The sequence below is a fragment of the Haliotis rubra genome, unplaced genomic scaffold, assembly GCF_003918875.1.
Source record: "Haliotis rubra isolate DU_JTF1 unplaced genomic scaffold, ASM391887v1 Scf700, whole genome shotgun sequence".
In the NCBI taxonomy this organism is placed as follows: domain Eukaryota; kingdom Metazoa; phylum Mollusca; class Gastropoda; order Lepetellida; family Haliotidae; genus Haliotis; species Haliotis rubra.
The window spans coordinates 126,428-198,516 of NW_025767414.1; the positions used below are offsets into that span (position 1 = coordinate 126,428).

At 41.2% G+C, this 72,089-nt stretch overlaps 3 protein-coding genes across 3 annotated transcripts; all 3 read left to right on the forward strand.

The window, feature by feature from the left end:
• Positions 1–980: 980 nt before the first annotated feature.
• On the forward strand, positions 981–19,521 carry LOC124258862 (centromere protein V-like). The gene is made up of 5 exons (XM_046692952.1): positions 981–1,083; positions 7,229–7,330; positions 9,267–9,336; positions 13,379–13,493; positions 18,426–19,521. The coding sequence occupies exons 2-5, from the start codon at positions 7,230–7,232 to the stop codon at positions 18,545–18,547; spliced, it is 408 nt and encodes a 135-aa protein (XP_046548908.1). The 5' UTR covers positions 981–1,083; position 7,229; the 3' UTR covers positions 18,548–19,521.
• A 33,891-nt stretch (positions 19,522–53,412) lies between these two features.
• On the forward strand, positions 53,413–54,684 carry LOC124258851 (putative olfactory receptor 14L1). The gene has a single exon (XM_046692940.1). The coding sequence runs from the start codon at positions 53,413–53,415 to the stop codon at positions 54,682–54,684; it is 1,272 nt and encodes a 423-aa protein (XP_046548896.1).
• Positions 54,685–63,677: 8,993 nt separating this feature from the next.
• On the forward strand, positions 63,678–65,522 carry LOC124258852 (neuropeptide Y receptor type 5-like). The gene has a single exon (XM_046692941.1). It carries the CDS (start codon positions 63,710–63,712, stop codon positions 64,943–64,945), a length of 1,236 nt encoding a protein of 411 aa, XP_046548897.1. The 5' UTR covers positions 63,678–63,709; the 3' UTR covers positions 64,946–65,522.
• The last annotated feature ends 6,567 nt before the right edge of the window (positions 65,523–72,089 follow it).

Genomic DNA, 72,089 nt, shown 5'->3' on the forward strand with positions numbered 1-72,089 from the left:
GGTGGTTAAAATGGCTGATCTATCTGATAGTAGCTGCGAGATACTTTGCGTCTTCATCTTTAACACTGCATGTAATTTAATACCTCTAATAATTCAGAATCGATTTATTTATTTTTCAAATCCAACACTGGCAAAGAAATACCACATTTAACTATAGTACGTCTGTCTCCAAATGAGAAGGACAAACTCAAAAATGGGGAATAGTCAAGTAAATATCAATATTGCACGATTTACGGAACTATTATTACAAATAAACAATGGCGACATGCCGTGTGTTATAGATAGGGTTGGGCCATGGGAAATGTTATTACAGCTCAGGAACTATGCGACAAACAAATAAATAACCTCTAGTCTTTAACACGAATGAAAAATCCCACTCCTCCCCAGAGTTCCTTGCGGCCGGCCTAATACCTACGCCAAAGAAGCCTCCATGTCACTATTCCCAATCAGTCATATTACACCGTCAATTTAAAATATTATACTGTTATGTATTTTTCCAATCTACGCATATATATAGACGAATGCCATATATAGTGTTAACCTTTATTGAGGAAATATCCAAAAACTTAAAAACATCTTCAGTTATCCTTTGTCTATACAGGTTTTACGCCTATAGTATTGCTGTAAAAATCAAAGCCCTACTGAGTGAGTGAGTGAGTATGGTTTTACGCCGTTTAAGCAAATTTCCAGCAATATCACAGCGGGGGACACCAGAAATTCAGATTCTATAAATAGGCTACTTATTGTCATTCACCTGACAGTCGCAGCTAAAGTTTTATAATATTTAGTTATCAATCCCACAGAAAGGCTTGCATAACGTCAGCCTGTCATGATTTCAGAATAAGCGCGTTTGTTTACAAACAAGAGCGAAGTCCGGTCGTGTGATATGCAAATTAGCCTGTGACAGTGTCATCCCTGTGCGAATAAACCCGGGGTGTGCTGATTGTACGAACGTTTCTTTCAATATCCAAGGGTGGGTAACTCTAGTTTGTCGACCTCGCCTGCTTGCCACGCCTACGGTGTATCAAGGCCTTTCGAGAATACGATCAGCCCAAACATTCTGCAAACACAGTGACAGTCGAGGTTAGCAATAGTTACAGTTGGTGTTAGTGCTAGAAGATCGGTAATCTTATTCCGACATGCACGATCATGTTCACCGTGTACACTTCATTACATTAGTACTAAACTTCTGTCGGTTCTGAAGTTGGCTGAGGGTGAACTCTGACTAAAATAGTGCATACTCATAGAGAATTCGTTGACACTTCCAGTTCATATCCAGGATACACGGAAGCTAGTAGATGAAACAAACATAACTGGTAATGAGAATCAATATCTGTTACAACATAACATGACGTGATGCGCCAACGATATCTAATATTTTATTAGCGCTTCACATTCTGCTCCAATAAATGTTTATTTGGGATGTAGCCGAGAGCCGCGATGCTGCTATACAGACAAGAGATGACCCTGCATCCTGTATAGGACCGCATCGCGGCTATTTGGGATGGACATGTTCGACCCAATGATATTCAATAGAGCTGGGACGGGTCCAAATTTCTACCCGGGTACCCCACCCACTATTACCCTACGCTACCCGGATAGCCGTTATGTTAATTCATTACATCAAATTTGCAAGAACTGGCAATATATATTCTTCACCTCGGAGGCTAAAATTTCGAGGTTTTCATATCTAACTATGTATTATATTCAAAAGATTTTGAAACATAGCAGTCCTCAAAGAAGCCAACAATTGAAAAGCTTTCGTTGAAAGTTTTTGTCATATTTTTATGTAGAGTAGGGACAATTTGCTCCATGAGTACCAAGCTGCATTAACCAACCTACCCCTGTAAGTCTTAGACTTGTATAGAAAATGTCTAACATGGGATTATTTTACCATAGGTTTGTCAAAAACTATTGATACACACATGTAAAATATTCTGGTAGTGGACTGAAGTTTTTATTCAACACAAACATATAAAGTCAGAATCGTGCATAGTCAAACTAAATAAAAACTAGCAACCTACTATGTAACGATTGTCTATCAGTGGGGGCGGTGAGGTAGCCTAATGGTACTTAGCGTTCGCTCGTCACGCCAAAGACCTAGATTCGATTCCCCAGATGGGTACAATCTGTGAAACCATTTCTGGCGTCCCCCACCATGATATTGCTTGAATATTGCTACAAGCAGCTTAAAACCCAACTCACTCAGTCTGATTCTTTATTTATAAACTGTAAGCCAGAGGTCCGTAGTACAAGTAAAAACGGTTATAATGGATGAGTGGTACAAACACGTTCGCATGTTAACAGTGCATGGTGTATAAATGTAGTAAACATTTTTGGTTGACATAAGTACACAGAATTTTAGTCTTTACAGACCCTGAAGCAAATATATCCAAGAAAGCCCACATAGTTTAGAAATTGTGGCAAGTCTAGATTTCCTCAGCTTCAAGAAATGAAGAAAGTCTCAGGGCTCCTTTTCAATATATTTTGCTTTTTATATTATGAGCATTTCTTCTGTAAAATATTTTCATTTCAGAGACTAGTTGTTAGTCTAACAGAATTTGTAAAATGTGGGACAGGATGTATACTTAGATGGGATATAATGGCTCCTTAGATCATCATACAATGGACGGATGAGAAGAACCTGATATTCATCTTAAATATTAACCATGTCACACATTTTGCAGGATTGGTTCTTAGGAGCATGATATAATTTATAAAATATACTAGATGACTATAACCACAATGAAACTGCAATCATGATACTCTTAATATCCTCACATTTACAACTGTTAAATACTTTTCACAAATAAAATGTTGTTTAGCCCAAGGCCCCCAAGTCAACACGTGACCCCATGTGACCCCATGTCAGCCCAAGACCCCATGTCCACTCAAGACCCCATGTTAACTCGAGACTCCATGTCAACCCAAGACTCCATGTCAACCCACGTGACCCCATGTCAACCCAAGACTCCATGTCATGTCGAGACTCCTCAAGACTCCATGTCAGACTCCATGTCAACCCCCAAGACTCCATGTCAACCCAAGACTCCATGTCAACCCAAGACCCCATGTCAACCCAAGACCCCATGTCAGCCCAAGACCCAAGACCCCATGTCCCAAACACACATGTCAACCCAAGACGTGTCCCATGTCAACCCAAGACCCCATGTCAAGTCAGGACTCCATGTCAACTCGAGACTCCATGTCAACCCAAGACTCCATGTCAACCCACATGCCCCATGTCAACCTAACACTCCATGTCAACCCAAGACCCCATGTCAGCCCAAGACCCCATGTCCACTCAAGACCCCATGTTAACTCGAGACTCCATGTCAACCCAAGACTCCATGTCAACCCACGTGCCCCATGTCAACCCAAGACTCCATGTCAACTCGAGACTCCATGTCAACCCAAGACTCCATGTCAACCCAAGACTCCATGTCAACCCAAGACCCCATGTCAACCCAAGACCCCATGTCAGCCCAAGACAACATGTCAACCCACGTGCCCCATGTCAACCCAAGACCCCATGTCAAGTCAGGACTCCATGTCAACTCGAGACTCCATGTCAACCCAAGACTCCATGTCAACCCACATGCCCCATGTCAACCCTAACACTCCATGTCAACCCAAGAGTCTTAGACCCCATGTCAACCCAAGACCCCATGTCAACCCAAGACCCCATGTCAACCCAAGACCCCATGTCAACTCCAGACTCCATGCCAACAGGCCTAGACCACTAAGCCACCGCGGCTTCCGAAAGGATGGAAGTCGGACAACTGGTAGTCTAGACTGCGGACTTTGTGTACCCCTCTGATGAGTGTTAATTAGCACGGCTCCCATGGCCGAGAGCCGGATTCGAATCCCGCATGGGACTCAACCCCAAAAGTACTAGAATCTGTACTTTACTAAGAAAGTGTAATCCCAAATATAACATATGTTTCATTTGACCACTTTCTAAAATGGCATTGTGTATTTCATGCCTTAATTTATTCCAAGCCCCAGGGGAATCGATCAACCTTGTTATTCTTATTAATATGCATTCAACTGATTTGAATGTGCTCTTTTATTATTATGTCTATCAACCCGTGAAGATCCAGGTTAGAATTGATCTTCAGCAACCCATGCTAGTCGTAAGTGGCGACTAATGGGATCGGGTGGTCAAGCTCACTGACTTCGGTTGACACATGTCATCATATCCCAATTGTGTAGATTGATGCTCATGCTGTTGATCACTGGATTGTCTGGTCCAGACAAAGGCATAACTTTTATTCCAACTATTATTTTAGGAACCTTTCTCCCAATTTGGATCACATTATTGTCCCAGTGCCATTCTGAACAGGTTAAGATACGACCTTGGTATCCCAGCTCCATCCTGGAGAGGTCAAGAAAACACATTGGTCAGTGTTTATCATGATTCCAGTCTGACCAATCTGGGCATCTGATCCTAGTTACGATCTGGGCTGTTTGTTTGTCATCATTAATATTTTTTACTTTTATGTTTTCACTTACAGAGTTAGTGAGTGAGTTTAGTTTTACACCACTTTTCGCAATATTCCAGAAATATCATGGGCTTCACAAATTATACCCATGTGGGGAATCAAGCCCCGTTCTTCAGAATCTCAAGGAAATACTTTAACCACTAGGCTACCCCACCTCCCACTTATAGAGACCTGTAGAGACTGAACAATTCCTTCAAATTCATTTTATATTATTTTTTCACAATTTTCTGTTTGTATTTTAAATTTTGCATTTTAGTTTTTACAAACAAAAAATAAATTCTCACCTCTTGATGTCTTTCTTTAGAAATGCAGGTATCGAAGTTTAATTTCTTACCATGTTTCCATATGCCTGAATATTTTTACTAGCACTGTTAAATATGTATGCCTGAAGTAACTGATAATTTTTGTCAAATGCCAACATTAATCTTTCTGTTGGACTTTAGGTAGAAAGAAGTAAAGGTCTCAATGCCAAGCCAATATTATCAGTAGCCCATGATTTTTTAAAAGCTTATTTTTAATCTTTTGTATTGTCTGGACAATTTCTCTGAAATGCACGTGTCTCACCTTCAGATACCATAAAGCCAAAATTTCCTCTTTAAAATCTGAACAACCACAGTTTGTCTCTCAGGTTGCGCAGAACAATAAGCTCAAGTCACAGCATTTGTCTTGGGAGTCGTACTTTAGACGGCATACCTCGTTAACCTGTCTTGTTAGTTTACATTTTTCATGTACCTTTGAATGTCACTGGTGTGGATGACTTCTCCATGTTTCATTTGTGTCTGTCAGTTTGTATTGCATCCATCATCACTATTATTAGAGATTAGGGGTGTCGCCATACGTGAATGTATCGATGCATTGATACATTTTTACTGACGATACGATACACGATACATGCTTGCGTATATCGATTCCTATTGTAAAACTTTATCGATTCAAATTTTTATGCTATTACTATCTCCGTCAAAGTCTTGATAGTAAAATTATACCAGACCGCTCCGATAAATAGATGTAGCTAGCTTTACTTAAAAAATAGGTTGGAAACTAACAGCTTTTGTGATTGGCTAGACTATTTTGATGGACCAATCAGCGAGCGCGTACGTTGCCAGTAAGGTAATGCTATGAAAAGGCGCGGAAATTATGTATCACGATACGTATCGTATCGTGACCTTAAAATCGTGATACGTATCGTATCGTGAGATTGGTGTATCGTGACACCCCTATTAGAGATACAACTTAGAATTGATCTTCAACAGCCCATGCTTGTTAGAGTTGACTAATGGGATCCGAGTGGTCAGGCTCGCTGGCTTGATTGACACATGTCTCGGTTCCCAATTGAGTAGATTGATGCTCATGCTCTTGATCTCTGGATTGTCTGGTCCTGAATCGATTGTTTACAAACCTCCTCCATATATCTAAAACTAAACTCACTCACTCACTCACTCACTCACTCACTCACTCACTCACTCACTCACTCACTCACTCACTCACTCACTCACTCACTCACTCACTCACTCACTCACTCACTCACTCACTCACTTTCATTAGTATGATTACTCTCAGCATTTTAGCCTGTATACAGATCCTTTTAATAGTCAGTTGTTTGGTTTGTTGTGTAACACTGCAATCAGCAATATTCCAGCTAAATTGCAGCGGTCTGTAAATAATCGAGTCTGGACCAGACAATCTAGTGATCACCGTCATGAACATCAATCTACACAATTGGGAAATGGTAACATTTGTCAACCAAGTCAGCAAACCTGACCACCCAATCCTGTTAGTCGCCTCTTACGACAATCATGGGTTACTGAAGACCAATTCTAACCCGGACCTTCACAGGTCTCCTGCTAGTAGTAATATTCATGACCACTCTACAAAGCCATAACCTGCTCATGGCGTTATAATTCCAACCATGATTTTGAAAACCTTCACAATTTGGATCACCTTATTATCCTAGTGCCATTCTTAACAGGTGAAGATATAACTTTGGTATCAATAATTAGCTCCATCCTGGGAAGGTCAAGACAACACGTGGGTCAGTTTTCATCCTATTTCCAGTCTGAGCAGGTCAAGATAACCCTGGGCATCTGATTGTCCTGGTTCCATTCTGGGACATTTGTTTGTCATCATTTATATTTTTTTATTCTTTCCAGTAGGAATATAGACAGCGTTTACACAGAGTGTGTGGCAGAGTAAATCACAACAATAAGTCTTGTGCCTTTGTGTTGGCTATAACCGTTTTATCCATTATCTTCCATTCTTGGAAGGGTGATGGGGTAGCCTAGAGGTTAAAGGGTTCACTCTTCATGCCGAAGGCCCGGGTTTAATTCTCCACATGGGTACATTATATGTGAAGCCCATTTTTGGTGTCCCCCAGTGATATTGCTTGGTCCTGCACAAGGGAGGATGTCACTGTGGCGCTGTCAGGTTCCAGGTGTACACTCCAAGTCTGCTCCATGTTACATGTTACAGTGTGTTACATGTGTTACAGTATGAGTGGAGATGGATATTTCCTGCACAAGGGAGGATGTCACTGTGGCGCTGTCAGGTTCCAGGTGTACACTCCAAGTCTGCTCCATGTTACATGTTACAGTGTGTTCCATTTGTTATTGTATGAGTGGAGACGGATGTGTCCTGCACAAGGGAGGATGTCACTGTGGCGCTGTCAGGTTCCATGTGTACACTCCAAGTCTGCTCCATGTTACAGTGTGTTACATTTGTTACAGTATGAGTGAAGACGGGTGTGTCCTGCACAAGGGGGGATGTCACTGTGGCGCTGTCAGATTCCAGGTGTATGCTCCAAGTGTGCTCCATGTGTTTGACTGCAAGTAAGACATTTTTAATGATACTGGGATTAATATTACACAACTTTGAGGGTTTTGTTGAAAATGTGAAACCATATGTGATGGGGAAAACAGGCCTGCATTTATGGTTTTACATTTAGGGATTTTCCAATCAGAATCTCATGATGTTAATATGAAGTGAAGAAATACCAGAAAGAATGAAACACCATTGAGACACCTTGTCAGGTTTTTAATAATGCATTAACATATACTGAGTCAAAAAAGAAACTTCACATTCTTTCTTCAGGGCACTATAAAAGAACAAGAGATGGTAAGATGGTTAAATTGTTATTATTTCATTGCTGAGATCTGTGTGATGTACTCGATACACTGACAGTGCCATAATCAGTTCCATTAGGCTACACCGCCGTTCCAAAACATGGGTATACAGAATGTCAACTCACAAGAATAAAAATGCGAAATTTCTCAGTTCAGTATTGTGTATGGCCGCCCCGCGCATTCACCACTGCCAAACACCGCCTCCTCATCGACTGCCTGATGCTTGTGAACACGTGGTTGGGGATTCTGCGCCATTGCTCTTGCAAGGCAGCGCCAAATTCCTGCAAATTCTGAGGTTGGTTCCTAAGACCACGAAGCCTTCTTCCAAGTGCATTCCAAAGCGTGCTCTATTGGATTAAGGTCAGAGGACCTCGATGGCCAGTCCATGGCGTTGATTCCAGCGTTTTGAAGGAAATTTCGTGTCAACATCGCGGTATCGCGGCCGAGCATAATCATGCTGGAACTGTAGGCCTTGGCCATGAGCCGCCATGAAAGGAGCGAGTTCAGGGGTGAGCACCTGGTCGTGATAAGCAGCAGCTGTGAGGTTTCCACGGATGACCAGAAGTCGGAGCGGTTGTTCCCACAGAAAGCACCCCACACCATGCAACTTCCGCCCCGAATCTGTCGATTTCCTGTACACAACAATGGGCATACCGTTCACGGCGTCGTCACCAGACTCTATGCCTGCCGTCCAGCGAATCTGAGGGTAAACCTGGATTCATCGCTAAAGGCGATTCGATTCTAGTCTCTCTGGGTCCATCGGAGGTGGCGTTGGGCCCACAGCAGGCGTTGATGTTGATGAAGCGGCGTCAATATTGGCCCACGATATGGGCGTCGAGAATGGAGATTGGCAGCCCATAACCCGATTTTGAATGGTCTGTGAGGACAGTCGACCTCTAAACATCTCAGCCCTGGTTCGTGTAGCCAGCAGAAATATGTCGCGTAGATGGCGTGGGGCGATTTGACGGTCTTCTGCTTTCGTGGCGTCCACACGTGGACGACCGACCTTTAAGGCGATCAGAAGTGGTGCCAGTTTTGTAAATGCGTGCAGTGCGGCGGCTGCATCCCATTGCTCTTGCGGCGTCAATAACTGATCTTCCCGCTTGCAACATGCCAGCGACACGTTCACGTTGCACATTTGACAATCGTGGCATTTCAAGTACCGTTAGAACTGTGGTTTAAAAGTGTTTTTTCAATTCTTGAGGCCAATGCAAACACGTGCATATGAAGAAAACTTCGATGCGAAGATCACGTGATCGACTGCACGTGCAAAACCTGATTTGGCACTAACGTCATTTTCACGACGAATGGATGGGTTTGAGTGGGTTTTGCTAACGTTTTTCTAGAGTCGAAAGATAGGGATCCCATTTCGGATACATAGATGTATCATCAGAGAAAATTATTCATTATTTTTCAAATTACATTTTGTGAAGTTTCTTTTTTGACTCAGTATATATGAAAACACTTTTTGCCTCAAGAAAGGAGAGCATCAATCATCCAGCCATCACTCTACTTTACTGAACCAAAATATTATCTTTCATTTATTTTATGGAAAAACACCTTGGTGAACATTGTACAGGGACTGGATGAACACCTGAGGTCATGGATGAAGTATATAATTGTTAAATGTTGTTTTCTTCAGCTGCAGTGTATGCGTGAAGAAAGGTAACAGACATTTCATCGTCCCCAAGTCTAGATTCGAGCTCACCAAGGTAGGATTCTCGATATATTTGTTATATTTATTTTGAAACTGTGAAAATCCTTTGTTTTTATTCATGGGTTTCATCTGTTGAAGGCTTCAAGTATTGTATCACACTGGGCTTCCCCCCACAGACTCTGATGCTGTAGTACTATCAAAGTTATGCCACTCAGTTGGTGGAGGGGTTGGAGTAGCCCTGTTGTTAAAGCGTTTGCTTGTTGTGTGGAAGACCTGGGTTCGATTCCCACATGGGTAGAAAGTGATTTTGCTGAAATATTGCTAAAAGTGGCACAAAAATCAACTCACTCACTCAGTTGGCAAATGAGGTTGTACTAAAGTACATATAGTACTGTCGGAAATAGAAAAAAAACTTTTTTTCATTTATATCTACAATATAGGTAGTTAATATGTGAAAGTGTGAAATAGGAAACGTAAAAGAAGGATTTTACTGATCAGATATTAGTGCAGAAATGAGCAATGCATTTTTTTAGTTCTGAATAAGTCCAATGCAAGTTGTTGTCTCACAATCCACATTTTAGAAGACATGACTGACTGACTGACTGAGTTTGGTTTTACGCCGCTTTTAGCAATATTCCAGCAATATCACAGCGGGGGAAACCAGAAATGGGCTTCACACATTGTACCCATGTGGGGATTCGAACCCGGGTCTTCGGGGTGACGAGCCAACGCTTTAACCATTAGGCTACCCCACCACCCCTTGTATTACAAAGGACACTTTTTAAATGATCATTTGAAATTAGACTTAGCTTCATTATAAACGATAGCAGACGTAAAAATTAATAACTTTTATACTAAAACTATTAAGGATGTAGCTACCAATTGGCGTCTCACTATCTCTATAAAAAGAAACAAGTAGGAGGGGTTGTCTCAAAAGCAAAACCAGGGCCGGTGTCGCAGACGGTGGTTAGGGTCGGCTGGTGTACTGAGATGTTAGCTAAGATAAGATAATCAATAGAGACATATTCAATACACATGAAAAAGCATAAAATATCTTTGAGATGACCCTTTGTGCCTGTGGGCAGCACGTGCATTTCATGCCATGTGAGTTGAGGTTCGTCATCATACCTGGCTGAGCGACCTAATTGCCATCTATAGTCTGATCTATTGTTTTCAGCAGCTATTCATATTTTTTCTAAGTTTTGCCCGATTTTACGAGTAAACATGCTTTTCTGGATATCCTATTACTCATCCCTCTGAACGCCCAGTTAGGCCGAAGTGGGTTATTTCGACATATGCTATTTGCAGTTGTGTAAATTTTAGGGACACGGAGTAACAGGGTTTTTTCTATTTCCGACAGTACTTTAATGACACAGTTCATTGTCTGCCATGATTCTGACGACACAAATTTGTTATAACAGGGCTAAGATAACAAAGTTGAGATAAGAAGTTTGAGATAAAGTACAACCAGAAATTATTGAGACTTTGAAGATTGTAATTTTTAAAAAAATTTCACTCATTACTCACATATCAAATGTGAATATTAGCAGAACATAACTCCAGATTCAAAGACAGGTGAACAGTTAGTATTTTGTCAAGTCACCATGAGCAGCAATGCAGGCTTCATTGCGGCGGGGAATACTACTGATCAAAGAAGTTAGAAAGTCGTGGTCCATGCTGTCCCAAAATCGGACCACCTCTTCCTTCATTTCAGCAATGTTTGTCAGATTTTTCTTATTGACACTTTCCTTCATAAGTCTCCAAACATTTTCTATTGGATTTTGGTCAGGACTATAGCTTGGCCAATCTAATAATGTCATATTTTGGGTCCGAAACCAGGCCTGTGAATGCTTTGAACGATGTTTTGGGTCGTTGTCCTGCTGGAAAATCCAAAAATTTCCATAGAACACGTGAGCAGATGGAAGTAGTGAGTGAGTGAGTGAGTTTAGTTTTACGCCGCACTCAGAAATATTCCAGCTATATGGCGGCGGTCTGTAAATAATCAAGTCTGGACCAGACAATCGAGTGATCAACAGCATGGGCATCGATCTGCTCAATTGGGAACCGATGACATGTGTCAACTAAGTCAGCGAAACTGACCACCCGATCCTGTTAGTCGCCTCTTACGACAAGCATAGTTGCCTTTTATGGCAAGCACATGGGTTGCTGAAGACCTATTCTACCCCGGATCTTCACGGGTCGCAGATGGAAGTATTCTACCCCGGATCTTCAGGGGTCGCAGATGGAAGTAAATGTCCCTCAAGAATATCTGTGTACCGCTCACTGTTCATATTCCCTTCAAATACACAGAGGGGCGTTGCCCCTAACACAGATATACCACCCCACACGTTAAATTTCGGACTGTACTTTGGGCGCTGATACAAAGGTTTTTCACTTTGTTTGGTCCAGAATTTCAGTGTATTAGGAAACAGCCACACAGAACTTTCATCTGAGAAAATCACATTGTCCCAGTTAAAATTTCTATTCTGTAAGCACCAGTTCAACCTTCGCCTCTTTTGTTCAGGTTTCATGATCGGTGATGGAATTCCTCAACTTTTCTGCCAACCCATTGCATGCAGCTCAGTTCTAATTGTCTCCTTACAGACAGCCACAGTTCCTCTATCAATCATATCCAGCCTTAAGTTTTCTAAATTCCTTCGTTTGTTATTAGAAACAAGAATACCAAGCCGCCTCCTGTCACCGACAGTAAATTTTCTGGGCCTACCTGCACCTCCCTGGTGCTCAATGCCTTATCCATTTGCAATATTTTTCAAAACACGCTAAACAGTGGACAAAGGGATGCCTGTTTTGCTTGAAATCACTTTAGCTGATCTGATGTCCTTGTTATAATACTCCAAAATCAATCTTCCACTTCTCTAAATCATCCTTACTGAGGATCACTGACAATGTTGTCTGCTAGCAAGTAAACAAAGGGGGATAACTCTTCACAAACTCTCTTGAATGAAACCAAGCACTTGATAGCTGGTCAAGGTTGTTTATACTAGAATTCCAATTAAACATATTCCTAAAATTCTCAATAATTTTTGGTCATACTATTACAGAACAGTTATAAAGTTGATATAACAGGGCGGAGATAACACATGAAGTTACAAAGTTGGGTTAAAAAATTGAGATAAGAAGATTGAGAAAACAGGGCAGAGATAAACTTGAGGTTACAAAGTTGGGTTAAAAAGTTGATATAAGATGATTGAGAAAACAGGGCAGAGATAAACTTGAGGTTACAAAGTTGAGTAAAAAAGTTGATATAAGATGATTGAGATAACAGGGCAGAGATAAACTTGAGGTTACAAAGTTGAGTTAAAAAGTTGAGATAAGATGATTGAGATAACAGGGCAGAGATAAACTTGAGGTTACAAAGTTGAGTAAAAAAGTTGATATAAGATGATTGAGAAAACAGGGCAGAGATAAACTTGAGGTTACAAAGTTGAGTTAAAAAGTTGATATAAGATGATTGAGAAAACAGGGCAGAGATAAACTTGAGGTTACAAAGTTGGGTTAAAAAGTTGAGATAAGATGATTGAGAAAACAGGGCAGAGATAAACTTGAGGTTACAAAGTTGAGTTAAAAAGTTGATATAAGATGATTGAGAAAACAGGGCAGAGATAAACTTGAGGTTACAAAGTTGGGTTAAAAAGTTGAGATAAGATGATTGAGATAACAGGGCAGAGATAAACTTGAGGTTACAAAGTTGGGTTAAAAAGTTGAGATAAGGTGATTGAGAAAACAGGGCAGAGATAACATATGAAGTTACAAAGCTGAGATAACAAAGTTTAGGAATCAGTCCTGAGGTAATATATATAAACTTGTCAGGGTTGAGGTTGATAACAGGGATGTGATATTAAAAAATGTTGACTAACATCAAATACAGCAGTAATCCACAGTTGACTCTTTCCAACTCATTAAAACCAGGAAGAGAGAAGAATAATTGTGGACTTAAGTTTCTTTCTACCAAGGATCATCCATTGTTCTGCCAGAGACGCAAAGATTTTATCATCCATTGTTCTGCCTGTAACACAAAGATTTCATCATCCATTGTTCGGCCAGAGAGATAAAAATTGTATCTATTAATTTTTCAGGGGGAAGAAAACATAGCAACTTACACGTTCAACACCCACAAGGCCAAGCACACGTTCTGTAAGACGTGTGGTGTCCAGAGTTTCTACTCTCCCAGATCCAACCCAGATGGCTATGGTGAGCAAACAATGGCTCTATCTGTACTATATATACTGAGAGAAACAAATAAAGGAACACAGGAAAATTCAAGTGTTCCTTTAAAGAACAAATAAACTTTGGGTTTTTTTTACTCTTTGAACTCTTACATATGAAAGAGTTGTGGTTAGACTTATGCGGAACACTAAATTCGTTCTTTAAAAACTTGTGGTTAATTAATACCGAGCGATTAAAAGTTGCCAAAAAGTCGACTGCTTCACTCTCGCCCGCCAAACGAAACCACAGACAGGTTACGTAACTCTGTCGCCAGAGCACTGCAGTGACGTCATATGAGGAACGATTTTCAGTTAGTTGTATATAAAGTGTGTAGCCAGCTCATCATTTTGATGATTTCTCGACATCAACGAAGACGTGCAGGATTGTTGCGTTGTCGTCAATTGCTCCTAGGGGTCGGGCGATGGTGTCACCATGCACAGATTTCCACAGGACCCCGCAGTTCGTGCTAAATGGGTTATGTTTGTGAGTGCGAAGCGAGCGTTGTGGAAGCGTGAAACGATATCTTACTTGTGTTCAGATCGCTTCACAGAAGTTAAAGAATCAAAACTACTTACTAGTTGTAGTAAAATATGTATATGATTGATGACCATAAAGATATTCCATGACACAACTTGTAACATAACGATTTCTTCCTCGGAAGCGAGGTTGTGGTCGAAGTAACAATAATATTGTAAGGAATATTACATTGACACCCACCTCGCTTCCACGAAAGAACTTGTTATGTTATGATCCTATTGGCCATCAATCGAATACATAATTTACTACCAGTTGAAAGTAGTTTTGATTTTGTAACTCGGTGAAAACAAACCTAAATAGCATTTATCCTCACACTGGCGGGTGTTCGCGACAGGGCGCCGCCATTTTTGAAAATCGTAAAGTCACGGACTAAAGTCTGTTAGAATTAATGAGATTATGGTTTGTTTTCATCAAGTTAGAAAATCAAAACTACTTTCTACTCGTAGTTAAATATGTATTTGAATCATGACCAAAAGGATTTTGCATGACACAACTTGTAACATAACGATTTCTTCCACGGAAGCGAGGACGAGGTCGAAGTGACAATACTGCGCGATAAATTTCTTGCTACATTCACATGTTTAACGTCCACTCACCAGTATGTAGATACTAGTCAATGCACGTCTTATATGTGGTCTTATAATCCTAATTGGTTTATTATCATACTTGTATGCATTTTGAAACTAAATAAATACTTATAGTGCATTTATAACAGGACTGTAATATCTAGACAATTTATAGTTTGCCAATGTGAATCATAATTCGCACACACGCCCTAGTGTATGTTGTCTGTCTCATTACACTTCACGGCGAAAACAATTATTCTGTTGAATGCTACGATAAATGAATAAAAACAAAATGCAAATATTAAAATTAAAACAGATTAAAGTTATAGGAATAATGTCAGGCTATTACCTTGTTCGAGGAATGTATCCATCAATATCCACAAAAACGAGTGATATGCCATTCATCTGCAGCTGTTCCAAGTGATGTGTCTTTTAACAGTCTAATATACGAAAAAGTGATATATCGTTTCAGGTATTTCAAATTGGCATATAGTCTCATTGGTCACCCAAGATAGCACACCTGGCAACTAATTGCATAATGTCCGCCATTCTCTAAAAAAAGTAATTTCGTCAGCCAATAATGATCATTCAATCAATGTATTGGTGGTTAATCCTTTGAAAGAAGGACGTTTTTTACGCAGACACAGACACGACAGAGTGTTTTCAGTATAGATTAGTAAATCTACATACATAAACACTACTTTTTGACAAACCGCTGTGCAAGATAAAAGTAATTAATCAATTGGCGTGTTATCGGTTAATCCTTTGATCGATGTTTATAATGTTGAGTATTTACTCCAGACACAAGAAATGCCAAACGGGAACCTTTGTCGGGTAATCTAAGTGGTGTTACCACTAATTATACCTGTTATAAATTCATTAACTGACCATCAAGTGAATGATGACAAATAACATGTGTAGGTTTGTACCACCTAACACGGGCTACGACAAAGGAGTATTAATTGCTGTATTGCATGCAATTTTAATTGCATATGAAAACTTATGGGCCGACACCGAACAGAACTTCATTGTTGCATAAGAAATACATATAAGCATTTGCTGTGTGCTAAAACTGTATGCGTACCTATTTACCTAAGTAAATATTCAGATTCTTCTAGCAATGGCAAAGTAGGGTTGTTTAGTTTACAGATTCAAATAAATCAAATATCAATTTTTAATATCATACGTAATAGACGTCATATTTTTACATGACTTGATTACATATCAAGGTAAAAAACACAGAAATGGGATCAATTTGGATCAGTCATTATACCATCCAAGCATTAGAAAGCCTGAAAAAGCCCACACTGCTTTGATACTTTATTACAATCAGACAAGAACTACCGGGGATATTTTCAAATAACTGCATCTGATGGACATCCACCATTCTTAATGTCGCACTGTTTAGGTTGAAGAGGGGAAGAAATTAGTGGTGTCGTGATGAAGCCGAGGTTGATTCCCACATGGGCACAATGTGTTAAGCCCATTTCTGGTGTCCCCGCCGTGATATTGCTGGAATATTGCTAAAAGCGGCGTAAAACTAAACTCAGTCAGTCAGTCAGTTTAGGTTGAAGAAATTAACCGTAACCGTGATGAGCGAGGCTGATCACCAAAGCTATCACTAGCGCCTGGCTCGAACAAATAAGGCCTACATTTTGACAGAATTGTCTATGAAAACAAGTTGTAACTCGAAACTAGGCAAAGCAGGAGACAAAAATAAATGACAGTAGTGTGTGAGAACATATAGCTTTCATTTTTCACAACAGTTGTCACGATTTCAGGTTTATACAAACCTGTAAACAAGATAATTTACCCCCTGAAATGTACATGAATTCTGCGTCGGCCTTCATAGCTATTCCTCATATGACGTCACAGAGACGCGCCACTCTGATTGGTTGAAATTTCGCGGGTGAGATTTGTGCACCGTTGTCAAAAAGGTTGATTTAAGTTAATTAGAAATCGAAATGAGTATTTTTAATGACGCGGTTTCATTTATAACGATGCCAATTAGTGATTTATGTATTTGTACCCCCCTAGAGTATATGTGATCTTTAATATTTTCCAGTTTTCATCACAAGCTTTGAATAGGGCTGTCGGAGGAAATCTGAAAATAAACAAAGAAACACTGCCATGAAGTGGTGTTCCCTTATTTGTTTCCCTCAGTATATCACTATCTGTTTTGTCTATAGCATTTTAGTGTTTTGCTCATTTGCATGCCTTTTTGAAGTTCATGTATTGCGTTCATTTGGACCTTCCATTCGTCCCAAAACTTTGTCCGGAGTTAAAGTTTACATGCCAGGTTCATTAAACTTCACACACATGTTAATCATTACCCATAAATGTGTTTTTTGCTATTTTGAAGTTTGTCGGAAATTTTATTTTTTTGCTGTTTCCATGGAAACACGACTTTAGTGCAAAGTAATATTTCCATAAATTATTAATATAATCAATAAATGGCAAAACTATTATCTAGCATGTATATAAAGTTTGGTGGAGTCAAGGAAAAAGTCTTGTGAGTTGCTGATCCTTGTCACATTATATATATCAATATCAGTCATTCCATTATTCCATATCATATGTTTATCGCTGACCTTGGTGATATTCCAGTCACCTCCTGTTGTCATTTAAAATTTTAAAGGTCCCTACACATTGTTTATATTCGCTCTTACTGAAACCCTGGGTATATGTACCATATCTAAAATACAGTTAGAAACAGTAATATTTCATTATACAGCTTGTATTAGGAATCTAACACACACCTCCCTCAAAAGCATTTCGCGATTATGCAAGAAAATGAGGCAGATGGTCACGTGATCGCGTGACATCATGCCAGACACTCCCTACATCAACACACGGAAAATGCAGTGGTACCGCTTACTGACGTCTGCATCTATTTTGGCAAATAAATCAACCCACAAAGTCCAACCTGGATTTGGATGACATACCAGATACAGATAATATCACATGCCTACAACCTTTTCAATTTGAAAGTATTTGTAGCGGCAAAAACCGACAGGAATATTGACAACGAATTGTGGCACCTATTCTGACCAAGAATCTCTTTGGGATCATGGAAGCTGGACAAGGGAATCAAGCTTCATTTAGCTAAGACGTCACTTAGTTCAGGCTGGTATTACTGCACATTCAGAGAGGGGATTCCATGGTTTAAAGTATCCCAAGCAAACAATGATTGTTTGGAGAATGGACCAAAATGGATCAGGTGTTCAGACTCAGTATCTTGATTTGTTTTTAAACCTGACATAATTTCAAGACAAAAACCTTTAGCAGTTAACAAAGCTATTTGTTAAGATACAACAGTGAGTAATTTAATGAAAATTTAATATCTGAATCAATATTAGTACCTTATAAATATATGGGAAGAGAGACACAAAAAGATAGATTGTGCAGAGCAACAAACACTCTGTGAAGCAGTGTCCATGGCTGTTCAACCTCTATATTCCTGGACAGAGCACCTGTGTACTGATCCATCATCATGATGTTTCTTCCCTGCCTGGGTGTAAAAGATAACAGATCGGTGGGGTAGCCTAGTGGTTAAAGCGTTCGCTTGTCGCTCCGAAGACCCGGGTTTGATTCCCCACATGGGTACAATGTGTGAAGCCCATTTCTGGTGTCCCCCACCATGACATTGCTGGAATATTGCCAAAAGCGGGGTAAAACTGAACTCTCTAAGTCGCTCTGCAAGATAACAGTTATTTATTTAGAAGTCAGTGTAGAAAACTCTGAGACATGATTTCTTGAGTGGGTAGTGGCTGTTATATTTATCTCCCTTTGTGTTTTTGGTTTTTGCCACCAGGTGTCAGCCCACACTGCCTTGATGCTGGGACCGTGGAGAAGATTGAGATTGAGACAGTTGATGGCCAGAACTGGGAGAATTTCATGAAAACTTCTGATATCTCCAAGTATTCAAAGACATAGATAGCATCTTGAATTTCACCTTGTTTAATAGTATTATTTTCCATTTATCTGATCTTCTTCAAATTTTTAATTAATCTCAAGAGGCCAAGGTCAAACCATTGATCTAAGGGAGACAATTCCCAGCACAGAGTTGTTTCCCTTAGCTCTCAGAGTCTGCTTGTTTTAGCTTCATGACCAACTCATGGTATTCGTGCACATGTTCCCTTCTTATGCCCCATTTTTGCAGCTGCTTCCCATCTGAGAGCAGCCAGCCATAGTTAAATGAATTGTCAACTCACACCTAATGATTTATGTACATATGAATGGAGTGTTTTCATGTTCGATTTATTTTAATAAAATGTATATTATCAGACTTACGTTGCTAGACATCATTAATGAACACATATCTGGGTATATATCTTATGCAAGAAGGGCGGTGGGATAGCTTAGTGGTTAAAGCGTTCGCTCGTCTCGCCGATGACCCGGGTTCGATTCCCGGTTATGGTGAGTGGCTTGTGGTCCAGACTTGGCCATCACCATACTAATGGTGCAGCCTTAAACAATAAACAAACAAACAGGATCTATGTTGCAGCTAAAGACATCAGCAAGGATTTCACAAGATGCAATCAAATAGTATCTTGTCCTAAAAGTATGTCCCTCCAAATTTGACAGAGATACGTGGCTTCTTTTTTCCCTTCTTTTTGGAAATACTCAAGTTACTGTCAACCTGACACATAATCCTTCATGACATGTACATGCCTATGATGAACTTGGTCTCTTGAATTAAGAATGCATAAATATCAGATATTCAGGGACTGTATCAATTCACAGTTATAGCTATGGGAATTGGTTACTATAAAATGGCAATAATATTGAACAAGAGGTTCAAAAAATCACCTTCATCTAATATTCAAGATGGTGTACTCACTTCACTCATGTGTTTTTTAACAAATATACTGGTATATGTTTTCGAAATAAAAAAGGTACTGCCTCAATGGTTTTGGTATTTTACTGGAAAGTAGTAGTGGTGGTTCAACCCACTGGTAGGGCAGCAGGGTGGCCTAGTGGTTAAAGCGTTCACTTGTCACACCGAAGACCCGGGTTCGATTTCCCACATAGGTACAATGTGTGAAGTCCATTTCTAGAGTCCCCCTCCCTGATATTGCTGGAATATTGCTAAAAGCGGGATGAAACAATACTCTTACTCATTTGTAAAGTGCTAATGTAATGAGGTGGTAACCAAATGAACCAGACTATCCAATGATCAACAGCATGAGCATCGATCTACGATTAATGGGATCAGATGGTCAGACTCGCTGACTGGGTTGACACAGCTCATCATGTTCCATTTGCGTAGATCGATGTTTATGCTGTTGAATACTGGAATATCTGGTCCAGAATTGATTATTTACAGACCGCCGCCATATAGCTGGAATATCGCCGAGATTGCCGTCAAACAACCAACCAACCTTCTTAAGTGTCAGTCTTTGATTCCCTTTCTCCTGTGCTGTGACGTTTACATACCTAGCTCTCTGCTTCCTGGCTGTAATTCACCAAGGAGTAATAATATACAATATACTCCGAAACGTCGTACTCCTCTCACTGCAGGAGGAGACGCCCACAACTTCCCTCTCTTCATTCAAGTTGCCTAAGGTGACGGAGAAAGAGAGAATGAGTTCAGTTTTACGAAGCTTTTAGCAATATCACAGCGGGGGACAACTGAAATTGGCTTCACACATTGTACCCATGGGTGAATCTAACCCGAGCAGCTTTCGAAATTAACGTCGGTCCCTAGGCCCGAAGTGACTGAAAACCACTCTGACCCACAGCTTTTGTTTTCTGCGGGTCCTCATGGTCGACAGCTTTTGTTTATCCCAAATAACTATAAGAGTATTAATATTCAGCAGATATCATTTAGTAATATCTAGTATTTATCTCGATCAGCAGCTGTTGTCTGTAAGTGAAACGACCATCATTTTCGAGGAAAATGTCACATTTTTTGTTTGCTGGGAATTACTTATATACTCATAGAAACAAATAAGGGAACACATGAAAGTACAAGTGTTCCTATTTTTATTTCCAGAATTTCACTCACAGTGCAATACATACCTTGTGAAGAAACCTGGAAAAGAATAAAGGAACACTTGTACTTTCATGTGTTCTCTTATTCGTTTCAGTGAGTATATAGTGTAGCTAAAATCTAGGGCCTACACATTCTGATCAGGGCCGATAACCTTTAGTAGTTCTGGGTCCTTAGGGCCTGAAGCTTTTCAGGGTTAAGGACAAAAAAATGAACGCTGGTCTTCGGCGTCCCCACCACCCCGATGAAAGAGTTATCAACAAGGGCACCAAGTCTTGCCTCGGTCCAGTTCAGTCAAAAGCCGGATTCTGATGTAGCTATCTGTTCCATACATTTTGCAATCGCTCATCTGCCCAAACTCATTTCACGTGTGTTCACAAGATGCTGTAGATATGTTATGTTGGTGATATACTGCAAACAAAAAGTATGGGAACACCCTAAAATTTGATAGTGATATATTAACTTAAACGTGGAGAGGTCATTTATACTCTTAGGTAAATACAACTTTTTGTGTGGTTAATGGGCACTTTAAACGACATGTTGGAACATGCAGTGAAGCAACTGATTCAATATTCGTTGAGTTTGAGTGAAATGAAACATTGTCAAAAACAGCGAAACACAAGGGTGCTGAAACACACCAGTACCATGTTTGATTCAGATGCCCAAACACAACAGCCTAGTGCGTATGGAAGACAGCAGAACCATGCAGCTTGCGGCAACGGTTGAATTAGTGTTTAAATGACCTTACCACGTTTAAGTTTGTAAACCACTATCACATTTTAGGGTATTCCCATACATTTTGTTTGTAGTATATAACGAATCACTGAAAATGGTGTGAGTGAGTGACTTTATTTTTACGCCGCTTTTAACAATATTCCAGCTATATCACGGCGGGGGACACCAGAAATGGGCTTCACACATTGTACCCATGTAGGGAATTGAACCCGGGTCTTCGGCGGGACGAGTGAACGCTTTATCCACTAGGTGAGGTGAGGTGAGGTGAAATTGGGTTTATCGTCGTGCTTGGGAATATTTCGCTCATATGACGACGTGCATGCGTGTGTATGTGTATGTGCGGCTGCTTGTACTAGCCCAGATTTAAGCTGGTTTTATAGTGCTAGCCCACTGAGATACCATGCCTCAGTGAAGCATGAATACCCCACTCAGACACATTATACTGACTCCGAGCCGACCAGTCCTTGTTGTACCCATTAATGCCGAGCGCCAGGTAGGGACCAACAAGTACCATATTTTAACATCTTTTGGTATGACGCGGTCTGGGATCGAACCCGCGACCTTCCGCTCTCCGGGCGGACGCTCTAACCACTACACCACAGAGGCGGTCCCCTTTCAGCTGAACCTTGTCTTTGGGGATGGCGTCTCTCGAAAGAAGCAACTGAATAACACTGACTGAATTAATCTGACTAAACATCTTAGTCATTTTGTGTAACAACAATCAATATGGAAATGTTAGTCATTTCGCGAAATGACAGATTTCACTGTAACATGTACATGTAATCTATTTCATGTCTTGATTTAATGAGTGAGTGAGTGAGTGAGTTTAGTTTTACGCCGCACTCAGCAATATCCCATCTATATGGCGACGGTCTGTAAATAATCGAATCTGGACCAAACAATCCAGTGATCAACAGCATGAGCATCGATCTGCGCAATTAGGAACCGATGACATGTGTCAACCAAGTCAGCGAAACTGACCACCCGATCCCGTTAGTCGCCTCTTACGACAAGGGGGGCGGTGGGGTAGCCTAGTGGTTAAAGCGTTGGCTCGTCACGCCGAAGACCCGGGTTCGATTCCCCACATGGGCACAATGTGTTAAGCCCATTTCTGGTGTCCCCCCGCCGTGATATTGCTGGAATATTGCTAAAAGCGGTGTAAAACTAAAACTCAGTCAGTCAGTCAGTCTTACGACAAGCATAGTCGCCTTTTATGGCAAGCACATGGGTTGCTGAAGTCCTATTCTACCCCGGATCTACCCCGGTCTGATTTAATGAGAAAAGTCCACAAATATATAGCATTTTTAAAACGCCTCCAAACTAACGCTAATCTCTGAATGTGTATGACTTTAATAGAAACAGATACAATTTGAATTAACATAGAACCCTGGGAGATGAGAGTTTTAGAACCCGAAGAAGCCTCGACTTGCTTCATTGCTGAAAGGGCTGTGCGGAAGGGAAAATGGTGTGTTTGAGGGAATTGTGAGACAATCTACTCTGGCGCATTCCATCAGCACGTCCGTGATGTGACAAAGAAAGATTTCGTTATTTTTAATTCTAAGATCCTTATGTGAAAGATCAAAGGCGCCGACAGTACTTTCTCAGACGATAATGTGCACTTTTTGCATTACGTCACAATGTAATTGCGTCACTGCGCCATTCTAGTCTGCCCCCTCGTAATCGAACACTTTTGCATTACGTCACAATGTAAGCGACGTCACCATGCATGTCAGTTGTCATCGCCTCCTACAGCCTCCTACAGTAAACTACTCCGTTGCATCCCGTTTCTTGGTTTGCAGTTGCTTCACGCAGCTAACATCACTAGTGGAAACATTACGTTTATGTTTTACGACGGTTAAAATGTGTCAATTCGATTCACAAGTTTTCAGCGACACGGTAAACGTTCGCAATGTTTACATTCCCACAATGCAATCGTGGAATGTCGCTTGACTACTCAGCTTCATCTGGATGTACTGATCTAAACTTACGTTGGTAGTAGAAATGCGACGTTCATATTGCCCCATATGGTTTACGTTAATCACAGATGTAATTAAAATAATTCAGAGAAGATATTTAATCCGATCGTAAACCGTCATCAAACTGTTTATCATTTGTTTTGTTTTTTCTGATAACGTTCGTCTTGACGTAGGGGGGCAGCCGTAATTATTCTTAGAAAGTATTAAATTTGGCATCTTAGAAAAGAAATACAGTTCGCTCTACCACCATGTATAGTGTAATAAAGCACACTTTCGCCCTGAACGCTGCGTCCGAGTGCTTTTAACGTTATAATAGTTCAGGGCGAAAGTATGCTTTATTACACTATACATGGTGGTAGAGCGAACTATATTATAGGATGTCATGCGATATCACGCATAAAGATGATTGTACACTGTCTTCATTTTTATACAACACTACCTTAGCGTTGAATGTTCAGACACCCTATTGATAAACTGCCCTTATGCACCAAGCCACAATGAATTATGGCAGCATGCCCACACACAGCGTTCTGGGGCGGTGGGGTAGCCAAGTGGTCAAAGCGTGCGCTCGTCACGCTGAAGACCCGGGTTCGATTCCCCACATGGGCACAATGTGTGAAGCCCATCTCTGGTGTCCCCCGCCGTGATATTGGTGAAATATTGCAAAAAAAGTGGCGTAAAACTAAACTCACTTACTCACTCACTCATATAGCGTTGTGATGACTCCCGTGAAGATCCGGGTTAGAATTGATCTTCAGCAAACCATGCTTGTTGTAAGAGGCGACTAAAGGGATCAGGTGGTCAGGCTCGCTGACTTGGTTGACACATGTTATCGTATCCCACTTGCGTAGAATGATGCTCATGCTCTTGATCACTGGATTGTCTGGTGTAGATTATTATTTATATACCGCCGCCATATAGCGGGAATATAGCTGAGTGTGGGATGCGGGTGCCAAATGACTGAGATAATGATAAATTGCACGACTTACGCAGATACAGGGTGAAGCCAGTGTACAGTGTAAACATTCAAAGCTATTTTAGATCAATTATTGAAAGTCACTTAGTAGATAGATCATATCTCACTGTTGCTTCGTTCTGCTGATTAGCAATACTACCAGGAGAAAGTGCTTGGTTTAATGGGCTGTTGAAATAACTTTTTAAGAAGTTACTTTTTGCGATAAAGGAAATGAAATAAATGATAATAAAATTTGTGTGGTGATCTCCCGACTTAGGTGTCAAATGTTTTAATGTAAACATAAGCGACAAAATAACCTTACCACGATGACAAGAAATCCCGTCCAACAGCAGAGTGGATTATACGGCTCACATGATAGAGTGATTTTATTTTTACGCCGCACTTAGCAACACTTCAGCTATATTGTGGCGGTCTGTAAATAATCGAGTCTGGACCAGACAATCAAGTGATCAACAACATGAGCATCGATAGCGCAATTGGGAACCGATGACACGATGACAACTATGTCAGCGAGCCTGACCACCCGATCCTGTTAGTCGCCTCTTACGACAAGCATGGGTTACTATACTCACATGTTTAGAGTTCACCAAATAATAATAATAATAATAATAATAATAATGTGTCCATTTATATAGCGCCAAACTCCACACTAGGTATGCACATAGCGCTAACAATCAAGGCACAGCACATTATTACCCCGGATAACCCAAGCTGCCTGTTAGGGGAACATATCCCTCCGCACTGGTGGCATGTGGCACAAATACATTCAAAGGCAAGTTAATTTTTATTCGATATAACGGACGGTTCATTCTAAATGAGGGAACTATATTGTTTTTTCATTGATGTCTCAGATTTGGAAATGTCCTACACATGTCTACTATAAAACATTCTAAAAGCCTCTAAGGCCATGGATAAAGAAGCATATGGCGGGTAACATGTACAACCCGTGTCGATCGTACGAAAGCATAAAGCTGCCACTTTTGTAGCATAAAATATTTTTCAGCGATTAATTTTTCGTTGCTTCGAGTATTTTCTCGATACTTCAACTGTAACAAAAACTTGAAGTAACGACACAATGCTTGAAAATTCAAGAAACTTGAAGCAACGAGAAAATACTCGAAGCAACGAAGATATAGTTGAAGCAACGAGAAAATACTCGAAACAACCAGAAAACAGTTGTAGCAAATAGAAAAACATTCGCTGAAGAAAACAGTTTTTGCTGCAAAAGTGGCAGCAATAGGCTTTCGTACGATTGAGATTTTTTACACAGTTATCAAGCCCAGGCCTTGGATGTTGGACTTTGACCAAACAACTGTTGAATAAGTGTCGTACTTGTTCCTTGAAAGAATGAAAGAACTTAAAGAACTCAAGATCTAGTGAGTGACTGGGTTGGGTTGTAGGCCGCTTTTAGCATTATTCCAGCAATATTACGGGGGGGACACCAGAAATTACCTTCACGGATTGTACCCATGTGGGGAATCAAACACGGGTCTTAGGCGTGACGAGCGAACGCTTTAACTACTAGGCTACCCCACCGACCCTACTGACCACACACGTCATCTAAAACAGCTGTCTTCTCCTTGACCCTTTAATTTGTCCGCAATTCTTCTTGCCTTTTCATGCCCTATGTAGTAGACTGTCCTTTGCCTTGCCAATGGCTTTGTGAGAAGTCTCACCTGATTCATGTCAAGCCATAGTATGTATGCCAACGTCTGGGTTCTATTTCTACAATTGCTGAAAATAAATTCCAAATAAGTACCCTTTCAACCTACAATCGATACTAAGCAACGTACAACCTTTAAAAGAATAATTGATAGTCAAACTAAAACACGTCTGAAGACATCGCGATAGAATTTCTTTGGCATTTAGAACTGAGACACATAAAGGGAGATTTATTAATGCCAACTCCAGTGAAATGAGGAACCTGACGTTTTGGAGTAAATGTTCGTGTTGCTCATATTTCAGAGGTTGAAATACATACATAACCCTTTTATTAGCGATCAAGCAAAGATAGATAGATAGATAATCTTTATTTCCTCCGAAGTCGAAGATACAGCCGGTTGTAACATAGGTTATATATATGTATTTACAGGTTACAGAGTGTGGTAATCAAAATTAGAATAGGTATTTTAGTTGATGCAGCCAGGGTTTTACAGAGCTTGCGATAAGTTTTATACATTTAAACCACATTTCTTGTTCAAGCTCTTGAGCATATACATTTAGTAGAACACCGAGCATAAATGAGACAAATAGGTCTTCATCATTCCATAAACTGACAAAAGTGTCAACATCTAGCATGTCAACTAGTGACTCAATCAAAGCGTTTCTACTACTTTGTATGAGAGTACAGTGTAGAAATACATGTTTTACAATACCATAGAAAACTATGCCACATTCACACTCAAGAGACTGAATGCTCCAGACTACACCAGCCAGTAATGCGCTGGGTTACCGACTCAGACTTATAGGAGGTGAGCGGGGTTCCAGCTCAACCTCCGGGCGTTTCCTACCAGCGGCATTATCCTGCTCGCGGCCGTCCCTACACAGACAGTCGGAATACCGGCCTAACGACAATATAGATAAATATAAATTATATACATAAATAATTATAAACAACAATAGACAGATAAAGAGTTAACAATGGACAGGTAAAGAAATAATAGCACTTCCTTGGACCAGTTGATGTGATGGCAGCCACGGCCAAGGGGATGACCAAGGCTATAAATGTCATATAGGTTAAATCCCAAAACGCAGACCTCCCAAAATGCAGATAAAAATAGCACACTAATTAATTGGGCCATGCTGGTCACCCCTAATTAATGAATGGCCTGGTCCACACTTTGATAAATATGTAGAACAAGAAGGGACTAAGTGGACTTCCTTGTCGTACACCAGTGGAACAAACAAAATAATCAGATAGTTTTCTCCCTTCGCGGACAACTACAGCAGACTTCGCGTTGTCATATAAAATACAATGTTGAAGAAAACACATTTCCCATGGATACCATTTCTTAAAAGTTAAAGTAATTTAGTTTGGTTAACCATGTGGAACACTTTCTTGAAATCACAGATGCAACCAACCATAACAAGAGTTGTTTTAACGGGTCTTCGTTTTGGGAGGATACCGTCATATACAGTAATTAATGTAAGTGACAGAGAGGTACAGGGTGGCGGACAAGTCAATGTACGGTTACAGGCCGGGAGAGCCACATTTCCGAAACAGATAGCCTACATTGAGGTGGCTCTTCCGGCAATAGTTACGGTTGCGTGAACATGGAATGTGGCTCTCCTGGCTATGCTTTCAAAACATGCTTAGTGATTCAAACGCGTTACCGTATTTAACAAAACAAGACATATTTCCACATAATTTTATTCAGATCACAACAGGTTTTGTTTCTATAATTAGCACAATTTCATATACTAATAGGTATATTACATATAATAATAATATCACAAAATAAGATTTTTAAAAACTCACCTTTAGTCCACAAATACTTATTGCTGAAAAATATTTGGAAACCTATACTATATTTTAAAACATCTAACCTAACTAATTGCGAATAGAAAGTGGGAGATGGACAAATCTCGCAAGAAAAGAAAGAGTATGTAACCTTTGTAACTCCATAATATCTTTAAATAATTAGATGTTCATATTTTAGCCAACAACGCATCTCTCACCTAGCAAATAGCTTATGTTCCTTCCCTAATCTCTCTACATGTAAAATAATGATGTCAAGTACTAAAATTTCAACAATCAAACACCTATCTAAATTTATCAAATATATATGTTCTAGTTTTCAGTAATCATTGCGTATATATTTCCTGTCACTTTCTTGCATACTTTATATATTCTGCATTCCATTTTATGTACTATTTTATGTTATAACATTTCTTTACAAATCTGGAATCGGGCATTTTGCATATTTTACACCAATATTTAACAACTTTTTTGTATTTTTGTATACATATATACATTGGATAACGGCCACATTCTCCCCTAACTACATGGTTCGAAGTCGACCGTTTGACATTTAAAAACCGTTTACAACAAAACATATGTACAACTTCGACTTCTTTAAAGTTATCAACTCCTGATATTTCAGCTCCATATAAAAGAATCGGACTAATTTTTGTATCAAATATCTTAAAAAATAAATCATAAGGAAGTGGATTAAACGTATAAAGAGATTTTAGAATGCCATATGCAATTTTTTTTGCTTGCAAAGCAGCGTTATTCACATGGGGAGACCAAGATAGGGAGCGTGCAAATAAAATACCCAAATATTTGTAAGATGGAAACAGTTTCCAAAAGAATTCCATTGAAATGCCATTTTCATATTTTGATAATTTACAACCATTTTTAAATACAACAATCTTGGTTTTTCCAAGTTAACAGTTAATTGATGACTTTTACAGAAACTTTCTAAAATATTTATACGTTTTCGTAAACCAGATACAGAGTCTGCAAAAAGTACAATATCATCAGCAAAAGGTAGTAGGAACATTTGTACAACATCAGGGTGGAGCTGTACACCTGGGTAACATGTGGATTCAATTTCTAGAGCTAATTCATTGGTAAAGAATGAGAACAATAGCGGGCTTAAAACACACCCTTGTCGCAAACCCTGTGGGCAATTTAACAACTGAGAGAGAGAAATATCACGCACCTGTCCCTTAACACACTTATAGATAGAAGTTAAGGCTTTAAGCATCTTAGGTGAAACGCCTCTATATTTGAGAATGGCCCATAGTTTATCCCTGTCAAAATCAAAAGCCTTTTTGAAATCGACAAATATAGCATAGAACTTCCCCTTTTTCTTACATAGATAACGTTGGATAACAGATTGTAGAATAAAAATATTATCAATTGTACTATAACCTTCCCTAAACCCTGCTTGTGATTCCACAACCTTTTCGTATGTATTTGCCCAAAATGTTATTCTATTGTTAAGTACAGATGTATATATTTTACTGAAAGTACTAAGAAGGGATATTCCCCTGTAATTATTTGGATCATTACGATCACCCTTCTTAAATAAAGGTACAATAATTGCTGTACTCCAGCTGCCTGGAAAAGTGGAGGACTCGAACATAATATTGAACAATAGCTCCATATACGGTAATAAAATATCCAGTGAATGCTTAAAAAACTCCGGCAGTAAATTATCTTCACCAGGCGACTTTGAAGATTTAAGCTTAAGAATAGCCTCAGATATTTCGTCCCTAGTAATGGGTGAATCTAATATAGTACATGTTATGTCATCAACGTCCTAATCAAAATCACATTCACTAATATGGGGCTCGGCATGATCAGACACAGTGCTTTTGTCTTGATACAAGTTCTTAAAATAGGAAAACCATACATCAATATCAACATTGCTCATTTTCGCTCTGGGGGCTGTATATGTTTTAAGCGTATTCCAGAATATTTTTGCATTATAGATATTCTGTAGTAATTTGTCCTTTATTGACATATTGTAGAGTCTTTTCTTGTTTCGTAAAGTATCATTGTACTTGTTTCTGCAATCGACATATGATTGTCGGGATATGTCAGATTTAACCCTTCTGAATATTTTTAACAATCTTTGGGTTTCTAATCTGAGGAAATTACATTCGTAATCAAACCATGGCTGGTTAGATTTAGTATAGTTGTTGCAGCGTTTCTTTGTAAAGTCAACAGCCTTGAGTAAGGCATTAGTGAACGATTCAACTGATTGATTTACGTCATAGATAGCTTGGCAATCACAATCGTCTAGAGTCTTTGTTATATCAGGTGAAAGCAGATTAGCACGGAATTCGTTTACACAGTCATCAGTCCACTGGTACCTGAAGTTCTGTCCAGAGTGTGAGTCGAGTGCACGTGCTTCCTTGTGGTTGTCAATGTCACCACGTGACTGAAATGCACAAGTGATTGGCAGATGTGGAGACTCTGGTCTACATCCGATATCGAATCCGCTGCAAAACGTAAACAAGTCACTCGATCCGATAACATAGTCTATCACACTTGTTCCGTTTGATGAGATATACGTGGAATTGCCAATCAATTTATCATTTCCAGTTCTGCCGTTAAAAATTGAGATATTCAAACTTGTGCATAATTCTAATACTTTTTTACCATAGTTTGAAACAAAATTGTCACATGAGTACCGTCTATGTTGAATATTATCGTGTAAGAATTCGCAATAGTCCATCTTTAGAGTAGATATTATATCGTCCTCTACATAGTCCGGGTTAGTGCCGGTTCTTGCGTTGAAGTCCCCACCAATCAGAAGTGAGATGTTACCCAGCTCTTGTAGAAGATCAGTTAGTGAGTCTTGTAGCAAGGATATACCACAATGTACGTTATTATGAACGTACCATGGAGGTGTCTCAGGGTGAAGATATACACAACCAAACAACACATCTTTTTCTGAATTAAAAAACACTTTGTCGAACAGCAGGAATACACAATTTGGAGTAATCTTCGACATTTTAACGTACTGTACTAATGGCTTCTTTACAAGCACTAATATTCCCCCTGATGATCTGCCATGAGCAGAGATTCGACCTGCATCTAGACTGTAGCACATGAACTCATCCGAGAACATATCATGGTCTTCTTTGGTATTTCACGTCTCACACATGCCAATTACATCGAATGTTTCAGCATAGCTCACAAAGTCAGCATCCGATGATTTAGAAGTGAGTCCGTTGACATTCCAAAATAAAAATGAGTGATTATTGATGATATGGACACTAACATCTGGGTCCTGGCCACACCCCTATCTCCTCCTCTCCCGCCTGTCTCTAGAGCGTAGATTGGGTCCAGGCTTCTTGTTGCTTGATGTAGGGGGCTCTGGGTCGGGCATGGTAGCAGGCGACGCATCTGGCTGAGTGGGGGTGGTATCTGTATTCTGCCTCTCGGTCACAAACAGTTTACCAAACATTATTATACATGTACAATGTGATTTAGAATCATAAATACGGACAGTCTTTTACCGGTATTGCTAAACACCACGCTTGTGAGTAAGAAAGATTATTCGTTTCTTTTGAAAACAAAATAATACATTGGGACACTCTTTTACCGGTTACGGTAATCCATTGATTAATTGATAATATCAGAAATGTGGCTTTACCGGCTACAGCCATGTAATTGAAATGTGACCTTCCCGGCAATAGTCATTTTTGAAATGTGATTTTTGGGATGCGGTAGTGATACGGATTAAGAATGCAGATTAGCGTCATATAAATAATTACAATTAAGTCTCACTTGTCTTGGCTATATAATTTTTGGTCTTTGGAAATATTTGAATTGCGACTGTCATATTTATTTTGATCTTCACACGTAAGGGAACTTTTGCAGTGACATTTTATTTACAAATGTATACATTATTAGGTTTTGAAGTTCTTTTATGTACATATGGCACATCTTCTTTTCTCAAGACGTTCTGTGACGTGTTTTCAACTTGTCTTGCTCAAAGGGAATATTCTGAAAGTCAAAACAAATCATGTAAATATATGTCTAAATATCACAATTACAAAAAAATATCTAGTAAAACTTCACTAGAATATACCTTACCAACCTCCACCTGAATATACCTTACCAACCACCTGAATATACCTTACCACATTCACCTGAATATACATTACCAACCTCCACCTGAATATACCTTACCAACCACTTGAATATTCCTTACCAACCTCCACATCAATATGCCTTACCAACCTCCACATCAATATACCTTACCAACTTCCACTTGAATATACCTTACCAACTTCCACTTGAATATACCTTACCAACTTCCACTTGAATATACCTTGCCAAACCACTTGAATATACCTTGCCAACCTCCACTTGAATATGCCTTACCAACCTCCACATCAATATGCCTTACCAACCTCCACATCAATATACCTTACCAACTTCCACTTGAATATACCTTACCAACTTCCACTTGAATATACCTTACCAACCACTTGAATATGCCTTACCAACCTCCACATGAATATGCCTTACCAACCTCCACATTGAATATGCCCAACCTCCACATGAATATACCTTACCAACTTCCACTTGAATATACCTTACCAACCTCCACTTGAATATACCTTACCAAACCACTTGAATATACCTTACCAACCTCCACTTGAATATGCCTTACCAACCTCCACATCAATATACCTTACCAACCTCCACATCAATATACCTTACCAACAACCACTTGAATATACCTTACCAACCTCCACTTGAATATACCTTACCAACCACTTGAATATACCTTACCAACCTCCACTTGAATATACCTTACCAACCTCCACATCAATATACCTTACCAACCTCCACTTGAACATACCTTACCAACCACTTGAATATACCTTACCAACCCCCACTTGAATATACCTTATCAACCACTTGACTATACCTTTACCAACCTCCACTTGAACATACCTTACCAACCACTTGAATATACCTTACCAACCCCCACTTGAATATACCTTATCAACCACTTGACTATACCTTACCAACCTCCACTTGAACATACCTTACCAACCTCCACTTGAATATACCTTACCAACCACTTGAATATACCTTACCAACCTCCACTTGAATATACCTTACCAACCACTTGACTATACCTTACCAACCTCCACTTGAATATACCTTATCAACCACTTGAATATACCTTACCAACCTCCACCTGAATATACCTTATCAACCACTTGACTATACCTTACCAACCTCCACTTGAATATACCTTACCAACCACTTGAATATACCTTACCAACCTCCACTTGAATATACCTTATCAACCACTTGACTATACCTTACCAACCTCCACTTGAATATACCTTACCAACCACTTGAATATACCTTACCAACCTCCACTTGAATATACCTTACCAACCCCCACTTGAATATACCTTACCTTACAAGACTGATTTGAAGAGTCACAAATGACGAAAAATGATTGTTCGCCAATCAAACAATTTAGCTGAGGCTGTTGTTCACATTTAGAGATCCATGCCAACATTCAGTTGGAATCAAAATATATACTTTCAACAAAACAATGATATGAAAGGATATGATATTTTGTTTCACTTTAGACGCCGCCATAAAGCTGTAATATTGCCGAGTGCAGCGTTAAACAACGAGTTTAAACAACCTCAATTTAACTACAAAAACCGACAAGATACGGGTTAGAAGATCACTGGAATTTAACTAGCATACTAACACCAAAACAATCCTGGAAGTTAAATGTCATCATAAAATATGCAGTTTAAATACCAAAGATGCATTCAATACATTGAAGTGAAATATGTTCCTGCTATGTCTTGATGAAATAATCATCGTCATCGTATCCTAATTGGGTAGATCGATGCTCATGTTGTTGATCACTGGATTGTCTGGTCCAGACTTGATTATTTACAGACCGCCGCCATATAGCTGGAATATTGCTGAGTGCAGCGTTGAACAATAAACAAATAAACAAACTGTACATACCAGTATAAAAGTTTGTAGCCAAACACTTGGACTTCACAAAACTGCAGCAAGTCGCCTGCATGTTTGGTTTTCTTTCCGCTAAGTCTCAGGTAACGACCAGACACAGGTGAAATACACTGTATGGCAACTGTCTTGCCGGGTTCTGTTACTGTGTCATTGTACATGTAACACAACTCTGTTGTGACATTTGGATGGTTACGAGGATCGGCTTCCAACACCTCCAGTGCAAAATCGTGAAGACGGTCAGCTGAAACCAATATTAAAATGTTTTCATAATATAAGGATTTGCATGTATGTATGTATGTGTGTGTGTGTGTGTGTGTGTATGTATGTATGTATGTGTGTGTGTGTGTGTGTGTGTGTGTGTGTGTGTGTGTGTGTGTGTGTGTGTGTGTGTGTGTGTGTGTGTGTGTGTGTGTGTGTGTGTGTGTGTATGTATGTATGTATGTATCTATGTATGTATGCTTGTATGAGGTGAGGTGAGGTGAAATTGGGTTTAACGTCGTGCTTGAGAATATTTCGCTCATATGACGAAGTGCATGCGTGTGTATGTGTATGTGCGGCTGCTTGTACTAGCCCAGACTTAAGCTGGTTTTATAGTGCTAGCTCACTGAGATACCATGCCGCAGTGAAGCATGAATACCCCACTCAGACACATTATACTGACTCCGAGCCGACCAGTCCTTGTTGTACCCATTAATGCCGAGCGCCAGGCAGGGACGAACAAGTACCATATTTTAACGGGCGGACGCTCTAACCACGACTACACCACGGAGGCGGCCGTATGCTTGTATGAATGAATGAATGAATGTATGTATGTATGTAATTATGTATGTATGTATGTATGTATGTATGTATGTATGTGTGTGTGTGTGTATGTGTGTATGTATGTGTGTGTGTATGTATGTATGTATGTATGTATGTATGCTTGTATGAGGTGAGGTGAGGTGAAATTGTGTGTGTAACGTCGTGCTTGAGAATATTTCGCTCATATGATGTAGTGCATGTATGTGTATGTGTATGTATGGCTGCTTGTATGCCCAGATAAGCTGGTTTTATAGTGCTAGCTCACTGAGATACCATGCCGCAGTGAAGCATGAATACCCCACTCAGACATGTATACTTTATGAGCCGACCAGTCCTTGTTGTACCCATTAATGCCGAGCGCCAGGCAGGGACGAACATGTATGTATATTTTAACGTATGGACGCTCTAACCACTACTACACCACGGAGGCGGCCGTATGCTTGTATGAATGAATGAATGAATGTATGTATGTATGTAATTATGTATGTATGTGTGTGTGTGTGTGTGTGTGTGTGTGTGTGTGTGTGTGTGTGTGTGTGGATGGATGGATGGATGGATGGATGGATGGATGGATGGATGTATGTATGTATGTATGTATGTATGTATGTATGTATGTATGTATGTATGTATGTATGTATGTATGTATGTATGTATGTATGTATGCATGAGTGCTTGCATGTGTGTGTATATGTTACGGGGAATGTGTGAAACCACGGATTTCACGTTATCTCTAAAAGAGTCGGTGATTTCGTGAAATCACTGTGACCCCCCGGGATTTCGTGTATTCCCTTAAAATTTCCAGGGATTTCATGAAATTGCTGATTTTCATGGTGTTCCATTACACGCATTCCCTGTTACATATATACATTAAGAAGTGATCAACAACATTCGCAACGATCTACGCAGTTGGGATACTATTACATGTGTCAACCAAGTAAGCGAGCCTGACAATCCGATCCTGGTAGCCGCCTCTTACGACAAGCATGGGTTGCTGTTGGTTTATTTTTTCCTACAAAATATTAGGTGTGAGGTTTCTTCAGCACATCGGTTTGTAACATATTACATTTCGTCACTATATAAGAAGCATCACTGGTCTTCAGTAACCCATGCTTGTCGCCAGAGGCGACTAACGGGATGGGGTGGTCAGGCTCACTGACTTGGTTGACACATGTCATCGTATCCCAATTGCGTAGATCGATGTTCATGCTGTTGATCACTGGATTGTCTGGTCCAGGCTCGATTATTTACAGACCGCCGCCATATAGCTGGAATATTGCTGAGTGAGGCGTTAAACAACAACTATGAAGCAACATGCATTCATTGAGACAAAGGCCAGACTAAATTAAATTTTAATGGTTAATGAGTAGAAAATTAGGATATGGCAATCTTCCAAATGTATCGAATTTTGAACACATGCATTTGGTAACGACCCTTTTAAGAATGAATGTTAATCTTACGACAACAGTCTTTTCTGCTGGTAACGTGAACTTCCACGACGATGTAGATGTCAATCAGGTCCACGAGCCACCAAGGTGACAAATCACCTTCGGCAACAGCAAAACAGGACCCGGATGACCAAATGGCTGCGTCTTTCCCGTCGACTGCACCGTCGGCCCGAGCTTCCGAGTGAAAAGTACTACTTGCATACGCTCGTTTATTCTCGGCAATGTTAGACAATTCCTCATCTATAAGAAATAAAAGCGAGAAAACCATTTTCATTTCGACAAGGAATCTCTGCCAGAGACGATTTTACGATTACGATTATATGAGCATGTGTTTATTAATCACTGCCACAATGTGACGATACGAGGTTGAAAACGTGAGTGCACCCTGCTTCACCAGTGGCAACAGTCATTACACATACAAAGGCCAGTCAATTGTTTACCTGAATATAGAGGATGGTATACATTCAGATATTAACATGCGAATATTTCCAAATGCATTTATGCATGCATACTTACATACAGATAGACATCCATGCATACATACATACACACACATATACATACATACACATGCATACATGCATACATACATACACGTACATACATACACATACATACATACACACATGCACATACATACATAAACACACACACATACATACACACACATACATGCATGCATGCATACATACATACATACATACATACATACATACATACATACATACATACATACATACATACATACATACATACATACATACATACATACATACACACATACATACATACACATACATACATACATACATACATACATACATACATACATACATACATACATACATACATACATACATACATACATACATACATACATACACACACATACATACATACATACATACACACACATACATACATACACACACACACACACACACATACATACATACACACATACATAAATCAACACACATACATACATAAATACATGCATACATACATGCATACATACATACACACATACATACATACATACATACATACATTCATCCATACACACATACATTCATCCATACACACATACATACATACACACACATACATGCATACATATATACATACACACACATACATGCATACATTCATTCATACATACATACATACATACATACATACATACATACATACATACATACATACATACATACATACATACATACATACATACATACATACATACATACATACATACATACATACATACATACATACATACATACATACATACATACATACATACATACATACATAAAGGTTTTCAGAACTGATAAGATCGCTTTAAATTATCATTTTGTGAGTGGACTCATGACAAAGATTCATCTTACGCTTGCAGTATTCTTCCAATGCAAATATCACCCTTCATGAAATTTATGTGTAACCTGAAACACTTAAACACAAATTGAACTACAGGCTCACCACAATGTATGGCACCATTCCTCAGTACGCTGCATCTCTGCCTATATGCACATGGGTTGTCCTGGCAACGTCCAAGAGCGGTCTGTACCATGGACATAATGTCAGTGAGTGAGTGAGGTTGGTTTTACGCCGCTTTTAGATACTTTCAGGCATTATGGGGAGTATATATCCAATATCCATTCGTGTTGTATACGAATGGAATTTAGGGGATAACTGTTCTATGTTCGACGAATTGCGGACGAAAACCGGTGGTTATATAACCGCACATGTAGTTATATCGGCGACGCGTAAGCATTTTGGTGAATCGTTTTTCAAATTGCTGATTATATGGTCGGAAATTTATAGCACTGACCGGTCATAACTCGAGTTACATACTAAGTTGAATTAGAATAAAACATATATACGTACATCAGTTATAATCTTACTCGAAAATTATTACAAATTCCATTACCTTGTTCCAGTTGCTGATCGAGCTGTATATGAAGTCAGCCTCTTTCTTTGAATCTTCCAGACGCTCTAGGTCAACAAAACTATTCAAATGACACGTACTTCGTGACACATGGAAATTAAAGGATTTGCATATCCTATATGAAACACATGCAGCAGCACAAGAGAACAGAGATGACGGCTTGGAAATCTTATAGGTTGATCCTATTTGGCGTTTATCGTATTGTAGATCCAGCTCACAAGCACTTGTTAACCACACCAAGCTTGTAAGTATCACACGAATACTAATTACTTCACATTGCATCAAGTTGCTTAATGTTATCAACGCCATGCTTCCAGTATGAAAACCTTGTGTTGTACAAAATATCTTCTTGTTCCAATGTGCTCCCAGGTAGGTACCTAAATCACGTTCATAAATTATTTATGATATATTCTTCGATTGTTTGTACAACCTTATAAAGTGCAATAGGTTGTCTAGAATGTATAATTCCATGAGGATTCGAAGGATAGCATCAGTCTTTGTCACTGATGATGAGATCCACAAGGAAAATGTGATTCATTTGTCTTTCCGACAATTAACGTCACAAACGAGGAATCGATATTGCCGTTCCCACCCTAAGGATTTATTAAACACCATTACTGATTCTGACATCAGATCTCTCTAAACCAAACTTCATGTTACACTGTCATTTGTTCAAAGATCCATAGTAGGCGCGACGATGAATGTTTGCGAAGTGTGTTTCCACAATATGTTTATATATTAGTGATGGCCCTTTATCTTGACACAGTGTATACACGTTAACAATACCAAAGTGGGTTTCTTTGTGAGTTCTGCGATTGACAAAGAAAACTGCAAACTCCCATAGGCACGTTTATAATATTGTATCATCTGAGACAGTTTCTTAAATATTTATTGCATGTGAGATGTGTATTGTTGTACACCATTTGCCAAATATGTTGCTCTGCATTATTTTGAGGTTTACTTTTTCAGTGTATTTTTTCACTGTTGGTGATGAAATACAAGGTCCGTTGCTCTACCATTCTGGAACTTGACTGGGACTAGTAACGGAATTCCGTGTCTGTTACTCAACTATTCTCAAACATGACTGGGACTAGTGGTGAGTGGGTGAGTGAGTTCTGTTCCACGCCGCTTTTAGCAATATTCCAACAATATCACGGCGGGGGACACCAGAAATTGGCTTCACACATTGTGTCCATGTGGGGAATCGAACCCGGGTCTTCGGCGTGTTACTCTACCATTCTGAAGAAACTTGACTGGCACTGCTGACGAAATTCACTATGTGATATTCCACCATTCTGAAACATGATCGAAAGTACTGATGAAATTCAGTATCGGTTATGACCTCAAAGACAACACATGATCAAATGTACATAAACTACATTCTCTTTTTCAAATTATACAGAATCAATTTAGCAAACATTTATAAGAGGTTGGTTTATCATGTTGTCATTATCTTTAACGATGTAGGTTCCCGTATCTTAAAGCAATACAGTGAGTGAGTGAGTGAGTGAGCGAGCGAGTGAGTTGGGTTTTACGCCGCATTTAGCAATATCACGGCGGGGGACACCAGAAATGGGCTTCACACATTGTACCCATGTGGGAATCGAACCCAGGTCTTCAGCGCGACGAGCGAACGCTTTAACCACTCGGCTACCCCACCGCCCCAAGTACGAGTGGTGACGCCAGGTGTCAGCAGAAGCCTTTCCACCATGCCTGAGCAACCAACAGTATACGTCATTGCCATGGAAACCAGATACATGAGAAACTCAGACCATTTTACCTAACGTTTTCGCCTTGATCTCACTGTATATTCTCCCCTTGTAGATTCTGTTTATTGATTTGAGTCAGTTGAGCTAAAAGCGACCTGGATGATTGATGCTTTCATCGGAAAGACCTACATTGTTAACTCTCTTACATTGTGGAAATAATGAGACTGTCGTAATGTCACGGCGTATCTGGAGTTTCAATGACGTTAAAGATTAATGTCTACTGCAAAGTCGACCTTGCAACGACTATTAATGTTTAATGTCAAGCGTTTGCTCAATCTGTGCTGCTGTCTTCTGCTGTTGCCATGGTACACCTCATTGTACTTGAATACAGCACTATAATCTTACGCCAAAAAAAAATCCTACTAGTTTTTATGATGCACAGTTTCATATATATTTCAGATACTATGTGTACCAATCGTTAAGCAAATATCAAGATTCAAATACGAAATGTGAGTTGTTTAATTAAGTTATCAACTATCAAGGCCTCGGTAAAGCCAAAATGTTTTCTGGTAGACATATGGAGAGCATTTAAAACTTGACACATTAGTCACTGTGACAAAATAATGTCTAACGCAATCCCAGCTTTACAGTGTTTTATCAGGTGAACAATTAACTAGCCCTTGCATGGATTTATGATGGATGGGACAGGATACGCTCATCTTTTCTCCTATCTATGTATAAACATTCACAGTGAAAAAAAACACTTCCAGCACAATGGCTGAAATCTCGGGAAGTGGTTATAAATCATATATATTCCACCAGTTCACCTTCAGTAACAACCAAGAGTCATATGAATAAATAATATGAACAATGAACCATTCTATTTATCACCTCTTTAAAATATACATTACGTTTTAAAGAGCATACTCCGTTCTGGGTTTTCTCACTTATCCGACTTGATTAAGAGATCCAGTATTTTTATGTGCATAAAGTTATAAAAAAGTTCCATTGTTACCAGAATTGTCTGCTAAACGCAGAGTCAGTAATTCGGTTCAAATTAATCCAGGAACATGTGTTTGTGAATCACAAATAAGTGATGGTATCCCCACCCACCGTTGACGTCGTTACAAACACTTGCGAAGGCAAGGCAATTGTCACGAAAAAAGACGGGAACAGATGTTACAGTGAAAAAAGGGTATTGTATCGTACATGGCTTTAGTCTCTGACGCATCACATTTGGCAATGTCCTCCAAATGTCTTAAATATTTTTGTTAAAGATTCACTGAAGCCTTGCAAGTTTTGTTTTTTTACTTTTGCATTGTAGATCAGGCGCCTAAATCCGTAAAATGTCTTTCTTCGAACTATTAACAATGAACATGAACTATAGACGTCCTCATTGGACCACGAAGCCAATTTCAATATGGCCGTCTCGACACCCATATTGAAAAACCATTGAGATCACTACTCAATCATTTTTAGCCAAGGTTCAAGCTCCCCGTGAAGATCCGGGTTAGAATAGTCATCCACTACTATATACATACACATGCTTAGAAATAACTTTAGAAAATGATAATGAAAATGATTTCCACGTTTTGAAAGAAGGTTGGATGCAGGGCTCTATCTTCAAAGGAGCAGAAAGACAGAAGTCCTAGAAACTCTCAGGAGTCAAGCTGCCAACCAGGGTCGCTTAACTTCACCTGATTTGTGACTTGCGCTCTATGCACAAGGCCACACACCACAACTGTGTGATGCGATTAGAAACCTACAAACCTGGCCAAAAACACATATTCTTCAGATCCGAACTTTTGATCCTGATGATTCTTCTTAACCGTGAAGATCCGGGTTAGAATTGATCTTCAGTAACCCATGCTAGTCGTAAGAGGCGACTAACGGGATCGGGTGGTCAGGCTCGCTGGCTTGGTTGTCACATGTCATCATATTCCAATTACGTAGATCGATGCTCATGCTGTTGATTATTCTCTGGTTCAGACTCGATTATTTACAGACCGCCGCCATATAGCTGGAATACCGCTGAGTGTGGCGTTAAACGACAACCAACCAACATTTCAAGCATGGACAGATTAAATTGTGTTCCACACACATATTACAGTTGTTTTCACAAAAATGTAAAATAGACCAAGTTCATGTAAAATGTCACTTTTATTAAAAATGAAATGAAATGTAATCGGTCTCAATATATATGATTCGTTTAGTTTCTGTTCTGTTTGCACATGACATGTGAGAAAGTGACATGTGTCTGTTGTGTGATATAGTGAGTGAGTGAGTTTAGTCTTACGCCGCTTTTAGCAATATTCCAGCAATATCATGGAGGGGGACACCAGAAATATGTTTCACTCTGTATGATATACCTTGACATGGATAATATTCCGAAACCAGTTCATTGAATGTTTATGCCGTGTCTATTTGTACTTTGCTGGAATTGTCCTAACTCTTTATCGGACGTGACAGTTGTTTAACATAAAACATATTTTAAGGAAATAAATCACAAATAGAAAATCCCATTAATGTGTATGTAAGTACTACACTATTCAGTTCCTGGTAGATTTCAATAACTTCACCAATTTGGATATATGAAAACTTATAAAAATGCAATAACTGATAATGATGTACATTATATCATTAACAGTTTGGAAAGGTTATAAAACAATTTTAATATCAACACTACAGGTATTTACATAATATTTATGAAACTTTTTTTCAAGTGAAAAATGAGAACACTAACCTGTACCGATGTCTGGAATGGAACCTGGGTCTCCGGCGCGACAGGCGAGCGCTTTAACCACTAGGTTAGTCAACCACAAGAACGTTCTATGAAAACATAATATATACTTTAAAGAGGTGATACATCCAACACTATTACGCAAGGTTCGTGAGTGAGTGAGTGCTGTTTACCGCCGCTTTTAGCAATATTCCAGCGATATCACGGCGGGGACACCAGAAATTGGCTGCAGATATTGTACCAATGTGGGGAATCGAACCTGGATCATCGGGGTGGCGACGAACGCTTTAACCACTAGGCTACCCCAACGCCCACAAATGTAAAGTGAGTGAGTTTAGTTTTACACCGCACTCAGCAGTATCCCACTTATATCGCAGCGGCTTGTAAATAACCGAATCTGGACCAGTGATCAACAGCATGAGCATCGATGAACGCACTTGGAATACAATGACATGTGTCAACCAAGTCATTGAGCCTGACCACCCGATCCCGTTAGTCGCCTCTTACGACAAGCATGGGTTACTGAAGATCAATTCTAACCCGGATCTTCACGGGTCACAAATGTAAAGTAGCTCTGTAGGATGCAACAAATAGTCCAGTAATCAAATCAGGTTAGTACATGCAACAGGATGACTGAACGGCAGGAAGAAAGGCTCTGATAAGCGTCTATCTACGTTCTCCAACAGGATTTCACACATCCATGAACGACCCAAGAAGATCCGGGTCAGAAATGGTTATCAATAACTCACGCTTATCTCAAGAGGCGATCAGCGGGATCGGGTGGTCAAGCTCACTGACCTGGTTGATGCAGGACATTGCGCAGATAGATGCTCATGATATCACTCACTGGATTGTCTGGTCCAGATTATTTACATACAGTCGTCAACAGCTGGAGTGAGTTTAGTTTTCCCAGCAATATCACGGCGGGGGACCCCAGTCCAACAGCTGGAATGTACTTAAACAACATACTAACCTTAACCTCATTAAGGTACAAGTGATGAAGTGAGTATATGTTTAAGCAATATTCCAGCAATATCACGGCGGGGGATACCATAAATGGTAGGGATGGGTATTGCAGAGAATATTCATATTGGTTATCTCCCAAAATTTCAAGTTACTGTCTTTTCGTTCATCTTTCAAAATAAATAATACAGCTTCAGGTTGTACCTGTGTTTTTATTTGGACTATTCCATTATAATGTGTAGGTAACAGGTAGTAGATAATCTGTTCACTGAACCGTAAATGTTGTTTGTTTAAGGTGTCTGCGAACTGGCCGTCTGCGTAATGGGAGGACACCTTCATATTGCGATATATTGCGATGGGAAAGCATGTATTGCGATATGTATTGCAATATACATGTATTTGCATGAAGCATTTTTAAACAAAAAACTACTTATAATCGAGGTAATGCTTCATTTATGGAGCAAATACACAGCAAAATCGCTATGCTTGATTAAGCTTTAATCAAAACTTTTATTCATGATTAAAAATAAAAATGTGAATATTTGGCACAAATGAAAAAAGGAAATAACCGAATATTTCCGAGTGTTACGAAGTTTTCCGAATGCAAGTCAAAATACCGGTTTTCGATCAGCGTATCGCAATACGTATCGTTTTCATGTCTGAACCGGTAAATACCGGTAAACCGGTTATATTGCGCAGCCCTAATAAATGGGCTTCACACATTGTACCCATGTGGTGAAACTATCCTTGGTCTTCGGCTTGATGAGCGAAAGCTTTAACCACTAGGCTACCCCCATCAAGAAGATACAAGAGTTTCATTAACAATTCCAGTAGCATATGTGTCTGGAGTGTACGGCATCGAGTCAAATGACCACTTGAGGTAAAAATGTGCCATACATGACTCACCAACGTCATTTAGAGTCAATTTAGTTTAATGATTTAACTGGTTTAATGATTTAATTGGTTCAAATGTTTAAACAGTACTTCCGTTACATCACAGACGTTAAAATATGGTACTTGTTGGTCCCTGCCTGGCGCTCGGCATTAATGGGTACAACAAGGACTGGTCGGCTCGGAGTCAGTATAATATGTCTGAGTGGGGTATTAATGCTTAACTGTCGCATGGTATCTCGCTGAGCTAGCTCTATAAAACCAGCTTAAGTCTGCATAGTTAGTACAAGCAGCCACACATACACACGCATGCACGTCGTCATATGAGCGAAATATTCTTAAGTACGACGTTAAACCCCATTTCACCTCACTCACCTCACCTCACCTCACCTCACTTCACCTCAACGTTACATCATGGTGAACCTGTAAGGTGTGTTTACAAATTTCGGTCAAGAACCATTCAATAACATATGCATAAAGGAAACAAGATATTTGCATCAATTTGTCAGGAAAGCAAGCCATTTGTAAAAAAACATTAATAATTAATAATAATTGTTTGTACTGATATTAGAAACCACCATATCGATCAGCACCATATTTCGATTAAGAGATCGATATACCAGCCTCAAGTCAACCAAACATCGTCCGAAAAGAGGCAGACCAAAAATCAGCACACGACCCCACCTCGAGATGATACATCCGGGTCTTTCATCAACGTCAACATCATGGTTCCGCCCCCGAGACTACAGGACATAGGCCGGAGATTACATAGGTCAATAGGAGTCGCCTGCGAGAGATGGGACTTTGACCCAGAAATCAGGGGTTGTTTTGTCTGCATGGACACGTTTGCATCAACGACAACGTGCACGACTGGCGCACAGGCCCCCACTGCGGGTCAGAAAATCGATAAACTAGGCCCCGGTTTAGTATCAACACCCCCTACTATATAATATAGAAAGGTTCATCACAGAAATACGGTGACATGATCGAAAACCGGACAATTACGCACATGTCAATAAATATATAGTATTTTAAAGGTCTCACAAGTATCAAAAGCTTTTGTCCATATCTCCGATGTATGTATGAGGCATATACATGGACTTTCCGTGGGGATGCATTTGACGGTTTTTATTAAATCGCCAAAGACCGAGTTGCTGTGCCGGAAGTGTACATACGTTGGTATGTTGGCTTGATGTGTCACGCCGCACTCCAACAATATTCCAGCTATATGGCGGACGTCAGCATCGTGAGCGTCGATCTACGTTGGTTGGTTGGCTTCATGTGTCACGCCGCACTCCAACAATATTCCAGCTATATGGCGGACGTCAGCATCGTGAGCGTCGATCTACGTTGGTTGGTTGGCTTGATGTGTCACGCCGCACTCCAACAATATTCCAGCTATATGGCGGACGTCAGCATCGTGAGCGTCGATCTACGTTGGTTGGTTGGTTGGTTAGTTATTTTTTAAACGCCGCACTAAGAAATATTCATGCTATATTGCGGAGGTCTGTACATAATCGAGTCTGGACCAGACAAACCAGTAATCAGCAGCAGCAGCATCGATCTACGTTGGTTGGTTGGCTTGATGTTTCACGCCGCGCTCAGCAGTATTCCCGCCAAATGGCGATTGTCTGTAAATAATCGAGTCTGGACCACACAGTCCAGTGATCAGCATCATGACCATCTATCTACGCTGGTTGGTTGGTTGGTTGTTTAACGTCGCACTAAGCAATATTCCAGCTATATGGCGAAGGTCTGTACATAATCGACTCTAGGCCAGATAATCCAGTGATCAGCATCATGAGCATCGATCTACTTGGGTTGGTTTGTTGGCTGGTTGTTTAACGTCGCACTAAGCAATATTCTAGCTATAGGGCGGACGTCTGTAAATAATCGTGTCTGGGCCAGACAATCCAGTGATCAGCAGCATGAGCATTGATCTACTCGGGTTGGCTTGTTGTTTAACGCCGCACTCAGCAATATTCCAGCTATATGGCGGACGTCTGTAAGTAATCGAATTTGAACATCGCTCTACGCAATTGGGCACGATGCCAAGTCAACCAAGTCAGCGAGTCTGACCACCCTATCCCAGGTCTGAATCGGATAGAGTATCTATGGGAATCCCACATTTTCTCGACAAACTCTCGACTCAACAAACATAATGACCTTTTATAGTCATTGTAACTGTTCAGGAATGTCACAGCTTGCACGTGCATTCTGATTTTAATTTCCCCTCCATAACATTTTCGTGCAAGGTTCTGAGAATTGCTATTTGAAGCAACAAAGTTTAAAACTACACCAATTAACCAACGTGAGACCAGCAGCATCACACAGTCCATTGAGCTCCGGCAGTTTGGGGCTGGTCACCGATATTCCGGATTTGTCAAATTCCAAAATGGCGGCCATGTCGCGCTTCGAGCCTTTGAATGAGCAAAGGAGGTAATAAATATTCATTTTTAACAATTTTATAATTTCAGACGTCGACAACTTAGCAGATCAATTGTTGAAATATATGTGGTGTAATGACAATTGTTCTATTAAGTCCTGAGTTTGCTAAAGTTCACATGGTTCTCAAAGAGTCATCAAATCACGCCACGATTGTCACGAATTTCATCGAAAAAATAGGAATATCGTTATTAGGAACGTGTATTATAGCTTGAGAAATACTCTTTGATATCTTACCAATGAGTGCGCCACATTCATAGTCACCAGATTTGCTCTCAATTGTTGAAATTGTCCGTCTTGTGAGGCACCCCTCGCTGTTGAGTGTACGGATTGGTCACGTCTCATTTTTTAGTAGTGGGCGGGTTGGTCATTTGACGGTAAACGGTTTGGGACTGTGAACATTGGAACTGGTTGTGAAATTTAGTAGGAAGAATAATTGGTGTAAATGGACTTGTTGATGTTCTGTTAGTGAAATTCGGAAAATCCTTTGGATTGATAAGTGACAATTAAAACAAAGACACAGATGCTATTTTTGAAGACTTTTGTATTGTTTGTAAGTCATTACAAGAGTTGTTTCCGTTGATATGTGACAGTGAAAATCTAGTCTTGTCACATTTAAAGTATCCTGAGAAAGTATTAAAGATAGATCATTGAAAATTGTTCTTCCAATGGTGAGTGTGTCCTTTTTTTCTGTTGTAGCAGTTGTGGAGGCCGGAAGCAGGACAAAAGCCTCCCGGACAAATGCCAGCCGGACAAAAGCCACCCGGACAAATGCCACCCGGATAAATGCCACCTAGGACAAAAGCCACCCGGACAAATGCCACCCGGACAAAAGCCTCCCGGACAAAAGCCTCCCGGACAAATGCCACCCGGACAAAAGCCACCCGGACAAAAACCTCCCGGACAAATGCCACCCGGACAAAAGCCACCCGGACAAATGCCACCCGGACAAAAGCCACCCGGACAAATGCCACCTAGGACAAAAGCCACCCAGTTTTTGTAACATTACAGAGAGGACAATTACCACCCTTATTGACTTTAATGTTGATTTTGATGTGACCTTGTGGAGACTTTGATGAATAATTTGGTTTCTTATAAAAACTGTTCACTTTGATACAAATGTTGATTTTGATGTAAAATTTGGATTTCATAGTAATGTTGACTTCATAAAAATGTTAATGTAAATGGATGTAGATCAATCAAAATCTCATAGGCCAGAGGGAAGTGCCACAGAGGTGCTAAACCGTGAAATTTGTATTAAAGTGAGATGCATTGATATGTTAGTACTTACATTTCTTTTCATATGTTCTTGTTTGTTTGAACATATTTTATTCGGTATTGAAAGGGGCTGGGCACAAATTATTCAACTTATTAAAGCAGTTTTCTGTTACAGAAGTTACATGATGTGAACCCTTTGTATTGTCCGAAAAGAGAACACCAAGATGTTTATGTACACGCTCCAAATATTCATTATTGAAGTTTTAACGTTTTCTGCCTCTTTATTCAATTGGGCTAAATCATAGTTGAGAGTAGATTCTGTCGATTGTACATATTTTCCCGCAACACCGATTGATGTGTCATCGGCAAACATTCTTGTGCTATATAAAAAATAAATCAGATAAAGCATTGATATATACAAGGAGCAGAAATGGACCAAAGACAGATCCTTGAGGAACCCCTGCAGTAACATTTAGTTCTTTTGATAATGTTCCATTAACGAAGACACACTGTGCTCAAAGCTCAGTATATATAGTACCGGTATGCTAAATTTCTGTCGATGAAAGGATTTGATGATAAGTGATATTGAAACAATGTTTACTTTGAATGAAAAAATGAAAACAAGATGATAATGAAAGTAATAATGAAAGTGTGTAAATGAAAATGAAATATCATGCAAATACATCTGGGAAACATGATATTGTGTTGGTTGTTTCTGTTTTCATTTGGGTGGCATTTGTCCGGGTGGCATTTGTCCTAGGTGGCATTTGTGATATATATATACTTTGAGATATGGTCAAGGCAACACACTGATATCTGTGCCTCTGAGCGTGCGAAAAGTTGTGGAAAGTCTCTTTAAAGTAACTGAGATAACTTTTGGTTTATGTAGTACCACAAATGTGTCTTTGAATTCACACTTCACAGTAAAATAGGGCAAGTATCTTCAGAAAAGTATTATGACCAACCCGTACACCAACTGTTTAGAATAAGTGACCAACCCTGCAGTGTATGTCAAACCAACCCGTATACTAAAAGCACTGACCGGCGTTGGAAAACGCATTTCTACGGCCAAATGCAGTAGGTTGTCTCAACGATACCGTATTCCCCATGAAGCAGAGGGTTTCCCCTACAATTATGCGTGGTAATAGTTTCCAACTGTCGCTCGTTATCAAGAGAGAAGCAATAATATACCAATTTTTGTTGAAATCTGAAATTCAACACGAAAAACCTGGCAATTTGTCTATGACAATGAATGAGTGAGTGAGTTTGGTTTTATGCCGCTTTTAGCAATATTCCAGCAATATCACGGTGGGATACACCAGAAATGGGCTTAACACATTGTACTCATGTGGGGAATCGAACCCGTTTCTTCGGCGTGACGAGCGAACGCCTTAACCACTAGGCTACCCCACCGCCCCATCTATGACAATGCACCTAATGAAACAAAAATGATAATATGTATTTTAAAAAATGTAATTCTTAGGGCACTTTAACTGCACTTTCCTCCTTCTGATAATCCACCACTTTGTAAGCAATACATGTGTCTACTCTGTAGTTTGACCAATGGCCCTTATACTGAAATAAATTTTACTTACACACTTCCTTCACCGTGTAATGTGGGATATATCAGATACTGCAGGTTCCGGAATTGTATGTAGTGTTACTTCACTGCAGTATGGAGCAACGTCTTGTTAGCTCCACCCACCATAAGGATGTGACAAGGAAACCCGTGCTCCATATTTTGATATGAATATTATTTTCTCAGAACCTGACATCTTTGGTTGTTCAGGAAAAGAGCATATCTAATACCAGATCTACTGGCATGGGGCGTTTACTTCCTTGAGTCCATGACTCGCTGACTCCCAACTCAGCAGACGACATTATCGTGACTCGGTGGAATATCCAGTGTCGTCTGCTCTTTTCCCACCACAAGTCAAGGCGATAAACAGGTGAGAAATTTACACATTGTCGTTCTAACATAATGCGTGTACAATACGAGCATGTTTATAACGAAATGACGGATGTTACGAACTGTTTAGGGTCCTGGGCCTAGATTTTCAAAGCTCTCTTAGTGCTAAGATAGTCGTAAGTGCCATACATTAACATTAACTTCCGACTATCGTAGCTCTAAGAGTGCTTCGAAAATCTAGGCCCTGGACATTTTATAGCTTTACTCGATATGCTAAAAGCGCATATCGGTTATGACGAACTAAACTTAACAACTCCTTGGAGTTCGTTATAGTTGTTTGTTTACTTTATTCGAAAATTCTGAATTCGAGTTTCCGTTGCCATGTCGTGATAGCAAGGGACGCAAAACTTGCTGATTGAGGACGTGCCACTCCCCTGTCTAAGCCGGACTTATTCTTCAAAGTAGTCCCATTTGTGCAGACTCAACAGTATTTAGTAAACTGCACTTCAGATCCATCATTGTGTGGCATGTGGGAGGAAGTCCCACGCTAATGCTGGCCTTAGACGTGCATCGACTTGGGCATGGGACCCATGTGAAGCTGGTTTGCTGAGCGCGGCGTTAAACAAACACTAAACACACAAATTACATCCAAATATGAAATGCATTATGGGACGAATGCGCAATGAATGATGTGACAGAGTAGTTAACGAGTGCACAAAATGTTCATAAAAGAACCATAAGCCCAGGGCTCCAGATATATTTTCAACATCAGGAGTACGTACTCCTTACTGTTTCAATGCAGGAGTACTGGAAAATCTTAAGAGTACATTTAGAGTACTGAATGGAATTTAATGGAGTATCACTAATCTTGTGTTTCGTTTCATATATGCACCACAACATTGGTACTCTTGTGTAAACAGGTCAATAAACTATAAAACAATACTTTTTTCAGATAAATATGATTCTAAGACCATACACCATTGCTGTAGTGCGTATCTGCTACGTTTTCTAAATTATTTCCTTCCGTATCGTGCACATTTTATATCCGTACATACGCCGATACTGCCCTTATCTGGAGCCCTGATAAGTCGTTTATGGGACCGATATTAACAAACCAATGCTTCGCAAGATCGGGATCGATGTGCTAGACCTCGGATTACCACTGTGCACAGCGCAGAATCATTACATCCGGGAACTTCATTTGTGGAATCGAACTGTCACAGCAACTGTAACTGCAAATGCAGAGCCTGGTTCGAGGAGAGGATCGACGCAAACCATTTGTAATCGTTTACGTTTGGATTTCGAGCCAAAAGACCCTATTTCCGTCCTGTGTTGCGACGACAACATCGACGTCGACGGGTCCAGCAGTGCAATAACGTTCGATTCTGAAATCTACAAAACTGGCAACGTGTGTGGTTCAGTGGCGAATCACGTTTTCTGCTTCAGTGCCGTGATGGAAGAATATGTGTCGAAACGAACGTTTTGCCCAGAATTGTGTCGCCCAGATTGACCGATATGGTGGTGGATGTGTCATGATGTGGGGAGAATTTTCTTACACGCAGAAATCTAACTTTGTGCGCCTTAAGGGCAATATAACTGCCATTCGGTGCAGAGACGGATTCTTAAGGATTCGCATGGTTCCGATCTTTGACCGCCAGAGAGAGTTGTTCCAGCAAGATAACGCCAGGCCTCACTCAGCACATGCCACTATTCAGTATCTTCAGAATGAGAATCGAGCATTTGAGGGATGACCTCGGCCGACACGTACATGAACGTCAACCTGCGTCCCAGACGTTAGAAAAACTGTCGCAGATATTGCAAGAGGAATGGGACAGAATTCAACAAGGTCAAATTCAACCAACTATTCAGTCCATGCTCCATGGGGGTCATGGTGGCCACAGCAGATATTTAAGGACGCCTTCACTTACTGAACCTTTTATAAGCAATACCTGTTCACAGACATTTGATCTCTTATTCTGTGTAATTTGGTTGATACTCATCGGAATTACACCTATGCGTTTCTTTTTGGGAGAGTATATTTCCAGGACCTCGGTTGCTCACCGAATGGATGCAGAATGGTTTGATCTAACGGAAAAAAGTAACTGCGCATAACATAAATTGCATAAAAGAAAACTTATGAAAATAACCCAAAATAAGCAAAGCACTCTGCATAAAATTTGATGTCACGTATAGGGTGTGGCACGTGTAATTTGTGCACAATGAACTTACTCACCTTTGGCATGCTTTTTGACACCTTAAGTTTACGCACCTGATGTTGAAAATTGAAGAACGGTCGGTTATTCTCTAGCCTCTGAATGGTGCGGAAAACACGTTAATCTCAGCCTAAGCTGCGCGTACATCATGCCATGGCTTACAGAATGTCAGCGTCTCCGCGCCGTGGCTATGCTGGAGACTGGAATGGCCCAAAATGACGTGGCAAGACATTTTGGTGTTAATCGAAACATGATCTCATCTCTATGGAAACGTTTTCAACATAATGGGAGATTTGCTTCGGACCGGCAGTCCACGATTGACGTTACGACAGCAAGACAACCACATTCGGCTGACCCATCTGCGGAATCGATTCCAGACTGCCAGTTTGACTGCTCGGAACATTCCTTTCTTACGTCCAATCAGTTCCAGGGATGTACGGAACCAGCTGAGGAAATACAACATCCGGTCCCACCGGACTGCAATACGTCCACCTTTGCTCCAACGTCACTGACAGGCACGTCTTGTCTGGTGGAGGCAGCATCTACGGTACAGGAGACAAGATTGGGATGATATTTTGTTCACTGACGAGTCGAGATTTCATCCGGATAGCTCAGATGGAAGAGGAAAGGCGTACATACGGCGAAGTGAACGGTATGCTGACGCGTGCGTTGTCGACAGTTTGGTGGCGAAAGCGTTATGGTATGGGAGGTTTTAACATCACACGGTCGGACACAAATTGTCATTGTCAATGACAATCTGACAGGTCAGCGATACAGGGGTTAGATCATTTCCTCTTCAATCAAGGACAGAAACGTAATTTCACGCTTCGGCAACTTAATGCCCGCCCACATGTCGCTCGTGTTGTGACAGCAGAACATTCCGGTACTCCGCTGATCAGCTGTTTCTCCGGACCTGTCCCCTATCGAGAACGCTTGGGGTGAGATGGAGAGATGTTTACGTCAAGCCCAGAAGCAACCATTGACGTTACCTCAGTTGGGGCAAGCATTGGTTCAGACCAACCTTCTCAAAGCTTTCTTCAATCGCTTAGTGTCGTCTATGCGGCGTCGTTGTCAAGCCTGCATCAAACGGCAATGGTGGACACACATGATGCTGAATTTGCGAACTGACTTTTGACACCACATATCTTCAAGGGCGTGTCACGATGCTTAGATTCAAATCATACAGATTTCGATAGTATCCTGTCAACAGTTGAACAGTGATTACGGACAACACGACAAATCATTTAATTATCTTTTTGCATTACAAAATTATTCCAGTAGCATATAAATGTTTATAGTTAATGCAATGTTATAAAAATGTTCCTTTTCTTTTAACAGCTTCCAGAAATGTCTCCAAATGTCTCCGGTGACGTCTTTCCCGAGTACTTAACCAGCCGTAACTATGACTACGCACTCAAAGCTCTGCCCGCCATCTTGTTTCTCGGAATTATATTGCTGGTGGGATGTGTGGGCAACGCTCTGGTCTGCTATGTGTACCTGGTCAAGATCGGAAGAACCAACGCTTTCCCCAACTTTATCTTGGCTCTAGGGTTCCTTGATTTAGTCAACTGCATCACAAATATTCCTTTTGACATGTTCCATCTGTCGCACCGCTACACCATAGGAACGTACAACGTGTGCTACATCAAGGCAGTGACAAATAATTTAATTTCGCTGACGTCCATGATTATTCTGTTCCCAATGACTGTCGACAGATACAGGAGGGTGTGTCGACCGTTACACAGGCAGATGACAGGTTATGGGGCTAAACTGTCCATAGGGGTATGCTGTGTTGCCTCATGCATCCTGTCCATCCCATGCGTGTTTGTTTATGGACCAAGGACCATACCCATGGACCAAGGACGTGTAAATGCTTCATTGTGCAGTATATCAGAAAAGGCCGGGACATTGCTTCCACTTTTCTTTAACGGGTTCGTTCTTCTCACCTTTGTGGTCGTGCTTGTCACAGTGGTTGTCGTGTATTCCTTGATATGGTACCAACTGTCTCAACAAACAAGATTCAGGGCGGCATCCACCAGCGGATATGTTCCTAATCAGTCCGACCTTGAGAAAGATCACAATGGGCGTGGGAAAGCAAGGAAGTTGAAGAGGAAGAGAAAAGCTTCTGAAAGCGACGTGTTTTCAACACGGGAATCCATGACGTCACACAGACGGAATCCAGTTCGACAGAGAACGGTCATGATGTTCCTCATTAGCCTCGTTTTCGTTCTCAGTTTTCTGCCTCATTTTGGAATCATGATTGCCAGCATGTTTTCCAACTTATTCGACAACCTTCCAACAGCCCAGATTGCCTTAAACAACATATTACTTAGATGTTACTTCATCAACAGCGCCTCCAACCCCATCATTTACAGCATCTGCGGCGTCAACTTCCGGCGTGCTGTGAAGAATTCGTTCTCCAGACGTGAGAGTAAAACGACGAGCACTCAAAACAGCAGCGAACTGAAGCGAATACAATGCGGTGCACCTCAGTCTCCTCAGCTCGCATGCCCCCAACCAAACACAGTCACTTCAGGCTATCCCGTCACTGGTCACACACATGCCACCACTCACGTCACCGGACATACAGAAAGTGACTCCACCCCTCACGGCAACTAGCAGACTGATAGTGACTCCAGTCCTCACGTCACCGGACATACAGATAGTGACTCCACCCCTCACGGCAACTATCATACTGATAGTGACTCCAGTCCTCACGTCACCTAGCATACAGATAGTGACTCCATCCCTCATGTCACCTAGCATACTGATAGTCACTGCACTCTTCACGTCACTCAGCATACAGATAGTGATTCCACCACTCTCTTCACTTTCCATACATATAGTGACACCACCCGTGACGTCACCTGAATACAGATAGTCACTCCACCCCTTATGTCACCTGACATGCGGACAGTGACACCAACCCTCACGTCACCTAGCATACAGATAGTCACTTCACCCCTCACGTGAACTTACATACAGACACTGACTCCATTCCACACGTCACCTGCCACACAGATAGTGACTCCACTGTTCACGTCACCTGGCATACAGATATTCATTCCATCCATCACGTCACCTAGCAATACAGATAGTGACTCCATCCCTTACATCAACTGGCATACAGATATTTACTCCACCGCTTACGTCACCTAGCATACAGATAGTGACTCCACCGCTTACGTCACCTAGCATACAGATATTCATTCCATCCATCACGGCACCTGGCATACAGATAGTGACACCACCCCTCGCGTCACCTGGCATACTGATAGTGATTCCACCAATCACGTCACCTGGCATACAGATACTTACTCCACCGCTTACTTTATCTAGCATACAGATAGTGACACCACCCCTCACGTCACCTTGCATACTGATAGTGATTCCATCCCTCACATCACCATGCATACAGATAGTGACTCCATCCATTACATCAACTAGCATACAGATAGTGACTCCATCCCTCACATCACCATGCATACATATATTTACTCCACCGCTTACGTCACCTAGCATACAGATAGTGACTCCACCGCTTACGTCACCTAGCATACAGATACTAACTCCACCGCTTAAGTCACCATGCATACAGACAGTGACTCCAACCCTCACATCACCTAGCATACAGATAGTGACTCTATCCCTTACATCAGCTAGCATACAGATACTTACTTCACCGCTTACGTCACGTAGCACACAGATAGTGACTCCCCGCCTCACGTAACCTGGCATACAGATACTTATTCCACCGCTTACGTCACCTAGCATACAGACAATGATTTAAACCCTCACGTCACCATGCATATAGATAGTAACTCCATTACTTAAATCAGCTAGCATACAGATAGTGACTCCACCCCTTACGTTACTTAGCATACAGATACTTATTCCACCGCTTACGTCACCTAGCATACAGACAATGATTTAAACCCTCACGTCACCATGCATATAGATAGTGACTCCATCCCTTACATCAACTAGCATACAGATACTTACTCCACCGCTTACGTAACCTAGCATACAGACAGTGACTCCAACCATCACGTCATCATGCATACAGATAGTGACTCTTTCCCTTACATCAACTAGCATACAGATAGTGACTCCACCCCTTACGTCACCTAGCATACAGATACTTACTCCACCGCTCACGTCACCTAGCGTACAGAGAGTGACTCCACCCCTCACGTCACCTTGCATACAGATAGTGACCCCCTCCTCACGTCACCTGGCATACAGATACTTACTCCACCGCTTACGTTACCTAGCATACAGATAGTGACACCACCCCTCACCTCACCTAGCTTACAGATAGTGACTCCAACCCTCACGTCACCTTGCTTACAGGTAGTGACTCCACCCCTCACATCACCTAGCATACAGATAGTGACTCCACCCGTCACGTCACCGAGCATACAGATAGTGACTCCACCCCTCACGTCACCTTGCTTACAGATAGTGACTCCACCCCTCACGTCACCTTGCTTACAGATAGTGACTCGACCCCTCACGTTACCTAGCATACAGATAGTGACTCCAACCCTCACGTCACCGAGCTTACAGATAGTGACTCCACCCCTCTTGTCACCTTGCTTACAGATAGTGATTCCACCGCTTACGTCACCTAGCATACAGATAGTGACTCCACCCCTCACGTCACCATGCATACTGATAGTGATTCCACCCCTCACGTCACCTTGCTTACAGATAGTGACTCCACCCCTCACATCACCATGCATACAGATAGTGATTCCACCCCTCACGTCCCCTGACAAACGGATAGTTACTCCACCCCTCACGTCACCTAGCATACTCATAGTGACACCCTTCCTCACGTCACCTAGCTTACAGATAGTGATTCCACCTCTCACGTCACCATGCATACAGATAGTGACTCCACCCCTCACGTCACCTAGCATACTGATAGTGACACCATTCCTCACGTCACCTGCCACACAGATAGTGACTCCATCCCTTACATCAACTAGCATACTCATAGTGACACCACCCCTCTCGTCACCTGCCACACAGATAGTGATTCCACCCCTTACGTCATCTTGCATACAGATAGTGACTCCATTCCTCACGTCACCTGCCACACAGATAGTGATTCCACCACTCACTTCACTTTCCATACATATAGTAACATCACCCCTGACGTCACCTAGCATACAGATAGTCACTTCACCCCTTACGTCACCTGGCATACAGACAGTGCATCTATCCCTCACGTCACCTTTCATACAGATAGTGACACCACCTGTCACGTCACCTAGCATACATCTAGACACCTCGAACGCTCATGTCACCTAGCATACATTTCGTCACTCCACCCTTCACGTCTTCCAGGGGCGGTGGGGTAGCCTAATGGTTAAAGCGTTGGCTCGTCACACCGAAGACCCGGGTTCAAATCCCCACATGGGTACAATGTGTGAAGCCCATTTTCTGGTGTCCCCCGCATTGATGTTGCTGGAATATTGCTAAAAGCGGCGTTAAACCAAACTTAGTCAGTCAGTCACGTCTTCCAGCATACAAACATTCACTCTTCACTTCATCTAGCGAACACATAGTCACTCCACCCTTCACGTCACCTAGCATAAGCACACTGACTCCACTCTTTACGTCACCTGGCGCACAGATAGTGACACCACCCCTCACGTCACCTGGCGCACAGATAGTGACACCACCCCTCACGTCACCTGGCACACAGATAATGACACCACCCTTGACGTCACCTGGTACACAGATAGTGACACCACCCCTCACGTCACCTGGCACACAAACATTCACCCTTCACTTCACCTTTTGAACACATGGCCACTCTTACGTCATATAGTCATCCCCAACCCTCACGTCATCTTGCACGCACAGTCATCCCAGTCCTCACCCCCACTACCATAAACATAGGTCCCCAAACTCCCAAGCCCCAAGAAAACCGTTCTCACTGTAGATTGTTCATCTATACTTTTATGACGTCACACTGCCTACTTGTTGACTATATGACGTCATCCATCGTTTATGACGTCACGATCAATATAGTCTCTGTAGGGATGACGCAATGTGTGTTTTTCCGCATTTTCTGTCTTGAAACTACAAATACAGTACAGAATACTGACGATTTGGAAACTCGGGCATGACGCTTTCCGTTCACTCGACAGATCACCTGTACACCGTCATGGCTCACCCTAAATGTTAATTCTTTCCTGTCCATAGATCTCTATACAACCCTGGATGTTATTCCTAGTTCCGCAATGTTTATACATTTGCAAGACAATCCTTGAGTAACGTGTATCTGCATACGCCGTCTGTAATTTTTCTATAGTTATGTGATATTTATTGCTTGATTTCTTTAGTAAGTAAATACATCTGCTTCAGATTCTTCTGTAATTATTCAGCTTCCGTCACAGTGCCAATATCCGATCGTTAATTCTCATTAAAATCAGAGGGGCGGTGGGGTAGTCTAGTGGTTAAAGCGATGGCTCGTCACGCCGAAGACCCGAGATCGAATCCCCACATGGGTACAATGAGTGAAGCCCATTGCTGGCGTCCCCCGCATTGATATTGCTGGAATATTGCTAAAAGCGGCGTAAAGCCAAACTCACTCACTCACTCATCGGAGCAAAGGTGCATTTGCAATGCCTTCACGTGTTTGGCTGAAGACTGTCTAGTTTAATATTTTATGTCCGTTTCAAATATTTGCGTCGACTGGGATTTGTTGGTTTATGTTTAACGGAACACTTCGTTAAAACGATGAGACGACGGTTTGTAAATAATCGAATCTGGGTCAGACAACCCAATGACTGACATCATGAGCATCAGATCCAGTTAGTGGCTTCCTAAGACAAGCATGGGTTGCTGAAGACCAATTCTAACGCGGATCTGCACGGGACCCTTCCACTAAGGATTGAGTAATATGGTTTTGCGCCGCTTTCAGTACCACCTCAGAGAGGAAAGATGTTTGAGACAATGTATCCACTTTGGGATTCGACCACAGCGTACTGAACGAACCCTATCACATCTAAGTTACCCCGCCAACCTGACTCCATTCAATGTGAAGTTGCAAACCAGTGTAAAGTTCAACTACTTATGTTAGAAAATCCTTGAACTACCACATCAGCGAGGATCCGAATTAGAATTGGTCTTCAGCTAACCCAAATATAGCATACGTCTCATTCGGTTCACAGTCACTGCAGTAATGCCTAGGTCACATACGTCTCATTCAGTTCACAGTCACCGCAATAATGCCTAGGTCACATACGTCTCATTCGGTTCACAGTCACTGCAATAATGCCTAGGTCACATACGTCTCATTCGGTTCACAGTCACTGCAATAATGCCTAGGTCACATACGTCTCATTCGGTTCACAGTCACTGCAATAATGCCTAGGTCACATATGTCTCATTCGGTTCACAGTCACTGCAATAATGCCTAGGTCACATATACCTGATTTTTCAAAGGTCGCTGCCCGATGCGGGGGCATCCGTGAAACCCATCGGTGTGCGACAGATTTTTGCCTACATCTGTGTCATATCTGTGCAGTAGTCACAAAACCAAGGATGATCGGAATATACCCCTCCAGTCACTGAAGTATTTTGGAAACATCGAAAGCTAAACGCGCCAAGTGTCTGACGGGTCATCTGGCGGGAATCGGCCGATCATCTTTCGGACGGATCAGTCTAAGTAATAACACAGCTTCCAAATCGTGAAAGTTGACATTCGCACATACCTTTTGAACTTTTACCTCAAAAACGTTTTGTACCCGAACGATTCCGAATGCTATTTTCCGCACGATCGCTTCCGAGTGATGCACATGGAGCACACCACAAGAGTGAGTAAACAGTCGCTGAGAATAGCGTTTTGTCAGTATTCAAGGATGTCAGCTTGCGGAAATATTAGCTAATGGTAGCCATGTCAACAGAAACCCAAAAGCGTATACTCTGCAGGTCATATGTCTGTGTTTTATGTGGGTTTTCATTTGTTATGAGATCAGTGTTGGCGACCGGGGAAGAGAAAATCCATTTTGTAAGTCCCGCCAAACCCTAAATAGTAGCCGTTGTCTGATTAGTTAAATCCGTTCTGCCGTCTCGCGTTTGATTGGACGGTCATAGGTCGCTCAATGGTTACCTTACGCGACCTTCCACAAGGTTTTGTTAGACTCAGTATAGCAGTGTAACGAATAATACTGAGCCTAAGTTTACTTAGACTGCCGGACGGATGTAAACCAAATCGTTCGGTTACCGATCAGGCGCCGATCGATGCCTGCTTTAATATCACCAGGTTCCCGCTCGCTAGAAAAGGAGCCCGCTCAGTGCCCGGAAAATCAAATTTCGTGTTCGACTGCAAGTTGTTGTCTCACAATCCACATTTTAGAAGACATGACTGACTGAGTTTGGTTTTACGCCGCTTTTAGCAATATTCCAGCAATATCACGGCGGGGGGACACCAGAAATGGGCTTCACTCATTGTACCCATGTGGGGACTCGAACCCGGGTCTTCGGCGTGACGAGCCATCGCTTTAACCACTAGACTACCCAACCGCCCCTAGAAGACATGAGTGAGTGAGTGAATTTAGTTTTACGCCGCACTCAGCAATATTCCAGCTATATGGCGGCGGTCTATAAATAATCGAGTCTGGACCAGACAATCCAGTGATCAACAGCATGAGCATCGATCTGCGCAATTGGGAACCGATGACATGTGTCAACCAAGTCAGCGAAACTGACCACCCGATCCCGTTAGTCGCCTCTTACGACAAGATAGTCGCTTTTTATGGCAAGCACATGGGTTGCTGAAGACCTATTCTACCCCGGATCTTCACGGGTCTAGAAGACATGAAGAGAGGTAGAAGTGCAGAGGTAGAAATCGCCATGATGCTCCCTTTCTAGCTCTGCCGTCAGAGTCCCGAACTGCCCGACGCAACAGACAAGGCCGGATCCACCCCCTCCCTTGAAGCCGCTCTAAAGTACTGTTGGAAATAGAATTTTTTTTTTTTTTTAAATTTCACATTTATATCTACAATTTATGTAGTTGATCTGTCAAAGTGTGAAATATCTGTTAAGCCAAAATTGGCCTATAGTCTCATGGGTAGGGAGAAAAACAACTTTACTTGGGAGAGATTAGTGCAGAAATAGTTAAAGTACGAAGATGCTTGCTTTACTATACTAGTTCAGGGCGAAAGTGTGCTTTATTACACTATACATGGTGGTAGAGCGAACTGGATTTCTTTTCTAAGATGCCAAATTTAATATTTTCTAAGGATAATTACGATTAATTTAAGGCAGAAACAAACGACGGTGTCGGTGACCCAACTGGCGTGCTGTTCTATTGATGTGTCTGCCCCCCTACGTTAAGACGAACGTTACCAGAAACAAACAAATGATAACAGTTTGATGACGGTTTACGATCGGATTAAATATCTTCTCTAAATTATTTTAATTACATCTGTCATTAACGTAAACCATATGGGACAATATGAACGTCGCATTTCTACTACCAACGTAAGTTTAGATCAGTACATCTAGATGAAGCTGAGTAGTCAAGCGACATTCCACGATTGCATTGTGGGAATGTAAACATTGCGAACATTACCGTGTCGCTGAAAACTTGTGAGTCGAATTGACACATTTTAACCGTCGTAAAATATAAACGTAATGTTTCCACCAGTGATGTTAGCTGCGTGAAGCAACTGCAAACCAAGAAACGGGATGCAACGGAGTAGTTTACTGTAGGAGGCCGTACGAGGCGATGACAACTGTAAAATGGTTCGATTACGAGGGAGCACACTAGAATGGCGTAGTGACGGGATAACGTCATTCAATTGTTACGTCATCAAAAAAATATACCTTTATTGTCTGATAATGTAATTTTTGTTTCGATTGTTCTAACTTCTAGGCATCTTAGAAATTGTATTACAAGGACACTTTTTAGCTTCATTATAAACGATACAAAATAATAACTTTAATACTGAAACTATTACGGATGTAGCTACAATGGAGTCTCACTATCACCATAAAAACAAACAGGTAGAAGGGGTCGTCGCGAAAACAAAACAAGGAAGTGTTATTAATGAAACGGACTAATTTCTTTAAATAAGATACGGAAGGCCTTATCAATAGAGACCTCAACACAGATGTTACTCGCAGAACGCGCATCCGTCACCTCGACAATTTCTCCAAAACCTATAACTTGGCGGAGTCGAAGCACAACATATCACTGAATGACAATTGGTTGTTCTGCAAGGAGTCAGTTCCGCCCGTGTTTCATTCATTGTTACATACGTTTCCCCAAAATACCAAGGTTGTGACACTTGACTTCCATATCCTGGTTACCATGACACTAGACATCCTGTGACACGTGATCACAGCTACCCAGTGGGCTGGAGAAACACATCAGGGACAGAGCGACTATCAAGTAAGTAAAATACTTGCGTTTTCCTGTAATAATTTATCCCTGCCTAAACTACATTTTTGCCAGCATTTATTTTAACGTTTTTCATTTGTGGCAAGACTTACCCGCGTTTTATGTTCTCAGAAAACTGAGACAAAGTAGGTGAGGGACAAGAATGAAATTTGCCTGTTCCTTTTATGTGGAGACGCCCTAAGTGATGCGGCAAATAGTGAGTGAGTGAGTATGTTTTACGCCGCTTTTAGCAATATGCCACCAATATCACGGTGAGGGCACCAGAAATGGGCTTCACACTGTACAACGCTTTAACCACTACGCTAGCCCACCGCCCCAATGCGGCTAATAGTTGCCGACAAGCATGGGTATAGTGGTGACGTACATTTCCAAATCGGGTGAATTTAGGTTTGGATCCTTGTGTGATGTTTACGCTTTAGACCAAGACTGAGTGAGTGAGTTGGGTTTTACACCGCTTTTAGCACTATTCCAGCAATATCACGGCGAGGGACACCAGAAATGGCGTTTAAATGACTTCACAACGGACACACACGCGGCGGCGGCAGTCTGTAAATAATCGAGTCTGGACCAGGCAATCCAGTGATCACCAGCATGAGCATCGATCTACGCAGTTTGGACACGATGACGTGTCAACCAGGTCAGCGAGTCTGACTACCCGATACCGTTAGTCGCCTCTTACAACAAGCATAACTAAAATGGGCTTAAGAAAATAATTATACAGCCTTATATGTGCGTTGGAAGATGGGCAGTGGTATATACAAACTTACCTCGATTTACTACAGAGAGATGCCTCCCTTGGGAATGCCTGGGTTAATAAGTGTCTTGCCACCCGGCCTGTATGTGAGTGAGTGAGTGAGTTTAAATTTACGCCGCTTTTAGCAATATTCCAGCAACATCACGGCGGGGAACACCAGAAAGGGGCTAGCACATTGTACTCATGTGGGGAATCGAACCCATGTCTTCGGCGTGGCGAACGGACGCTTTAACCACAAGGCTACCCCACCGCCCCTCGATCTGTATGTTTTCACAGGGCGATTACAGATCAATCAGATTCTTTAGAGAGTAATGAAACTACTGAAAGAGACGCGACATTTAAATCCGAATTATTCTGCTCGTTCTGTTCAAAGGAAAGCATCGAGTAAGCTCCAGAAGCGTTTGTCCAATTCTATTGCATGTGAAGTAAACGAATAATGATTCTTGTTCCAGACGGTTTGAGCAATGTCCCTCAACTTATCAGAAAACGACATTGCGGATTACCTACGTCGTCATGACAACGCCTACGCCATCCAAACTTTACCCGCCATCTTGTACCTCGTCATACTGATGCTACTGGGCTTTGTCGGCAACTCCATCGTCTGCTATGTCTATCTCTTTAAGTTTCATAGTGTCACAACCACATCATACTTCGTCGTGGCATTGGCAGTGCTAGATCTCTTAAACTGCATCACAAACATCCCCTTTGAAATCGTCGACCTCAGACACAACTTTACCCTCGGATCTTCGGTCGTCTGCAAGATCATGCCATTGACCGTGACCTTTGTATCTCTTGCCTCTGGAACTGTTTTGCTAGCCGTTGCAGTGGTCAGGTATCGGAAGGTGTGTCATGCGTTTCGCAAACAGTTGACGAAATCGACAGCAAAGTTGGCCATTCTGCTTTGTTTTGTATTGGCTGCCGGTATGTCCGCGCCGAGTGTGTTTCTATTTGGGCCAAGGACGGTCGTGCTTGGCGGGGACGTTAACGGCACCGAATGTGGCGTATCGGAATCTTTTGAAGAGAGCGTGTTCGCTGTCGTTTACAACGGAGTCCAGTTTCTCGAGTTTGTCGTTGCCACAGTGACTATCGTCGTGCTGTATGTATTAATATGGCGTCAGATATCAAGGCAGCACAAATACGTGAGCACGGTAACCACGAGCGCCAATACTGGACGAACCTATGAGGTTCACGTTGCCCGCAGCAGCGAGAACGAGGCCACGTCAATGTCAACGGGAGATCTATATATTTCGTCCTCAAATGACAGCGAACAGGGTAAGAGTATCTCCAATGTCAGCAAATCACAGGATTCGACCATTCCTGGGAACAACAGTGCTACAACAGTCCAAAGACAGCCAAATCTTGAAGATGCACAACAGCCATCTCAGTCTGACGACACAGACACGGTGAGAGTCAAGGACACGCCAAGGTCACAACGTGAGATACAAGTCCGGAAGACAACATTAATGCTATTCCTCATCAGCCTCGTTTTCATTCTCAGCTTCCTGCCTCATCTTGGCATCATGGCGGCCACCGTTAACAACAAGCACCTGTACGACAATCTCCAAGGAGCCCAGATCGCCGCATACAACATCTGTGAGAGATCCTATTTCATCAACAGCGCCTCCAACCCCATCATTTACAGCTTCTGCAGCGTCAACTTCCGTCGAGCCGTCAGGGATATGATAAAGAGGAAGAAATAATAAGAAACCAGACTCAGAAACGTTTAGCCTGATGGCCTACGATGCATCGATGGAGAATTCGTAACTACTGTACAATACATGAGCAGCGACTATGACCTCAAAAATTGATATTAATGCCCAGACTCATACTTGTTTTAATAGTGCCAGTTCACTCAAGTAACATCGATACCAGACTGTCACAGTACACTGACTCCGAGCCAACATCGTTGCTAAGAGACACGAAGGGTAACAATAAGTACCATCATTAAACATATTTGGGTTTGACTCGGACGAGGATCGAACTCCCGATCTTAAGCTACTCGGGCAGACGCTTGGCTAACAACACCACGGAGGTGGTGAAATCTATGGCGGAAACAAGAAGATAGAGAGACTTCGAAAGAGATTTAGAAGACAACCCGTCACTGCTTCAGCTGTTATTTTCGGGTCCACAGAATAATTTGAAGTCCAAGTTGTGAAGTCGTGTTATTCTTAAGACCCCTCTCCCATCCACCAGGGTGGAAGTCATTTACTGTTTCAGTTGATGCTGGGGTAAAAAAACTAATTTGCTATCCCAGGACCACTAGCTGCCAAGTCAGCTGCCATGTCATAGCTGCCATGACCACTAGCTGCCATGCCATCCCAGGACCCTAGCTGCCATGATGACCACTAGCTGCCATGTCATCCCAGGACCACTAGCTGCCATGTCATCCCAGGACCACTAGCTGCCATGTCATCCCAGGACCACTAGCTGCCATGTCATCCCAGGACCACTAGCTGCCATGTCATCCCAGGACCACTAGCTGCCATGTCATCCCAGGACCACTAGCTGCCATGTCTGGAATGTTGTACAGTTGTGCCGGAAAAAGCAAATGTACTGATTTGCTAAGGTATGTCTACAAAAGACATCAGGTTTTAAATGTATTTTATATTCAAATAAATTATATTTTCAAAATCCCAAATCATTCTAAGATTACTGACAAAGTGTCACTGCAGTTCATGCTTTGTATAACATCGCTATTACCAACTGAAAATCCAAACACAAGAAAAAATCAACTGAAATGTTTAGTTTCTTTTGCTCCTCAGTATAGATTTTAATCAGCCTCATTTTATGTGCCTCTGCGTGTGAACTTGTTGGAGCGTGCTCCGTGATGCTCAGATAATGTGTACTTCCTTGTGACAAGTTAGGCTCAGATAATGTGTACTTCCTTGCGACAATTCTCGGGAACAACTCTACCCTGATACATGATCGTGAATAACAGACATGACAATCTGACCAGAATGAAAATGTCTCAGATCAATCATCATCATCATCATCATCTCTTATTCTTTGTAACTCGTACCCTTTTGTGTATTTCTTTTCGGTAAATATAGACGTCGTCATCAACATCATCATCATCATCATCATCATCATAATTTCTTATTCTTTGTAACTCGTAACCTTTTGTTCGTGTATTTCGTGTAAATATCATCAAAGTCAACATCAGTATCCCTTATTCTTTGTAACTCGTAACACTTATCTAGTAGATGTGTATTTTGTTTCACGGGGGTTTGTGTCTGGATTTCTGTGGAATTGTTGATATTTACTGGACAATCCACAGAGACGGAAATTCGCTGCCACTTGGCGTGCTCATTCCCAAATATTGGACAACCAGTACCGCCTCGTACTCATGTCAATGATCCGTAGTATATCCGTACCCAATGAAAATATACGTGATTTCAAGTTAATGTTTGTATTCTAAACTGCATTAGTCAGCTAATGAAATGAAATGCAATGACCCGGAAATACTTTGTCACCACTCGCCCTTTTCCGTAACCTCGAAGTCACTATTCGGCTTCTCCCGGAATAACACGAGCGAGCACCTTTAGAATCCCTCACCATGATTTGTAAGGAAGTAACTTGCAACCTGAAGTGATACAAAGAAGTGTCTTAACAAGTGAGTGAGTTTAGTTTTACGCCGCACTCAGCAATATTCCATCTATATGGCGGCGGTCTTTAAATAATCGAGTCCGGACCAGGAAACCCAGTGATCAACAGCATGAACATCGATCTGAGCAATTGGTCTTTAACAAGACATTGTACACCAGACATTACTCAGACAAATTCATACCAAAGTAAACCAACAATTACTCTCTTGAATGGTACAAGTGCCGCTCAGTGGTCTTCATTATGGGTGTCACCTCTCGACCATCAGAGTGAGTGAGTTTAGTTTTAAGCCGCTTTTAGCAATATTCCAGCAAGATCACAGTAGGGGACACCAGAATTAGCTTCACACATTGTACCCATATGGGTACTCGAGCCCGGGTCCTCAGCGTGACGAGCGAACGCCTTAACCACTAGACCACCCCACTGCCCCACCATCGGAGCAGATTGAAGTAAGACGCATTTGCAATACCTTTACATGTTTAGTTGAAGACCGTCTATTTTCTATGGTGGCTGATTAGGGCCATCGCTTTCTCACCTTAAAATTCGGAGGCGAGAAAGCGATATCATGAGATGAGAAAGCGAAAACGCGAGACGAGAAAGCGATAGCACGAGACGGGAAAGCAATAACACGAGACGAGAAAGCGATACCATTACGCGAGAAAGCGATGGCCCTAATCAGCCACCATAATTTTCATTTTTTAGGTCCGTTTCAAATATTTGTGTCGACTGGTATTTGTTAGTTTGTGTTTGACGGAACACTCAGAATATACTTCCCATCAAAAGTTTAGACTCACTAGTGTAAATATAGCCACTTACTTCAGGCAACTGTTCTTAACTAAATTTTGCAAAATATTCCATACTGTTTAAAGGTACTGTGCGCAATTCATCTGCAGAAAGTTTGCAGTTGGTTCCCCCAAGTTAGAGAAATCAATCTTCGATGTAACCATATATATACATAGCATATAGTGAGTGTTTTAAGTGAGTCTAAACTTTTGATGGGAGGTATAGTCCAGTGATGAGACGGTGGTCTGTAAATAATCGAACCCGGACCAGACAATCCAATGATTGACATCATGAGCATCAGATCCAGTTAGTGGCTTCCTAAAACAAGCATTGGATCTTCACGGGACCCTTCCACTTAGGAGTGACTTATGGTTTTGCGAGGCTTTCAGTACCATCTCAGCGAGGGGGACGGGGTTTGAGACAATGTAACCAATTTGGGATTCGATCCAGGCCTAACGAACGAGCCCTATCACATCTAAGCTACCCCACCAACCTGACTCCATTCAATCTGAAGTTGCAAACCAGTGTAAAGTTTCAAAGACTTGAGTTCGAACCTCCTTGGACTACCAGATCCGCGAAAGAATTGGTCTTCAGCAACCCACGCTTCTCGTAAGAGGCATAAGATTCGATCATTTACAGATCGCCGGTTAGAGCGGAAGGTCGCGGGTTCGATCCCCGACCGCGTCATACCAAAAGACGTTAAAATATGGCACTTGTTGGTCCCTGCCTGGCGCTCGGCATTAATCGGTACAACAAGGACTTGTCTGCTCGGAGTCAGTATAATGTGTCTGAGTGGGGTATTCCTGCTTCACTGCGGCATGGTATCTCAGTGGGCGAACACTATAGAGGCCCAAGTTTGTTTTCTTTTTTGCACTGAAACGGTAATTAGGTTTTGTTCAATACACCTGTCGTTTCCGGACCGACAAACCTGCAAATGTGAAAGAAATAAAACAAAATGTAGTAGTGGTTAAGGCGTTCGCTCGTCACGTCGAAGACCCGGGTACGATTCCCCACATGGGCACAATATGTGAAGCCAATTTCTGGTGTTCCCCGTCGTAATATTGCTGGAATGTGGCTCAAAGCAGCGTAAAACTAAACTCACTCACTTAAATACACAATGCCATTTATAAAGTGGTCAAATGTAGCATATGTTATACACGTTCTCAGTAAAGTACTGATTCTAGTTCTTACGGGTTTCAACCAACACTCGCAGAGTCAGGCATCTAACTGCCAGCACATAGAGTCAGTGCTCAGCCCAACAAAATTTCTAGAATAAGAAATTCACTGTGGAAGTGCTGTCCCAAATGTAACACATGCCTCATTCATTCAGTTCACAATCTTCGTCCTCAGCTGAATCGGCGATTTGTTTACACAGGTGATACACTGCATCAACTGTCGCCGCAGGAGCAGGATTAGTCAGACAGAACCTACGTTCCTGAACCTGAAGAAAAACTGTCATTATTTATTTGTGCGTTTTCCAAGTTTGTTACAAGGGCGCATTGGCAACTAAAGGAACAGTGCGAAAAAGCGAGATGCACGTGCATTAGTGACGTCAGAGACATGTTATTACTGCTGATTGACAAAGTGAGAGAAAATGACAGGTTATAACTTACAAAGTCTATGATTTCTTCAAAGATGAAAACGACAGGGGGTGACCGAAGTATGCAATAACTAAGTACATACAGCGCACTGCATGTGCAGCTGGGGTACGTATCATCACGCCAGCTCAAAAATTTGTTAAGAACCCGTTAACGCACGTGCATCTCGCTTTTCGCGTTGTTCCTTTAGTTGCCAATGCGCCCTTGTAACAAACTGGGAAAACGCACAAACAAATGATGGCAGTTTCTTAATCAACATTTTTATTTTTGTGACAAAAATTATGCATTTTTTTTCTAGAGTTGGTCTGTTGTTTTTATTGCACTCCGCGTTGGTTTGATTCTTTTTATGTCTATTTGTTTTTGTGTTAGATTGCAATTCATCGATATCATTTTGTCACAATGACTGTACAGGTCATATCAATTCAAAGGGCTGCGTGGAAGAGACAATAATACAGTTCCGGGACCGTGAGACAGACCATACATCGCGTTACAGGTCAGGTGACCTTTATCCGACCAATCAGAGAATCGCTTACAAGATCTTGTCACTGCCCAGAGCTAAATCAGCGATTTGTTCACACTGGTGATATGCTGCATCAGCTATGGCTGCTAGTATGGCTGCTACCGATATAGAACAGAGAGATCGATAATCGTTAACTAAACATCGATAAATATCGGAGAGGTAACTTTAAACAAAAATGCCCTAAATGTCTGAAAGAAATCAAAATATTTCACTGGTGGGTGTTGACATGTTTTTGCATGGATTATTAGCAAAACAGCATCCTGAACATAATTTAGAAGCAGACCATGAATAAAGTCCTAAAATTGCATATTGTGTGAGAACATTTAAACTTTTTCTTTCACAAAAGTTAATGTACCATATTATCGGATGACATAGCTTTCATATCGATAATCATTGATAATTATTCCTATCGACAATATTTCCTATTATCGATCATTTTAGCCCTTGCTGTTATTGCAGGACTAGACAGATAACACCCTACATTCGAAAGTATGCCGGATAAACCATCTCCTCTGTTCAGGAAGTCCTTGTTGGATGTAACCTTTTAGATGAAGTGTTCGAGTGTGCTTTATTTCCTGGGTAAGGATTGTGTGTCAGTCGACATGCCTCTGTTGAATATCTCTGCTGCAGACCCCTGAAGATCCGGGTTAGAATTGGTCTTCAGTAACTCATGCTTTTCGTAAGAGGCGACTAACGGGATCGGGTGGTCAAGCTTGGTTAACACGTGTCATTGTATCCCAATTGCATAGAACAATGCTCATGATGTTGATCACTGGGTTGTCTGGTCCAGACTCGATTATTTACAGACCGCCTCCATATAGCTGGAATATTTAGTGTGGTGTAAAATTAAACTCACTCACTCACTCTCTGCTGTAACATATGTTATATTTGGGATTATACTTTCTTAGTAAAGTACAGATTATAGTATTTTTGTACTTCGAACCCAGAGTCAGACACCTAATCGCCAGCACACAAAGTCAGCCGCCAAACCCGAGCAGCCACCGCGACTTCCACTCCCAAATATAACATATGTTACTGGCAAACAAGGATAAGTTGGACCGGCGCAGAGAACACGTTTACGAGAAGTAGGCGGTGCACGGCAATGAGCAAACCCATTTGGTTTGTGAAAGGTAGGACAGATGTAGGCTAGTGCTGGTGCAGTACATGACGATGAAATTGATTCCGCGCGTAGCTGCACACGCCTTGGTCATAAGACTCTCACGTCGGTGTACCAAGTCGCACTTCACTTGATCGCAGACAACATCACCCCCTGGAACCCTGTACTGAAGGCGTCAAGTGATACTGATTCTGTACAGCGAGCGCGCCAGTGATAGTGATCGGGGATTACGGACGTAAATGCGTGGGTTGATGAAAATATCTATATTTATTGTTACAAACAAATCATAACTCCCAAATAAGCATAGTACATGCATGTGTAGGCATCAATGCATCCCCGTATCATTTTCAATTTAGGGAGGTATAAAACTGAGAAAGCTATCGGCGAGTTAAGATCAGTAACATTCTGTAAAACATTGAATAATATGCATTGTGTCAATATAAATTTATTAGGGAAGAAATATAAAATGAAATCATATTTGTAACAGTTTAGTGCTCATTTGGGCCAATTTTCTAGTTATTTACTTTACTATTTTTAGAGAATTTATAAAAATGTTTGATGAAACCCACAAGGAAATGGCTGATCATGAGGGCGTGCAGAGCATAGCTAGGTTTGCATTGTAACAACTCAGCTAATGAAGGTAAACGTGGAACAAATTCTTGGTCCAATTTTAGTGAACCCGCTTCCATAAAAGAACTAGCCATATTTTACTTTCATATTTGAAGTCTACAATACAATGCCTCGAATGTCTTATCAAAATTCTGAAAACAATATATTGTGTTCAACTGAAACACACTTTCATGATTCTGTAAACACAAATTATTTAAAATTAGACCTTTTTCATTCTTGTTTTAGAAAGGTTAGATGTACCATTGAATATATTTCGATAATCGTACGGTAAACGAAGAGAAGATTTAGAGTCATACATCTATGAAAAAATGTATTCATAGGCTTTCCTGCCACACAAGAGTTTAGTATTATGTGCACCGTACAGGCCACCTAACACCCTGTGTTATACTGGGATCAAGAAGAACGTACAGGCCACCTAACACCCTTGTGTTATACTGGGATCAAGAAGAACGTACAGGCCACCTAACACCCTTGTGTTATACTGGGATCAAGAAGAACGTACAGGCCACCTAACACCCTTGTGTTATACTGGGATCAAGAAGAACGTACAGGCCACCTAACACCCCTTGTGTTATACTGGGATCAAGAAGAAC

What these genes read in the sequence shown, in the direction of transcription:
- LOC124258862 (XM_046692952.1), top strand. Translation starts at nt 7,230, where the DNA reads ATGAGTGAAGACGGGTGTGTCCTGCACAAGGGGGGATGTCACTGTGGC. An exon ending in CTCCATGTGTTTGACTGCAA is followed by an intron (nt 7,331 to 9,266) that starts GTAAGACATTTT and finishes TGTTTTCTTCAG; the next exon opens with CTGCAGTGTATGCGTGAAGA. An exon ending in ATCCAACCCAGATGGCTATG is followed by an intron (nt 13,494 to 18,425) that starts GTGAGCAAACAA and finishes TTTTGCCACCAG; the next exon opens with GTGTCAGCCCACACTGCCTT.
- LOC124258851 (XM_046692940.1), top strand. Translation starts at nt 53,413, where the DNA reads ATGTCTCCAAATGTCTCCGGTGACGTCTTTCCCGAGTACTTAACCAGC.
- LOC124258852 (XM_046692941.1), top strand. Translation starts at nt 63,710, where the DNA reads ATGTCCCTCAACTTATCAGAAAACGACATTGCGGATTACCTACGTCGT.